Raw genomic sequence first — 72,089 nt, 5'->3', positions numbered from 1 at the left:
TGGAGTGTTTCGTATGACCAGCTAACAAAGAAGAAAAAGATCTGAACTTGACTCACAATGGGTCACCTTGTGATGTTCATGTGATGAGAAAATGAAAACCAGTTTTGTAGGGTAGGGGAAAGCCTCTCATTGGGTAGAGCTTTGAGTGGTACATCATCCATTTTTCATGGAGAGAGAAGAAGGTATGGATACATATGAACTCATGAGCAATAGCAAATAACTTAGCTGATTGGTCAGGAGGTACAGACAAAATTATTCTAGATGGCAAGAGACTAAGAGCATTCCCTCAAGATCATGATTAAGACAAGGATTTTCACTCTCATTTCCATTCAATGTTTTCTTGCAGGTCCTAGCCAGGGAAATAAGGCAAGATGAAAAAATAGAATACAAATTAGAAAGGAAATAGTAATACTATTATTATTCATAGGTGACAAAATTACACACTTTGCTATAGTAAAGAGAATCCAAATGAATCTATAAGCCTACTTTAAGAATTAGTAAGGAACTTTGCAAGATTGTTTGAAACAAAGCCAACATATAAAAATTAATGCTTTTTCTATATGTTAACAATAAGAAACTAGAAAATGAAAATAATTTAAACATTACTATAGCATTGAAAAAGCAACAAATAGTAAGTGTAATAAGAGATATACTACTTCTCAATAAAAAATTGCAAAACATTTCTTGGAAAAATTAAAGTTCTAAATAAATAAAATTTATTGCATCTTTATGTATTAGTTGACTCATTTTTAAGACGTAATTATCTTTGAATCAATGTACATATTCAATGTAATTGTGATTCAAAAACACCAGCATTATTTTGTGTAAATTAGCAGGCTGGTTTTAAAATTCACATAGAATAAAATATTTAAGATAAGTTTAACAAAGGGGGTACAAGACATACACTGAAAACTACAAAGCATTGCTAAAAAAAATTAAATGAGAATTAAATAAAGGGAGAGATATACCATGTGCATAGATTGGAAGATTCAATCTTCTTAAGATTTCAAGTCTCTCTCAAGTTAATCTGTGGATGCAATGAAACTTTTTTTGTAGAAATGAAATTATTCTAAAATTTATGTGGAATTAGTAGCCAAAATAGTTTTTTGAAAAATGGTTCTTTTGTTTGTTCTTTTGTATACTACATAATTTTAAATTTCATGGTAAAGCTAAAGTAAATAAGACAGTTTGGTGTTATTATAAGGTTAGATTTATAGACAGATGAATCAGGATAGAGAGTCTCCAAATAAATTTACTTTTATGGTTAAGTGATCTCCAACTAAGTGCCAGAGCAAGTCAATGGGGTAAAGCATAGTCTTCTAAACTAATGATGCTGGGACAACTGGATATTCATGAACTACACTCTTAGCTTATATCATAGACAAAAATTAACTGAAAATGAATCATAGACCTAAACATAAGAGCTAAAATGATAAACTTTCTAGAAGAAAATATAGGAGAAAATTTTTTGTAAAGATTTCTTTGGTATGACAACACCAAAAGCACAATCCATAAAAGAACACAATAAATTGAACATCATAAATTTTTTTCAAATCTTATCAAAATACAAATAGTAAAATGAAAATCCACAGAATGGAGACAATATTTGCAAATTATATATCTAATAAAGGACATATTCAGAACATATAAAGAACTCTTAAAAATCAATACTAAGAGGATAGACAATCCAGTTTGAAGTTGGCCAAATATTTGAATAGCCGTTTCACCAAATATAATATTCAAATAATTAATTAACACAAGATATTGAACATAATTAGTATGGAGATTCAAATTAAAACCACAAAAAGATACCACGTCATGTCCACTAGGATGACTTCAGTCACAAAGGTTGATAATATCAAGCATTGTCCAAGATGTGGAAAAATTCCTGATGGGTATATAAAATGGTACAGCCTCTTTGGAAAATAGTTTGGAATTTTCCTGAAAGTTAATCACATGCTTATCATATAACTCAGCAATTCTATTCCTAGATTTCTTTTCTTTTTTTTTTGAGAAACATAAGTTAATTAGTAATGTGCACTGCACATATATGTGGGAGCACCAGTGACGGGTAACTCGAGGGGATGATTACAACCTAGACTCTGCGGCATCTTAACGAAAGAACAATACACTTTGAGAAGTGGCACCAAAAAAAGGGAAAGGACTTTAAATTTCTACACCAGCAAATTGTGGGAAGGCAAATACAGAGTGGGAACCCACGAAAGACAAACTCTTGTTAGTAAAATTTGTTAGGTAGATTCCTTTGGTGCCTTCTCTGAGCTGGTAAGGGTCTAAAGGTATTTCCTCTGATTAACTTCAGTCCTTTCTGGTCGAGAAGGGTAAAGGGACACCTTTCTGAACTTCCGCCCTACTTTTAGGTAAATACGGAGCGAACGGAGAGCTTTTCTTATACCCGCTTCTCAACTGCCTGCAGCTCAAAGTAATCTTTATGCCAAAGTGGTATATTTTGGGGTGACATATTCTGCTGCCCTTCATATATCTGGCATGCAGAAGGAATCTGTGAAGTGCGGCATTCTCCCATCTTTCCTGAAATTTAAGTTGTTTGCACTCGCCTCGGCCCCTCATATTTACTGGGCACCGATTTTGTTCCTAAGCCTGTGCCAGGGGCCATGAGACGCAGACATTCACAAGTAGAGGGTGCCGTGACGGAACGACCTGGGAAGACAGGAGCTGGGGACAACGCTGCACGGTGCCGGCAGCCCGCCAGTGTCCCCCACACCGAGGTCAGCAGGCTGAAGGGAAGCTGCCAGAAAGGCAAGCATACGGACCAGGGATGGCCTGGGGTGAACAGGGGATCTAGCTGTGCAGACTTTCTGGGTTCTATTTGATAGGGCATTGATTCGAAAGCCAGCATCTAGGGAGAGGCCGCTGAGTGCCAGGCGCAGGGTCAGTAAGGAGCATGAGGCTGACTAAGCCAGCCCCTGCTCTCAGGAGACCTGTCCTCCGAATCAAGCCCTCTCCACACCACAGTGGGGATAGGAAGCAGCGGGTTGAAATACACACATAATTTGTGTCTGATCTACATCACGGACCATCTGCTAGTCCGTAGAAGCGAGGGTGGAGGTCTGGGGTGCTCTGACCATTCGGCTGCTGGACCCGGTGATGGTCTCTGATCCCAGAGGCAGTCAGCAGGCATGTGATGGCCCAGTTCGACCGCCTCTGTCTCTCAAGCCACAGCATTTCTGAGGTTCTGCTTCTCTCATGTCCAGTCCAAGACAAGCTGCTTCCACCTGCCAGGACTCGAGTGCAAAGGGAGGCCACGCTTCCCTGAAGAGCAAATAAAGGAGCCAGCTGGGAAGGTGGGGAAAGGCTCTTGGGATCCCTCCGCTGGTTCTGGCAACTACCCCAGCAGCAGCCAGGCCTACTCCTAGATCTCTGTCCATGAGGAAGAAAAACATGCATCCCCACCAAGACTTGTATGTGAATGTCTATATAGCCTTATCCATAATAGCAAAAACTGGAAGCAATGCAAGTCTCCACCAATTGGTATATCTGTACAATGGTATGCTAATCAACAATAAAAAAGGATCAAACGATTGCTACATACAACATGGATAAATGTTGAAACATTGCACTAAAGTGGAAGAAGCCAGATAGAAAACACTGTATATTGTATAATTCCATTTGTATAAAATTTCTAGAAAAAGGAAAACTGAAGAGACCGAAGATGATCAGAGGCTGCCTAGAGCTGGGAGTGGAGCAGGGATAAGTTGCAAGTGGACATGAGAGAACTTCATGGAGTGATGCAATTGTTTTGAAATTATATTGTGATGATGTTTGCATAACTGTGTACATTTACTAAAAATTGTTTTAACTATACACTTACAATGAGTGAATTTCATAATATGTAGATTATACTTCAGTAAAGAGACATGAAAACAAAAAGTATTTCAGAATTATTAGATTACTTTTATTGGTAGGCAGAGTCACTGAATGTTAGAAGTTGTTTCTCTCTCCTTTTCTCTCTCTGTGTTTTGTTCCATTTGCCAGGGTATATACATTCACTTGGGAATCCTCTGGAGTCCAAGCCATCTCATTCTCAATATATGGTTGCTTTTATGCTTTCTTGCTTGTAGCCTGACCAAACTGGTCCCAGAAGTTTAAATATAAAGGACTAAGCTTCGTGCTTTGATATAGCATTTGTTGGAATCTATACTGAGAGTTATTAGGAATATGTAGATATGTTAATAAAGACACACTATGATTCTTTTTTTAGTTAGGATTTGACAGTTGATTACCACAGTAGAAGAGTAGTATTCAAGTAAGGGAGATTGGTAGGGCAGGACTTGGGCATGCCTGGGTTCCTAAGAGAAATACTCTGAGAAAGCACCATAATATTCTCCTTTACCACAATGCTTGGCTGAGAAGATACATGCACAGGGACAGGCATGGAGACAAGTACTGGCTTCCCTGGTGGCTCAGATGGTAAAGAATCCACCTGCAATGTGGGAGACCTGGGTTCGATCACTGGATTGAGAAGATCCCCTGGAGGTGGGCATGGCAACATACTCCAGTTTTCTTGCCTGGAGAATCCCCAATGGACAGAGGAGCCTGGAGGGCTATAGTCCATGGGGTCACAGAGAGTCAACACAACTGAGCAACTAAGCACAGCACAGCACCAGGAGGAGAATTTGAGGCTGCAAGTGGCTTCAGCAGTACTTAGTTAGGGTTAGGTCAGTAAGAAAGAATCTTCATTTTGACTACAAAGTGAGACTGTGTTAATACCTCAGTGGCTCAGGTCCTCAGCCTAGAACTATCTTTATCTGGATATATATATCCATATCTATACACATTACATACATATATGTATATATGATATACATATATACATATACGTATATCATATATATATATATATATATGAAACACTCATTTCTTTTCCATATATATCAATTCAGTTCAGTCACTCAGTTGTGTCTGACTCTTTGCAACCCCATGGACTGCAGCACACCAGGCCTCCCTGTCGATGATCAACTCCTGGAGTTTACCCAAACTCATGTCTATTGAGTTGGTGATGCCATCTAGCCATATCATCCTCTATCATCCCCTTCTTCTCCTGCCTTCAATCTTTCCCAGCATCTGGGGCTTTTCCAATGAGTCAGTTCTTCACATTAGGTGGCCAAAGTACTCGAGTTTCAGCTTCAGCATCAGTCCTTCCAATGAATATTCGGACTGATTTCCTTTAGGATGGACAGGTTGGATCTCCTTGCAGTCCAAGGGACTCTCAAGAGTCTTCTCCAACACCACAGTTAAAAGCATCAATTCTTTGGCACTCAGCTTTCTTTATAGTCCAACTCTAACATCCATACATGACTACTGGAAAAACCATAGCCTTGACTAGATGGACCTTTGTTGGCAAAGTAACATGTCTGCTTTTTAATATGCTGTCTGGGTTGGTCCTAGATTTTCTTCCAAGGAGCAAGCATCTTTTAATTTCATGGCTGCAGTCACCATCTGCAGTGATTTTGGAGCCCAAAAAAATAAAGTGTCACTGTTTCCACTATTTCCCCATCTATTTGGCATGAAGTGATGGGACCAGATGCCATGATCTTAGTTTTCTGAATGTTGAGCTTTAAGCCAACTTTTTCACTCTTCTCTTTCACTTTCATCAGGAGGCTGTTTAGTTCTTCTTCACTTTCTGCCATAAGGGTGGTGTCATCTGCATATCTGAGGTTATTGATATTTCTCCCAGCAGTCTTGATTCCAGCTTGTGCTTCCTCCAGCTCAGTGTTTCTCATAATATACTCTGCATATAAATTAAACAAGCAGGGTGACAATATACAGCCTTGACGTACTCCTTTTCTGATTTGGAAGCAGTCTGTTGTTCCATGTCCAGTTCTAACTGTTGCTTCCTGACCTGCATACAGATTTCTCAAGAGGCAGATCAGGTGATATGGTATTTCCATCTCTTTCAGAATTTTCCACAGTTTATTGTGATCCACCTAGTCAGAGGCTTTGGCATAGTCAATAAAGCAGAAATAGATGTTTTTCTGGAACTCTCTTGCTTTTTTGATCATTCAGCAAATGTTGCCAATTTGATCTCTGGTTCTTCTGCCTTTTCTAATACCAGCTTGAACATCTGGAAGTTCACGGTTCATGTATTGCTGAAGCCTGGCCTGAAGAATTTTGAGCATTACTTTACCAGTGTGTGAGATGAGTGTAATTGTGCGGTAGTTTGAACATCCTTTGGCATTGCCTTTCTTTGGGATTGGAATTTAAACCGACATTTTCTAGTCTTGTGGCCACTGCTGAGTTTTCCAAATTTGCTGACATATTGAATGCAGCACTTTAATAGCATCATCTTTTTGGACTTTAAATAGCTCAACTGGAATTCCATCACCTGTACTAGCTTTGTTCGTAGTGATGCTTCCTAAGGCCCACTTGACTTCACATTCCAGGATGTCTGGCTCTAGGTGAGTGATCACACCATCGTGATTATCTGGGTCATGAAGATCTTTTTGTACAATTCTTCTGTGTGTTCTTGCCACCTCTTCTTAATATCTTCTCCTTCTGTTAGGTCCATACCATTTCCGTTTCTTTATTGAGCCCATCTTTGCATGAAATGTTCCCTTGGTATCTCTAATTTTCTTGAAGTGATCTCTAGTCTTTACCATTCTATTGTTTTCCTCTATTTCTTCCTCTAAAGCCTTCCACTGAGGAAGGCTTTCTTATCTCTCTTTGCTATTCTTTGCAACTCTACATTCAAATGGGTATATCTTTCCTTTTCTTTTCCATATATATATATATATATATATATATATATATACACCTTTTTAAACAAGTCAGCTGTTGATGGGTGCTTGGGTTGCTATTTGTTTTACATGTAGCTGTCCAGTGTCCCCCAGCATCACTCGCTGAAGACATTGTCTTTTCTCCATTGTATATTCTGACCTCCTTTGTTATAGATTAGCTGGCAATAGGTGCATGAGTTTATTTCTGCACTCTCTACTCTGTTCCCTTGTGTGTGTGTGTGTGAGACAGAATGCCATACTGTTTTGATTACTGTAGCTTTTAGTACAGTCTGAGGTCTGGGAGAGGTTTTTTTTTTTTTTCCCTAAAGATTGCTATGGCAGGCAGCACCACCTCACCTGCTTGCTTGTATCCCTTACTGCTGCTGCTAAGTCTCTTCAGTCATGTCCGACTCTGTGCGACCCCATAGATGGCAGCCCACCAGGCTTCCCCATTCCTGGTATTCTCCAGGCAAGAATACTGGAGTGGGTTGCCATTTCCTTCTCCAGTATCCCTTACTAGTATCCTATATTAATAAATCTACTTCTTGCCTATTACCTTACCTCTCATTGAATTTCTTCTGTGCAAAAAAAAAGTTGCTTTGGCAATTAAAGGTCTTTTGTTGTTCTAAATAAATTTTAGAATTATTTGTTCTAGTTTTGTGAAAACTGTCATTTTAATAGGGATTGCATTAAATCTGTAGATCACTTTGGGTAGCATGTTCATTTTAACAATATTAATTTTTCCACTCCAAGAGTACCATATATCTCCATTTTTATTAGACCTTTTGAAATTGCCCTTTATCTCTTTGAAACTCTATCCATTTTTTCCCCCAATTTATTTCATCTCTCTTCTTCATATTAGATGATTTCTACTGATTTATCTTCAGGTTCACTGATTCTTTACTCTGTCATCTCCATTCTGCTATTAAACCCATGTAGTTAATTTACTCCAGATACTTTTCGGTTCTACAGTTTTCTTTTTAAAGAAAAATTAATTAAAAAATTTTTTTTCATTCAATGCAAGTGTATTTTCCTTTGCTTCACTGAGCAAAGGTACGATAGCTGTTTTAAATTCTTGACTGATAATATCTGAGTCATTTCTGCTTGACATCAGTCAACTTCTTTTCCCCTGAGGCCAAGTCATATTTTCCTGGTACTTTATGTATCAAATTGTTTTATACTATATCCTGGACATTAGGAAGACATGTTGTGGAGACTCTGGCTTATGTAATTCTGTTCTGAATTATGCAGACATTTAACTTGGGTTGACTCAACCTGAAAACTGCCGTACCTGATGTGGGGAGCATGTGCACAATGTTTTCAGTTTGCTTCATCCATGTATGTGTCAGTGATCAGCAAGAAAGTTTGGCTGAGTTTAAAAGTGGAATTTGGGATTCATCTTCTCTGATTCTATTATTCATGAGGATCCCCCTTATTCTCTGATGACCCTGATTAATTTGGTCTCCTTTCATTGATTCCTCTCCCCAGAAGATAGCAAGCTTTCTATCAAATCTTACCTGCCTCACATTACCATCTCCCTAATTGTGGCTGATCTCAGGGCAAAGTTGCAAAACATGGGAACTCTCCCTTCAGGTCCCTTGTTCCCAATTTCAGCTCTTTCCTCAAATCTACATGTGTTTGTTCAGTTTCCAGAGCTTTAGGCATTTTGATGATGTTGTTATTGTTTAGAGTTCATAGCTATTGTCTGCAGGAAGATTAATTTGTAAGGCTTCTGATTTTATATAAACTGTTTCCATTTTCTGATGGAGTGCAGCTGGGCATGGGCAACTTTATGACTTGATAGATCAAATAATTGGAGAAGGCAATGGCAACCCACTCCAGTACTCTTGCCTGGAAAATCCCATGGATGGAGGAGCCTGGTAGGCTGCGGTCTATGGGGTCGCTAAGAGTCGGGCACGACTGAGGGACTTCACTTTCACTTTTCACTTTCATGCATTGGAGAAGGAAATGGCAACCCACTCCAGTATTCTTGCCTGGAGAATCCCAGGGACAGAGGAGCCTAGTGGGCTGCTGTCTATGGGGTCGCACAGAGTTGGACATGACTGAAGTGACTTAGCAGCAGCAGCAGCAGCAGATCAAATAATAGTCCACCATGGAAATTTCAGCCCATGAAGTCACTTGAAGTCCCCTTATCAGGGATTTAGTCTTTTTCAGAGCCAAGTAGTTAAGATAATTGGAAAATTTCAGACTAGGATAAATATTATTTGCTGTTTACTCAAGAGTCACCATGTCTTACAGGTTTTGACAGAACATGCATCTTCCTCCCTACATGATAAATGTAAGGAAAGGTCTTCCTTTTCAAATGAAATCTCATTTATCTGTTCTATTATCTCTATGGGCTTCCCTGGTGGCTCAGAGGGTAAAGCATCTGCCTGCAATGCGGGAGCCTTCCCTAGGCATCTTTGGTATCTGCCACTCCCAGTTTTCCAGTCTCTCTCAGTAAAATGTCATCAATGTAGCAGACAAGGATGATTTCCTGTAGAATGCTAAGATAAGCAAATACTTTGCAGATTGTTCTGGCAGAGTGGTAGAGGTTGTGTAGCCCTGAGGTAAGGGAATACAGAGTCTCACTGTTCTTGCCAGACACAGTGAATTCATTCAGATGTTTTCTGGTCATTGAAACAGAAAAATTATCATCTTCCAGATTCATCATTTTGTACCAGTAACCAAGAACTATATTTATTTGCTCTGGTTGAGAAAATATACCTGGGGCAGCAACTGTGATTGTAATCATTATTTGATTGTGTTTACAGTAATATGCTGTCATTCTTTAAGACCTATATGATCTCTGGAGATATGATATGAATCACCAACTACTATATATTTCAAGCTTTTGAATGTGGTATAATCTTTGAAATTTCACAGGAATGTGTTTTTCTGTTATGTTAAAGAGGTAGCTCCATAGTTTTCATTGGTCTTTCATCCAATAATATGCTTTGCTCCATCGATTAGGGAGCCAATTGAGGGTTCTGACAATTGTTAAGGATGGTTAGTCCAATCATATGCTCAAGACATAGGAGAGTAACTTCAGCTTGTGTTTGTGATCTACACACATAGGCTCAAAATCTTTTTTTCTTTTTTACCCTTTGTGTTTCCTCCCTATTTAGTGAACCACAGAATTAGTTCTAAGTATCCACAGAATATCTGGGTTTTTCTCATTCTCCAGCACACAATTGGACTTCTAACTGGTTATAACTCAGACTGGGAAATGTTAGGAAGAATAAATTCACTATTATTACTCATGATATTATCAGAAACTGCTTCCTCCAGGTTCTCCATTTCATTCAAGGGGCTCTGGGTCTGTGAACTAACTACAACTTGGGACTTGGTAAAAGATTTTGAATCTTCCTGGTATTTGTTCCCCAGCTAAGAATTCCTTTTGCAATACAGATTAAGTGAAATTGCTTCATGGGACTTCTGTGATTGTATAGTGGATAAGAATCTGCCTGCCAATGTAGAGGACATGGGTTTGATCCCTGGTCTGGGAAGATTCCACATGCCACAGAGCAACTAAAACCTATGTGCCACAACTACTGAGCCCAGTGCTGTAACTACTGAAGTCCCTGTGCCTACAGCTCATGCTCTGCAGCAAGAGAAGCCACCACAGTGAGAAGCCTGTGCACTACAACAAAGAGAAGCTCCCACGCACCACAACTGATAAAGTTCATGAGCAGCAACACAGACCCAGTGCAACCAAAAGTAAATAAACGAATTAAACAAATACAAAAAAATTTTGAAAACTGCTTCATGGATTGCACGTGTATTTTTCTTTTATGTACCTTGTGATCTATTGGCCAACACCAAAGTCCCTGTGGAGGGCAAGCCTTACTAATTATCATTCTGGCCTTGTTGCATACTGTAGCCCCACACCCAGCTTATCTCTGGCAGTAAGTTGCTGCTGCTCTGCCTCTGCTTTATCATTTTGTTATAATAAGTATGTGAAAGAAAGCAGAGAATTTATGAAGTCAGAAATTCAAGCACTGTAGTACTACACTAACAAAGGGAGCTTACTAAAATATTTGGGAATGGGGGAGCTTTAACATCATAGACTGGGATTCAGCAGGTCTTAGTGGAGTAGTGGTAAAGAATTTCCCTGCCAAAGCAGGAGATACAGGAGATGTGGTTTTGATCCCTGATCTGAGAAGATCTCCTGGAGGGGGAAGTGGCAACTCCCTCCAGAATTCTTGCCTGGGAAATCCCATGGACAGAGGAGCCTGGCAGCTACAGTCTGTGGGGTTGCATAGAGTCAGACCTGACTTAGCGATTAAGCATGCAGGTCAGTCTTAGATAATCTCAAGAATCTGAATTTTTACCAAATGCTTTAGGTGATTTCAATGGTAATTATCCAGACACACCCTCACCCTCGTCCCTTATGTTCCCCTGCAACCACAACCCACTTCAAAGAATATCTACTATTAATTATTAATGGCTGGCCCCAGTTCTTTTGAACACCCTGCCATCACTTTTGATAGCTTCTCACAGTTTGAATTCTACTTCCCCAAAGTGGAATTGAAGCAGTCTTACATCCCTCAGGCTTTTGTTTTTCTGTGCAAGGGGGCTTAGGCTCTATCTGTTCTATAGTGGTAACTTTCTATTTGTAACAAAAACAGTCTTGTATGGGACAGCAGGACAGTTCTATGATATGGTTCTGAGAAATGTTTGCAGAAACACAATCTAGATAGAGGCTGGACTTTCATCCCTTCTGATTTCACTGTGATCTTTGCAATATTTCTTTAAAAACTTTTAATTATAGCATATTAAAAGGCGGAGACATTGCCGACAAAGATCTGTCTAGTCAAAGCTATGGTTTTCCAGTAGTCATGTATGGATGTGAGAGTTGGACTATACAGAAAGCTGAGCACTGAAGAACCCATGCTTTTGAACAGTGGTGTTGGAGAAGACTCTTGAGAGTCCCTTGGACTGCAAGGACATCCAACCTGTCCATCCTAAAGGAGATCAGTCCTGAATGTTCATTGGAAGGACTGATGCTGAAGCTGAAACTCCAATACTTTGGCCACCTGATGCGAAGAACTGACTCATTTGAAAAGCCCCTGATCCTGGGAAAGATTGAAGGCAGGAGGAGGAAGGGACGATAGAGGATGAGATGGTTGGATGGCATCACCTACTCAATGGACATGACTTTGAGTAAACTTCAGGAGTTGGCAATGGACAGGGAGGCCTGGCATGCTGCAGTCCATGGGGTTGCAAAGAGTTGGACATGACTGAGTGACTGAACTAAACTGAATTTCTGGCCAGGAATGAGTTCCCTCAACAGACCTGGGTTGTTAAAATCCTGCACATTCTAAAAAAAAGACTGTCTTCAAGACTAGCCCTTGAGTGGAACCCTGGGAAATAATCTCTGAGCCTTTGTAACACTCTGCCTTATAAGGCATTACATGTCTACATGCTGCTGCTGCTGCTAAGTTGCTTCAGTCGTGTCTGACTCTGTGTGACCCCATAGATGGCAGCCCACCAGGCTCTGCCATCCCTGAGATTCTCCAGGCGAGAACAGTGGAGTGGGTTGCCATTTCCTTCTCCAATGCATGAAAGTGAAAAGTGAAAGTGAAGTCGCTCAGTTGTGTCCGGCTCTTAGCGACCCCATAGACTGCAGCCTACCAGGCTCCACTGTCCATGGGATTTTCCAGGCAAGAGTACTGGAGTGGGGTGCCATTGCCTTCTCCAACATGTCTACATTATGACCCCAAGTAAAAATTCTGAACGCCAACATTTGGATGAGTTTCTCTGGTTGGCAATATTTCACATGTGTTGTTACACGTCATTGTTGGGAGACTTTAGCACACCGCCATGGGAATGCACTAAAGCGTGGGAATGCATGGGAATGCATGGGAAGACATCTGGGAGTTTGTGTCTGGTTTCTTCTGGACTTTGTCCCATCTCTTTTTTTTCTTTGTTAATTATAATCTGTATTCTTTTGCTATCATAAACTGTAGCCATGAGTATAACCATAGGTTTTCTGAAGTCCTGTGAGTCCGTTAGCAAATCAATGAGCCTGAGGGGAGTGGAGGGAAACTCTGACACACCGGCCTAAACTGGTTACAGTGTATTCTGTTGTCTCCAATCGAGAACTATTACTGACACAGAGTTGATCCTAAAAGATCCTCAAAGAGACAGAAATCTGGGACTAGTGTCTGAAGTGATTGGTTTGAAGGCAGTTAGAATCTAGATAGTGTTAGAAAATGGAACAGTAGTCCATGACAGCTAGTGACCAAGTAGTTACTTAAATGATGTCTTATAGTCAACTGGAAGTAAGTGGTTATTGAAAGAAAGACTGTGATGAAATGAGAGATTCTTTGTCCATATCATTAAGAAGTCTCCTAGATGACATTTACAAAGTCTAACTTAAGATAAGTCTTACATAAAAGAGCTAGAGTAGAAATCTGAATGGTTTGGTCTACACAGACATTTAGACACTTAACAGAGGTTAATTAGAAAGAAGATTCCCTTGGAGGAGGGCATGGCAACCCACTCTAGTATTCTTGCCTGGAGAATCCCATGGACAGAGCCTGGCAGGCTACAGTCCATAGGGTAGCACAGAGTCAGACATGGCTAAAGTGACTTAGCACACACATGATTAGAAAGTACAAGGACTGAGATAGGTGTGTGGTCCACTATGCCTTTTTTGATCAGTACAACTTTAGTTCTGGTTAAACAAGGCTTGACTGATGGCCTCTCAGTAGAGACAACATACTTTCCAGAAAGACACCATGATGCCTCAATCAGAAGGGGGACTTGTGAGCACCAGCGGCATAATTTCTCAGTAGGTCCAGTAGGCCCACAAACCATCTTGTGATTAATTTTCCAGATTTTGAATGTCAGTTATAATAGGCATGCTTGTCATCTGGCAGGATCCTCACATCAGCTCTTTGATGCATCAAGTGGGGTTCTATTAAGCTATGCACCTACCCTGTATTAAAAAAACAAACAAACAAATTAATACCATTCTACAATGGGAATGTTGGTGATTAGTGCTACCACCAAAAACCTGAAAGATACAGATGTGTTGACTTCTATCACATCTCCCATTTAACTTGCCTGTTTGTCCTGTGCAAAAATCAGATGGATATTAGGGAGTGACACTGTGATTATCATAGGTCTAGTCAGATAGTGATTTCAACTGCAACTTCTGTTCCTAGAATGGTTATCTGCCTCACCTCCTTCTCTCTCTTTCCTACCTCATTTTCCCCTCCATTGCTTCTCGTGCTTTTTAAAATTTGTATTTGTAGAATATGTCATACCTCCAGGGAACTATATAAAATCTATAAGCACTGTTTCATCACTGATAATAAAGTGTACCCTCATGTAAGCTCTACACAAGGTAATATATGAACTAGTGCTAGACCCTTAGAAGTTTCACACATGCCATACTCAAATGGTAAACCTTCCCTCTACCCTAGAAGGAATCACTATGCTGACTTTTCCCAGCTGGCACTAGTGGTAAAGAACCTGTCTGTCAATGCAGGAGACAGAGAAGCCGTGGGTAAGATCCCTGGGTCAGGAAGATCCCCTGGAGGAGGGCATGGCAACCCACTGCAATATTCTGGCCTGGAGAATCCCTTGGACAGAGGAGCCCAGTGGGTTACAGTCCATGTGGTTGCAGAGTCAGAAACAACTGACTTGACTTAGCACTAGCATGCAAATAACAATCTTGCCTTTACTTTTCTTTATAGATTTGTTTCCATATAGGGCTTCCAGGGAATATACATGGCATTTTGATCACTACATAAATAAAATCATACTATATATTTTGCTTTGTGATTTCTCTCTTCACCTTAAAGTATTAGTGTTCTATTGCATTGTAACTAATTACCACAAACTTAATGGCTTAAAAATGTACATTTCTTATTGCATAGTTTCCATGGGTCAGACCATCTGCATTAGTTGAGTCATCTGCTCAGGGTTTCACCAGGCTGGCATGTGGGTGTCAACCAGGGCTGCAGCCTCATCTGAAACTCAGAATCCTCTTTCATGCTCACTGGTTAATAGCAGAATCTAGTTCCTTATAGTTATAGGACTGAGGTTCTCTCTCTCTCTCTCTCTCTATATATATATATATTTTTTTATGAGCTGCCAACTGGAGACAACTGTCAGTTTTTATATCACTGCTGTATGTGTCACTCCATTCACAATATGGCAGCTCATTTCTTCAAGGTCAGCAGGAGAATCTCTCACCAGTCTGCTGCAGTGGAGTCATGTTATACACCATAATCAAGGGAGTGACTATCCCATCATATTCACAAGTTCCTTCAACACTCAAGTGGTGCGGATTATTGTGTGTATACCAGGGGTTTTGAATCTTGGGGCCATCTTAGAATTCTGCCTACTACACTAAACATGATATCTACACTTCATTTATTTTAATTGTGTTATTCCATTGTACCTGTATTATTTACTTACCATTCTACTGTTGATTTACAATTGTGTTATTGTCTACATTTTTGTTATAACAAACAAGCTACCACAAACATTCTTATACATATATCTTGTTATAAACTTCTTTTTTAAAAAATTATTTTGGCTGCACTGAGTCTTTGTTGCACTATGTAGGCGAATCTTATTGCATGGGCCCTAGAGCATTGCCCAGCATCATGTAGAATCTCAGTTACCAGAGAAGGGATTGAACCTGTGACCCCTACATTGGAAGGCAGATATTTTACCATTGGGCCACCAGGGAAGCCCCTTGTTACAAACTTCTTGTGCAAGAATTTCTCTATGATATGTAACCAGGAGTAGAATTGCTTATTCATAGGTTGTGTTATGTGTCCAATCTTACTAGGTGATGAACAGTTTTCAAAGTAATTTACCAATTTATATTCCCCACAGCATAGTATGAAAATACACATTTAGCTACAGCCTTACTAATTTTTTTTATACTTAAATTTTTTTGCCAAGTTGGCAGGGTAGTAGTTATATATCATTGTAACTTTGCATTCCTATGATTGCTAAAGAGACTGAACATCTTTTCATAAGTTTATTGACTAACTACTTTTTTCTGAAAATAGTCTCCTAACTGGAAGGCCTTATATGAAAGAGTGGTTGTTGGGCTTCTTTGGGTTTTAGAGGCAACATATGCCACATTTGGGCATGCATGCTGTTTCAAACTATTTACTGGGGAGTCTATTAGACTGCCAGCTCTTAGTGATCTTGAGCAAGAGAAGGCTCTCCAGCTGAAGCAAGCTTCAGGAAAGCATCTCTGCCGTCTAGTCTTATAAGAGCTAATGGGTCCAGTAAAACTTTAAGTGCCTGTAACTGACTAGATACTACAGGAGACCCTGGTTCAATTCCTGGCTCAGGAAGATCCACTGGAGAAGGGAAAGGCTACCCACTCCAGTATTCCGGCCTGGAGAATTCCATGGATTGTATGGAGTTGAAAAGAGTTGGACTTGACTGAGAGACTTTCACTTCACTTACTACATGAAGTCTGTGGCAAGTCACAATTAGAAAATCATGGTAAAGACCCCAGGGTTTTGAAATAAAGCTAGGTCCTCTTTGGCAAATATTTCCATTTCAGGAAGAGTTCTTCTCTTGTAATTGAGCTTAGATAGATACGACATCAAATGTCCATGCATTCTGAGTAGCCTTTCTCTACTAGGTGTTATCTGGACCACTGAGCAATAAAGTTCCACCAAGTGGATGGTGGCTCAGATGGTAAAAGAGTCTGCTTGCAATGGAGGAGACCCGTGTTTGATCCCTGGGTTGGGAAGACCTCCTGGAGAAGGAAATGGCAACCTACTCCAGTATTCTTGCCTGGAAAATCCCACGGGCAGAGGAGCCTGGGGGGCTACAGTCTATAGGGTCACAAAGAGTCAGACATGACTGAGAAACTTCACTACTGTTATGTGGGTGGTCTACAGGACAAACAGTTCAAGTAGGCCATGAAAGTTTGTTAAGTTGCTTGATTAGCTGCCTCACACTCCCAGGAGGCCAATTCTTGACACACTGCCATCTCTTATTCAACTTTCACCTGTGGGCTTATGGAGATTTTTATCATTACCAGTTGATTTCAGCCTCATGCACAGTTGGGGCTTCCCAGGTGGCCCAGAGTTAAAGAATTCAACTGCAATGCAGGAGATGCAGATTTGAGTCCTGGGTCATAAAGATTTCCTGGAGAAGGAAATGGCAACCCACTTCCCTGGTAATGGATAAAATCTCCACTCCAGGATTCTTGCTCAGGAAATCACATGGGCAGAAGGAGCCTGGTCCATGGGGTCGCAAAAGAGTTAGGCGCAACTTAGCAACTAAACAACAACAATACACAGTTGGTCTGCATGAGATACTCTCACCACCTAGAAATGATAGATCTTTGCAGTGTTTTATCTCTACTTCAGCAAGGTCTTGAAGACTAGTGCGGAATAAATCTTTCAGGTGAAAAAAAGCATGAGTGGTTCACTGAGTTGTTCCTCTACTTAGATTGCCGATCACAGTGGCTAAGGGACAGCTAGATGACTGGGGACTTATAAGGAACAACATGGATACATCAGTAACAAGATGGTTTGGTATGAGGGTAGAACTCTCACAATGTACCTACATTGCAAACATATCAGGGTCCCAGGTCAATGCCACCAGAGACTTCTGATGCAGTATGTCAGTCAGTGTCCAATCAAGGGAGAATCCGTTTAATAATTGGAACACAGAAAGTTTAGTGTAAAGAACAATTAGTTATAGAGGACTGATGTAATGAGAGATTGGCTAATTGGAGGTAAAAAGAAGACTATAGAATACAGGGATAGTGGATACAGAGAAGATCTCCTTAACCTGGGCTGAGGAAGAGTCTGGGGGCTGAGATGCAGACCTTGTCAGAGATGGCATGGCCATGGTTCCCTGGAGAGCAGAGAAGATGCTATGATGCTGTGATGATGGAAACTTCTGCACTTCAGGAAAGGTGTCTCACTAGAGGCACAGCCTAATGGAGACTGATGCTGATGTTAATTGCTAGGCTGCCAACCACAAAGGACTGGAGAGACTGGAGAGTGGAGAAGCTGCCCGCAAGGCAGGAGCTGGCCAAGTCAGCACACGAGGCTCCTGTCCTTCCAAAACATCTCTTCAGTACCCTTTCCTTTACTGACAAAACTTACCATGCACCAAAAGGCGGGAAAAAAAAAGTAAAAGGAAGAGAAAGAAAGAAAATCTAAAGGGTCCAGATCCATTTTCATAGAGCACGCAAAAAAAGAGTAAATTTGGGGCTGAGAGGTAGTATACTGATAACTAGCACAGGAGAAGCTGTCAGCAACCTGGTGAGCACAGCAACCCATTCTGCAGAAGTCAGTCTTCCTTTTTCCTCAGCCGCCCCAGTGCTTCCTCAGTGGATAAATGGACGATCAGCCAGCGTGGCAAGGGTGGCGGGTATGGACCCAACAACATGAAATTATCCTCACCAGAGCTCTCTGCTGTAATTAGTAACGAGTGCCTAACCTGTCAACAGCAAAGAACAACTGAACAACTTTGAGCCCTGCAAAAAGGCAAAAGTTACCCCATGGCAATATGATATATTTGTCCTTTTCCATCATGGAGAGGAAAATGAATACTGGATTAGACACCTACTTTTGAAAGGAATTCGGAAATGCTTTATCCGAGGTTCAGTTTGAAAAATCATAGAAAAATGTCTTTGATTATCCTAATTCAGGTCACAAATCCATATCCTAGTTTAACCCTTGGGGACTATAAAATACCATGATTGACTTACATCATGTCTTGTGTCTGAGATGAAAAGAATAGGATCTTTATGAAAATGAAAGCTGTCATTCAAACCACATGGATAGAAACACAGAAGATGTGTCTGTTTTCTCTGGCTGCCATAACTAAGTACCACAGAATGGCTGACTTAAACAATAGAAATTTATTGTCTCATAGTTCTGGAGCCATGCCATGAAATTAAAAGATGCTTACTCCTTGGAAGGAAAGTTATGACCAACCTAGACAGCATATTAAAAAGCAGAGACGTTACTTTGCCAACAAAGGTCCGTCTAGTCAAGGCTATGGTTTTTCCAGTGGTCATGTATGGATGTGAGAGTTAGACTATAAAGAAAGCTGAGCACAGAAGAATTGATGCTTTTGAACTGTGGTGTTGGAGAAGACTCTTGAGAGTCCCTTGGACTGCAAGGAGATCCAACCAGTCCATCCTAAAGGAGATCAGTCTTGGGTGTTCATTGGAAGGACTGATGTTGAAGCTGAAACTCCATTACTTTGGCCACCTGATGCAAAGAGTTGCCTCATTGGAAAAGACCCTGATACTGGGAAAGACTGAAGGCAGGAGGAGAAGGGGATGATAGAGGATGAGACGGCTAGATGGTATCACCGACTCAATGGACATGGGTTTGGGTGGACTCCGGGAGTTTGTGATGGACAGGGAAGTCTGGAGTGCTGTGGTTCACAGAGTTGCAAAGAGTCGGACATGACTGAGTGACTGAACTGAACTGAACTGAAGACCTGTTTCTGTGCTTTGCAGATAGTCGTTCTCTTACTGTGTTCTCACATGTGTTCCTCCATGCATGTGTATTCTTAGCATCTCTCTGTCTGAATTTCCTCTTCTTATGATGACAGCAGTCATAATGGAATAGTGCCTCATTTTAACTTAAACACCTCTTTAAAAAGGCTCTATCATGTGCATGTGTGATCAGTTGTATATGACTTCATATACAACTGACTCTTTGCAACCATTTGAACTGTAGCCTGTTCGGCTCCTTTGTCCATGGGATTTTCCAGGCAAGAATATTGGAGTGGATTGCCATTTCCTCCTCCAAGGGATCTCCCTGACCCAGGGATTGAATCTGTGTCTCCTGCATTACAGGTGGATTCTTTGCCACTGAGGCAGCAGGGAAGCCCTAATTAAAAGGCTCTATCACTTAAGTAAATTTACATTTTGAGGTTCTAGGTGTTAGGGCTTCAACATATGAATGGTGGGGGTGGAGGGGGATGCAATTCAGCCCTTCAGCTCATAACAGAAAAGGAATGATTTCCCAAAGAGGGAAGATTGTTATAAATTATTTGTAACCACTTGAACAATTATCTTAAACCAAGGTGATAAGGGCACAACTTAGAAGCAAGGACAAGCAGAAGCTGAAATTCAAATGCCATTGGAGTCTGTCTCTTACCTACTTCTCTTGATAGGCTGACTCCAAAATTTTTTATTATTACTTACTCCATGTAGGTGTTACGCTTGAAAGGTAGGAACTTTACTTTTATTTTTATCTCTCTCCTTGCATTTTTATTTATTTATTTTATTTAATTTATTTTAATTGGAGGCTAATTACTTTACAATATCGAAGTGGTTTTTGCCATACATTGACATGAATCATCCATGGGTGTATATGTATCCCCCTTCCTGAACCCCCCTCCCACCTCCCTCCCCATCCCATCCCTCTGGGTCATCCCAGTGCACTGACTCTGAGTGCCCTGTTTCACTCATTGAACTTGGACTGGTGATCCATTTACATATGATAATATACATGTTTCCATGATATTCTCTCAAATCATCCCATCCTTGTCTTCTCCCACAGAGTCCAAAAGTCTGTTCTTTACATCTGTGTTTCCTTTGCTGTCTCACATATAGGGTCATCGTTACCATCTTCTAAATTCCATATATATGTGTTAATATACTGTATTGGTGTTTTTCTTTCTGACTTACTTCATTCTGTATAATAAGTTCCAGTCTCATCCACCTCATTAGAACTGATTCAAATGCATTCTTTTTAATAGCTGAGTCATGATATTAAAAGACACTTACTCCTTGGAAGGAAAGTTATGACCAACCTAGAAAGCATATTCAAAAGCAGAGACATTACTTTGCCAACAAAGGTCCGTCTAGTCAAGGCTATGGTTTTTCCAGTAGTCATGTATGGATGTGAGAGTTGGACTGTGAAGAAAGCTGAGTGCCAAAGAATTAGCTGATGCTTTTGAACTGTGGTGTTGGAGAAGAGTCCTGAGAGTCCCTTGGACTGCAAGGAGATCCAAACAGTCCATTCTAAAGGAGATCAGTCCTGGGTGTTCTTTGAAAGGACTGATGCTAAAGCTGAAACTCCAGTACTTTGGCCACCTCATGCAAAGAGTTGACTCATTGGAAAAGACTCTGATGCTGGGAGGGATTGGGGGCAGGAGGAGAAGGAGACGACAGAAGATGAGATGGCTGGATGTCATCACTGACTTGATGGATGTGAGTTTGAGTGAACTCTGGGAGTTGGTGATAGACAGGGAGGCCTGGCGTGCTGCAGTTCATGGGGTCACAAAGAGTCAGACATGACTGAGCGACTGAACTGACTGACTGACTGAATGTTCCACTGTGTATATGTACCACAGCTTTCTTATCCATTCACCCACTGATGGACATCTAGGTTGCTTCCATGTCCTGGCTATTATAAACAGTGCTGAGATGAACACTGGGGTACATGTGTCTCTTTCAATTCTGATTCCCTCAGTGTGTATGCCCAGCAGTGGGATTGCTGGGTCGTATGGTGGTTCTGTTTCCAGGTTTTAAGGAATCTCCACACTGTTCTCCATAGTGGCTATACTAATTTGTACTTCCACCAACAGTGTAAGAGAGTTCCCTTTTCTCCACACCCTCTCCTGCATTTATTATTTGTAGACTTTTTGATAGCAGTCATTCTGACTTGGGTGAGATGGTACCTCATTGTGGTTTTGATTTGCATATGTCTGATAATGAGTGATGTTGAACATCTTTTCATGTGTTTGTTAGCCATCTGTATGTCTTCTTTAGAGAAATGTCTGTTTAGTTCTTTGGCCCATTTTTTGATTGGGTCGTTTATTTTTCTGGTATTGAGCTCCATGAGCTGCTTGTATATTTTTGAGATTGATTCTTTGTCAGTTGCTTCATTTGCTATTATTTTCTCCCATTATGAAGACTGTCTTTTCACCTTGCTTATCGTTTCCTTCATTGTGCAAAAGGTTTTAAGTTTAATTAGGTCCCATTTGTTTATTTTTGCTTTTATTTCCATTACTCTGGAAGGTGGGTCATAGAGGATCCTCTGTGATTTATGTCAGAGAGTGTTTTGCCTATGTTTCCCTCTAGGAGTTTTATAGTTTCTGGTCTTACGTTTAGATCGTTAATCCATTTTGAGTTTATTTTTGTGTATAGTGCTAGAAAATGTTTTTGTTTTATTCTTTTACACGTGGTTGACCAGTTTTCCCAGTACCACTTGTTGGAGATATTTTCTTTTCTCCATTGTATCCTTTGTCAAAGATAAGGTGTCCATAGGTGTGTGGATTTATCTCTGGGCTTTCTACTTTGTTCCATTGATCTATATTTCTATCTTTGTGCCAGTACCATACTATCTTGATGACTGTAGCTTTGTAGCATAGTCTGAAGTCAGGCAAGTTGATTTCTCCAGCTCCATTCTTCTTTCTCAAGCTTGCTTTGGCTATTCGAGGTGTTTTGTATTTCCATACAGAGTGTGAAATTATCTGTTCTAGTTTTCTGAAAAATACCATTGGTAGCTTGATAGGGATTGCATTGAATCTATGGATTGCTTTGGGTGGTATACTCATTTTCACTATAAGGATTCTTCCGATTCATGAACATGGTATATTTCTCTATCTATTTGTGTCAACTTTTTTTTTTCATCAGTGTTTTATAGTTTTCTATATATAGGTCTTTTGTTTCTTTGGATAGATTTATTCCTAAATATTTTATTCTTTTTGTTGCAATGGTGAATGGGATTGTTTCCTTAATTTCTCTTTCTGTTTTCTCATTGTTAATGTATAGGAATGCAATGGATTTCTGTGTATTACTTTTATATCCTGCAACTTTACTATATTCATTGATTAGCTTTAGTAATTTTCTGATGATGTCTTTAGGGTTTTCTGTGTAGAGGATCATCTCATCTGCAAACAATGAGAGTTTTACTTCTTCTTTTCCAGTCTGGATTCCTTTTATTTCTTTTCCTTCTCTGATTGCTGTGGCTAAAACTTCCACAACTATGCTGAATAGTAGTGGTGAGAGTGGGCACCCTTGTCTTGTTCCTGACTTTAGGGGAAACATTTTCAATTTTTCACCATTGAGGATAATGTTTGCTGTGGGTTTATCATATATGGTTTTTATTATGTTGAGGTATGTTCCTTCTGGTCCTGCTTTCTGGAGGGTTTTTATCATAAATGGATGTTGAATTTTTTCAAAGGCTTTCTCTTCATCTATTGAGATAAACATACGGTTTTTATCTTTCAATTTGTTAATGTGGTGTATCACATTGATTAATTTGTGAATATTGAAGAATCCTTGCATCCCTGTGATAAAGCCTACTTGGTCATGATGTATGATCTCTTTAATATGTTGCTGGATTCTGTTTGCTAGAATTTTGTTAAGGATTTTTGTATCTATGTTCATCAGTGATATTGGCCTGTAGCTTTCTTTTTTTGAGGCATCTTTGTCTGGTTTTGGTGTTAGGGTGATAGTGGTCTCATAGAATGAGTTTGGAAGTTTACCTTCCTCTGCAATTTTCTGGAAGAGTTTGAGCAGGATAGGTGTTAGATGTAGAGTTGTTTCTTTCCTTGTCCCTGGGTGAAATTTATGGAAGATTCAATGACTTCTTTGGGTTCATCTTAGATAAGAAGATATTCCTTTATCACTCTAGTTCCTCCAAAGCCTCAGTTTAAAGCTTAAAATGTCTGATTTAAGGTAGTAATCAGACATGCCACACTTTATCATTGTGGCATAATCTCCTCTTCTTCCTCCAGCTTGGGTTTATTGTAGTGTAACCAACTGTGCTGGGAAAGGGTGTGTGGTTTCCATCTTCTGTCTTCATCGCCTTGAATTTCTACTGATCCTCCTTCTACTGTTCCTCATTCCCTCTCTCAAATATCAGTTTTCACTTCACTCAAAAAAGATGAACAGAGAATTCTTACTTGACCAATTATGAGATGACATGAGTGCTTTCTGAAACATGTGGATTTTTAAAAAGAGATATCTCAGGGGTGTTTTACTGGGTTGCCTTGAGACAACATCCACATCACCGAGGGTCTTGCCCCTGTTGTTCCCTTGATATAGGCAAATACATATTTTGTGCTTTATTTTTCTTTTTGGGTTCTGAGATTTTGCTGTGCTTTTGAGTTCCTACATATTGGTGGCTCTCGTGGGCAGGATCCAAGGTAGTGCCACCCCTGCTCTTTCTCAGGTGTGACTTGTCTCTAATCCCTGGTAAATGTTTATCCATTCCCTTCTCTGAGAAATATTGGTCTGAAGGTCATCCAATCCAGTTACACTTTTTTTTTTTTTTTTTGCCACACAGAGTGGCTAGCCAACTAGTTTCCCTTTAAAGCTTTTTATGTATGAACTGGTATATTAGCTTCTTAGGGTCACTATGAGAAAGTACCATAAGCTTAGTGGCTTAGAATAAAAGAAATATTTTCTCACAGTTCTGAAGGTTAGAAGTCTAAAATCAAGATGTTAACTGGGCTATACTCTTTCTGAAGCCTCTAAAGGAAGACAGCTCCTTGAGTCTTTGGGCTTCTGGTGGCCCCAGGTGATCCTTGGCTGGTGACAGCATAATTCAGTCCCTGCCTCTGTCTTCACATGACCTCTTCCTTTGTGTCTCTGTCTTCAGTTAGTCTTCTTATAAGGACAATGTTCATACTGGATCAAAGGACTACTCTACTCCAGTATCATGTCATCTTAACAATGACATCTGAAATGATCCTATTTTCAAATAAGGTCACACACCAAGGTATTGGGCTTAGGACTTCAACATTTCTTTTGGAGGGAGCATAACTCAATGCATTGCAATCAGCTACCCCGTCACTCTGTGAGACTCTGAGGAGACACATTAAGCTTGTCTCTTGACTTATGGTGAAGTGGGAAGCAACACTCTGCAGCCCACCAGCTCTCTCCCCCTAGCTTCCCCTGATAATCTCCAACCCCTTTTCATTGTCTCCCCAAATTCTTTTCCAGTGGAGGAGTGTATTCTTGAAGGCATCAGAGAGTTGAGAAGTATCTTGGAAAAACAGAAATCTAGAGAGGTAAAACTAGCATTTGGAACTTATCAGGGAGCCTTTTATACCAGAATAAGTGACTGAAAATAAGCATCATTTATTTTAAAGACTGGTGAGCCAGACAAAAGTTAGAAGCCGGGGCCTATCATGCATGAAGTCACCATGCTTTGAGATGAGACCTTGAAGGTGGAACTTTATACATACAGGCAAAAATAAGTAAATCAAGACATTTCATAAAATTTTAAGCCTGAAATTTAATTGTGATGACTAGAATCCTTAGGGAGGATTTAAATATAATACAACTGGCAAATCTAAATGGATGATGAATTAATAAATAAATAATAAAATCTAGTAGGTTTAAAAATCTGTATAGAAATAGAATACATCACAACAATATCTATAGGTTTGAAGAGGGTTAATGGAGTTAAAGAATTCTACAATTCCTGTGGAGCCCAGAAAAATGACAGAAACAAAAAAATAAGTTATAAGGCAAGGATTCAGGATTATTTCCATCATGACTACTTATAGAATGGTAGAAAAAAGCTTTAAAATTTAGAGTAAAACATGAAATATAAAACTAATCAATATAATACAAGTAAAAGAGAAAACAGAAGCAGAAAATATAGAAAAATAAAAGATGGGCAAGCAAAAATAATTTCATTGGTGAATACATGAATGAAAATAGACCAAATGTTTCAGAGAAGGGAAAAAATGGTCACACTGAGTAAAATGAAGCCTAACTATAAGCTATTATCTTGATAAAGTTACCAAAAAACAACAACAACAACAACAAAGAAAGTAGAAGAAAGTTAAAGGATGGAAAAATCATACACACTAATGAAAAGAGAGCTCATATCACCATATACCAGATAAGATAAATGTTAAGGCAAAATCCTAAACAGAGATAAAGAGGGGTACATCATATGATAAAATTTCAAGTTACCCAGAAGGCAGAGATGATCTAAATAGTTCTGTATCTAATGATAGAGCTTCAAAATATATAAAGCAAAAACAAAGGTAAAAAAATAAGTGGACAAATCCACAATAAGAGTGGAATATGCTAATACACTTCTCTTGGTAAGATGAAATAAGAAGACCAAAAATTGATAAGCATATAGAAGATTTGAATAACACAATTAGCGAATCCAACCTAATTGATACATGTATCTGTTTTTCTCACAGGACAGTTGCTGATTTATGAGGCAAGGTATGCGGCTGGAAACTTGAGCCTGAAAGGCAGAATGGAACCTCCCAACCTCCTATGGTCTCATGGTTTTATATTCCGTTAGAGAGACCTTCAATAAACAGATGACTGGATTAAATTTTGAGCCTTATGACATTGGCCAGATTTTGTCTCTGCACAGGGTAAAATAATAGATAAGTTCAAAACCTACAAAGGGAAAAATTTCTAGGTTTCAGGAGATGGAAAAATTTTATAGTCTCTGAAGAGGCTGGGAGGATAATCTATGATCAACATATTTTTTTTTAAAGTAAAAGATGAAAAGACCAACATTCATGAAAATTGAAGATATTCAACAGAGAATTGAAACTATAGAAGGAATAATTTCAAAAGACCTGAAACTCAAATATATGTGTGTGTGTATGTGTGTGTGTGTATCTGTGTGTGTATATGTGTGCTCAGTTGTGACACCAAGGATGGTAGCCCACCAGGTTCTCTGTCCATAGAATTTTCCAGGCAAGAATACTGGAGTGGGTTGCCATTTCCTGCTCCAGGGGATCTTCCCAAACCAGGGATTGAACCCACATCTCTTGTGCCTCCAGCATTGGCAGGCAGATTCTTTACCACTGTGACACCTGTATATATATATATGTATATATATATATATATATGTATGTATATGTATATTTGGAAATATATATTCTAGAAATGAAAAATACCATATCTAAAATTAAGAACTCATTGGGTGGATTTAAGAGGCGATCAGACATAGCACAAGACAGGAACAATACAGTTGAAAATAGGTCAATAAATATATTCAAACTAAAGTGGAGAGAGTAAAAGAAATAAAGAAGAGAGCATAAAATAAATATGAAATAAGTAATCAAATAATTTAAACGGTCAACTAATTACTTTATGTTTAATGTGAATCCGAGCCAAAGAGAAAAAAATGAAGCAGAACGAACATTTGAAAATAGAATAGCAATAATTTCTTCAAGTTGCTGAAAGCTATCAACCCTCAAATTGAAAAAGATTGGTGAACCTCATGCAGAATAAATAAAAATAAAGATATATGACAACAATAGCACAATAAATGAGAATATTAAATGCATTAAAAATGTTGCAGAGTTTTTACACTGTTCAGAAGGTGGTAAAAATAACTCCCTTAAGGTAAACTGAAGTAAATAAGGGATTCATATTGAATCTCTAGGTACTACTAAAATATTCAAGAATAGCAAATAGAGATGAATAATATAATAATAAATAAGTTTAATGAAAAAGAAGCCTGCTGAAAAGAAATAATGAAACATAGAACAGATAGTATTGATAGAAATAAATAGCAATACTGGAGACTTAGATCCATTTATTTTATTAGCTGCATCATGTATGAGTTACTGCTGCTGCTGATAAGTCGCTTTAGTCATGTTTGACTCTGTGCAACCCCGTAGACAGCAGCCCACCAGGCTCCCTCATCCCTGGGATTCTCCAGGCAAGAACACTGGAGTGGGTTGCCATTTCCTTCTCCAATGCATGAAAGTGAAAAGTGAAAGTGAAGTCATGTCCGACTCTTAGCAATCTCATGGACTGCAGCCTACCAGGCTCCTCCGTCCATGGGATTTTCCAGGCAAGAGTACTGGAGTGGGGTGCCATTGCCTTCTCCGATTTACTAAACATTCTAATTAAAGACCGAGATTGCCACACTGGATACAAGACCAAGACTTGAGTGTGTGCTATTTATAAGAGAAGAAGTTTAAATATAAGGACACAGTTAAATGGGAAGTAAAAGGACAGAAAAAATTATTTCATATAAACTGTAGCCAAGAGAAAGCTGATAATTTGTATGTAATATCAAATTAATGGACTTTAAGACAAAAATTCACACAAAATAGAAGCAAACAGAAACGTTTTATAATAATAAAAGCTTCAACTAAACAGGTAGCCATCCTAAAATTTTCTGCACTTAATGTTTCACCTATGTGTACCTAATAACTAAAGAATATATAATGCAAAATATAACACAACTAGGAGAAGAAACTGATCTAAAATAATATAATAACTGTTGGAGATTTCAATACTTGTCTCTTAGTAAGTATTACAACAGCAGTCAAAAAATCACCAAGGATATAAAATATTTGAGAAACATAATTAATCAAATTAATGCAATTTATCTATGTAAAATACTGTACTTGACAGCTGCATATCAGTGTTTCTTTTTATGTGCACATGGAACAGTTACCAAGTATACTATGTGGAAGAAAGAAAGAAAAAAAAGCAGACTATATGCTGGTCCCTAAATTAAATCTCAAAAAAAAAAAAATTCAAATAAATAAAAAAACAAGGTGTGCTCTCTGACAACTTTGAATTTAAGCTGGAAATAAAGAACAGAAAGATAAATAGACAAATCCTTAATAGTTTAGCAATTAAGCAACTCATGTCTAAATAAATGAGTAAAAGGATACATTATGGTGGTTTAGTCAGTAAGTCATGTCCTACTCTTGTGACCCCATGGCCTGTAGCCTGCCAGGCTCTTCTGTCCATGGGCCTCTCCAGGCAAGAAGACTGGAGTGGGTTGCCATCCCTTCTTCAAAAGGATACGTTATAGTGAATATTTAAAAAATAGTTTGAAATGAGTGGTAACATTTAGGTCATATCAAAGCCAGTTAAACGCAACTAAAGTAATGCTAAAAGGGTAATTAATGTCTTTAAATACAAAGGAATTGAAAATCAATGATCCAAGCTAGAAACTAACAAAATTTTTCTGTAAAGGCCCAGATAGTAAATATTTCAGGCTTTTGGGCCATCTGATCTCTGTCCCAATTATTTCTGCCATCGTAGAGTTAGAACATTCACAGACATTGAGGAAACAAGTTATTGGCCCATGAGCCATAGTTTGCAGACAAATATGTAAAATTACTGTGAATAAAGCACGCTCTTTAAATCTAGTGAAAATAAACAGTTTGTCTGACCAACCTTACTTACTAGGGTGAAAAAATGAGCAACTCACCTCATAGTGTATACAGGAAAAGTCTCCCCTGGCTTGTAAAAATCAAAATTATATTCCTCCCACACACTTTTATTTCTACCTCTTTTCTCTGGTACATTTTTTCTAGTACTACTCTAAGTTACATCCGTAATTTCCATTATTTCATTATTTGCCTTTTATCTCCCCATCTCAACCGCAGGTTCTATGGAGGCTGAAACTTTGTCTCTCCCATGTGCTGTGTCTTTAGCACCCAGGAGACTGCCTGGGATCAGGTGGATGCTCATAATTATCGATGGAGTCTGTGAAAAAATGATGAGGAAGAGGAATTTAAGTTAAAAAGTCCTAAGCCCCAGAAATGACATTAAGTTATATACACAAATAAAGAACAACTCATAGTCACTTTCAATCATTCCATCAGAAACATCTGTATGGAAAGAGTAACATGGAAACTTAAATTACCATGTGTAAAACAGATAGCCAACGGGAATTTTGTTGCATGTCTCTGGAAACTCAAACAGGGGCTCTGTACCAACCTAGAGGTGTGGAATGGGGAGGGAGATGGGAGGGAGTTCAAAAGGGAGGGGATATGTATACCTATGGCTGATTCATGTTGAGGTTTGACAGAAAACAACAACATCTGTAAAGCAATTATCCTTCATTAAAAAAATAAATTAAAAAAATCTACTCAGTGGGACAAAAGACAAAATTGGCAATGTGAAACAAGAATAAAAATGTCTGAAAATTAGCAGAAATATTAGTTATAAAAAATAATACTTACACTAAAGAATACATTAAATGGGATGTGTTTGAGGAATGTGTTAATGAATGAGGAGACAGATTGAGGACATCTCTTCAAGAGAAAAACCAAAACAAGTTTTTTTAAAAATATATTGAGAAAGTAGCATCGACATATATACACTTCTATGTGTAAAACAGATAGCTAGTGGGAAGTTGCTATATAACACAGGGAGCGCAGCCTGCTACTCTGTGATCACCTAGAGGGTTGGGATGGGAGGGACACTCAAGAGAGAGGGAATATATATGTACTTATGACTGACTCAGGTTGTTGTATGGTGGAAACCAACACAACATTGTAAAGCAATTATCCTCCAATTAAAAAAAAAAAAATATATATATATATACACACATGTATACATGTAAGGAGGAGAGAAATAGAAGTGCCAATGTCCAGATAATAGGAGTCTCAGAAAGAGAAAATATAAATGGAGATGAGGAAATATTTGAAGGAATGATAGGAATTAAAATTTCCTAAATCAAATAAAGATGAAAGACCTTTGTTTCAAAGGCCTCATAGTGTGTCCTCGAAGAGAGGTAAAGAAAGCGTACATGTATATACGTTATAGTAAAACATAAGATATAAAAGGCAAAGAGAAATTAGAAGGCTTCACAGACAAAAAAACAAAACAAAACAAAACTCAGATGAGCCCAAGAATCAGATTGACATCATTTGTTTTTCACTATCAACTAGTTGCAAGAAGACAATGAAGTAGGATATTCCCCATAGTGATGGGAAACAACTTAGCACCTAAAAGTTTATATTCAAATAAATCGTCATTCAAACTCAGAGATATGTTAAGATACTCTCTGACGCAGAAGGTCTTGGAAGGTTTGACAAAGATCTGCACTGGAAACAAGAGGGAAATATTTGTATAAGTGGAAAGAAATGTCTAGGAGATGCTACAGGAGATTTATGAGGGAACAAATGATTTCAGATCTTGGTAAAATTTATCATCCTTAAAAATATGATCAAAGAAAAAGAAAAATTCTAAAGGAGATCAGCTCTGGGTGTTCTTTGGAAGGAATGCTGCTAAAGCTGAAACTCCAGTACTTTGGCCACCTCATGCAAAGAATTGACTCATTGGAAAAGACTCTGAGGCTGGGAGGGATTGGGGGCAGGAGGAGAAGGGGACGACAGAGGATGAGATGGCTGGATGGTATCACCGACTTGATGGACGTGAGTTTGAATGAACTCTGGGAGTTGGTGATGGACAGGGAGGCCTGGCGTGCTGTGATTCATGGGGTCGCAAGGAGTCGGACACGACTGAGCGACTGAACTGAACTGAACTGAACTGAATGACTATAAGGAGTGAAGAGTCTGAAATATTTGAATACATGCTAAAATTCTTCCCGGCTTCCCTGATAGCTCAAGCTCAGTGGTAAAGAATGTGCCTGCAATTCAGGCGACTCCAGTTTGATTCCTGGGTCAGAAAGATCCCCTGGAGAAGTATTAGGCTACCCACTCCAGGATTCTTGGGGTTCCCTTGTGGCACCTGCAATGCAGGACACCTGGGTTCAATCCCTGGGTTGGGAAGATCCCCTGGAGAAGGGAAAGGCTACTCACTACAGTATTCTGGCCTAGAGAATTCCATGGACTGTATAGTCTATAGGGTCGCAGAGAGTCAGACACAATTGAGTAACTTTCACTTTCTAAAAGAAAGAACAAAAATTTTTTTTCCTTTGGGTAGTGGAGGAGATGTAAACATCAATACCCCCCCAATATGAGACATAGATTAAAATAATGAAAAATGTTTAAGAGAAATAAAATAATACACAGATTGTAAAAACAGGTTTTGTTAGATCAGATTTCCCCAAAGAACACTCTAATATGAAAATGGATCTCTGCAGAACAAGGCATTTGTCTACTACATAGGTCCAAATTGACGAATAAAATAAATGTAAGTGAAATAAATTACAGTGAAAAAATACATGGATGTATAAATAAAAGTTTTCAATATAAGTTGAAAATGTAAGAATGAAAAAGACACATTGTCTAGTGACCCTCTCCAATCCCACTAATACTTATGGTCTTAAATCCTATTTTAGGATAGGATAGGAAAGGTCACTGCTGTGCTGTGTTTAGTTGCTCAGTCGTGTCTGACTCTTTGTGACCCTATGGGACTGTAGCCCACCAGGCTCCTCTGTCCATGGTGATTCTGCATGTAAGAATACTGGAGTGGGTTGCCATAACCTCCTCCAGGGGATCTTCCCAACCCAGGGATCGAACCCAGGTCTCCCATATTGCCGGCAGATTCTTTACCATTTGAGCCACCTGGGAAGTCCAAGAATACTGGAGTGGGTAGCCTGTCCTTCTCCAGTGGATCTTCCTGACCCAAGAACTGACCCAGGGTCTCTTGCATTGCAGGCGGATTCTTTACTAGCTGAACTACGTGGAAAGCCCAAAAGGTCACTGCATAATGGTAAAAATTTTAACATACCAGGTTGCTATCTCAGTTTTAAACATGTATGCACCTGATAAAACAGCTTCAAAATATCTCAAGCTGGATGATTCAATAATGAAGAACAGCATGTTAAATAGTTAGAAGGACAAGCATAATATGCATACAATTTATACAGCATATTTATAGCAGAGCTTCTCCAGGTCCTTAAGTTATTTAAATCAGTAAAGGTATTGCAGAGAGGGCAGAATGATCTTTGCAAAAGAAAAAAAAACCAACTGTATTTGGTCCAAAATGATTGAATATTAATTTTTTTCTTTATGATATGAAATTATCATGTAAATGCAAACAATGGTAATTAAGAAGCCCAGACTGTTGAGTGGAGGAGAGGTGTGAGGAAAGTGGTGATAATCACGACAGGTTAAAAGGAGAGTTTGGAGTCAGGACTATTCAGGGAATGATATGGAGCAAAGCGATGGGATTCCAAACTAGAGAGGCAGCCTGAGGCTGGAGGAAGAGCTACGACAAGCATTTCTGATGGAAGTGTTGCCGGTACAGGTGGCTGATGGCACACAGGGACACAGGGGCTGGAGGGCCCTCCAGCTCCCTCACAGCTCTGTGCTGACTGACAGGGAGCATGAGCACGGCAGCGGCAGGGGCCGCTGTCTCTGGAGGCCCTGTGAGCACAGAGATCCCATTTGACAGTGTTGCAGAAACCAGTAACTGAGAAGCCAAGCCCCACACTTGGAGAGTTGGAGAACTCAGGTTTATTACCCCGGCGGGCCCAGAGGAGTTATCGCTCCAAGCTCTGAGCCCTCAACAAAGGGGTTACAAAGCTTTATAGACCGTGTATGACATCGGACTATAGTGGACCACACTAACTGTTAATGGGTTGGTTTAAACTGGGGGTTTTGTGCTCATGTGCTGGAACAGCAGTTAGGATGGGGTGTGGAGGGGAGGCAGGGTGCCTGACCTTTACAGGGACAGGCTGGTTAAGCAGGATTACAGTGGCTAGGCAATTGCAAAAGCAGGCAAGTATGAGTGAGATAAGCTTCAGTTCCTAACATTGTTGAAAGTTTCCATTTTCCGAGACTATGTGACCTATGTGATCTAGACTTTGCAAGGAGCAAGCTGAGTCACAGAAGCAGAACGAGCAGGAAGTTATTTTAAATTTTAACTTTTCCTCTTCAATCCCTGCTCTTGATGCTTCTGTCACTCATTGTAGAAAGCTTCACCTCACGTTTTAGTAGGACATACTGAGCTCATCATTGTTTAGGGGTCTGTATTGAGCTACTACCATTTGTAACTTTATGGATTCAATCCAAAAGGTTATGAACCAGGCAACTGCATTGAGAATGCAAGGGCCAAACAAGACCGCCGCAAGGAGCATGAAGAGAGGACTGGTTAAAGGGAGAAGCCACGATGCTCAACCCCCAATACCGTTCCAATTGTTCCAGGAATCAGCTAGTTTTTGTCTCCTTTTTGTAATATGTTCCTTTATCTGCTGGGCCATATCTCTAACTATTCCTGATCGGTTTACATAGAAGCAGCATTTTTCGTTCAAGAAGAGGCAGAGTCTGCCCTTCTGAGCTGTCAGTAAGTCCAGCCCCCTCCTATTTTGTAATACCACTGCAGCCAGGGAGTCTAGTTGATCTTGCAAGGCCACTAATGATTTAGCTACTCTCTTAACATCATCTGTCAAGTCCTTGGATAATTTATGGTAAAAAGGTGGCTGATGAGGCAATTCCTCCTACCCCCATACCTATTCCAGCCATTATCCCCAGACTGACCAGTAGGTGTGTGAACTGGATGGCTCTCTTCGATCATGTCTGTGCTGCCAGAGGAATGGTGAGAGTCTGATTGTTGGGGATGATATTTACCTGGGGAGTGAGGAAAGCTAAAGTACAGATCCCCCTCCAATTGACTGGTAGGCGTAAGTAGGCATCTGCTCCACTTATAAAGAAAAGTCCTTGGTGGGGATGGCTCCATATTGTGCTTGTGGGAGGATGAGTGGGCCATTCATCTTTTAAGACTTGATTGCATTGGTCCTTAGTTAAATAGCCTATGGGTACTGTACCTCTGTAAAGCACTCAGGGGACTTCAGAGTTAGTACAACAGTCCTCGGGCATGGTTTCAACATTTCTTCTGGTACAGATGAATTTGTTGGAGGTCCCACCAGTGTCACATTAGTTAATGGTACTGATATAGCTAAATAATGTGGGGCCTCCAAGGATAAGCAAAGACAATCCTTGGCCAGCTGGGGGTTAGTATTAATAAGGAGGTGCTGAGTTGTACTGACTGAGAAGGCAATGGCAACCCACTCCAGTACTCTTGTCTGGAAAATCCCATGGATGGAGGAGCCTGGTAGGCTGTAGTCCATGGGGTCACGAAGAGTCGGACATGACTGAGTGACTTCACTTTCACTTTTCACTTTCATGCTTTGGAGAAGGAAATGGCAACCCACTCCAGTGTTCTTGCCTGGAGAATCCCAGGGATGGCGGAGCCTGGTGGGCTGCTGTCTATGGGGTCGCACAAAGTCAGACACGACTGAAATGACTTAGCAGCAGCAGCAGAGTTGTACTGAGAATCTGATATGGTCGGGGTCCATATTGTAAGCATCACTCGATTTTATTCTTGGTAGTGGCCTGTAGTCTCGGTCAGTTTTCCAACAAACAGGGCCTGGAACTCTGGGGCAAGTTTGGTCCAACTAGTCCCATCAACACTATTTTCCCTGTCCAGTAGATCTTCCCATCTTTTTGTCAGGCAAAAACTTGTTCCAGGTCATAACATTAGCATGACATTTGGGGGTAGAAGAAAACTGAGCGCTGAAGAATTGATGCTTTTGAACTGTGGTGTTGGAGAGACTCTTGAGAGTCCCTTGGACTGCAAGGAGATCCAACCAGTCCATTATAAAGATCAGTCCTGGGTGTTCTTTGGAAAGACTGATGCTAAAGCTGAAACTCCAATACTTTGGCCACCTCATGCGAAGAAGTGACTCATTGGAAAAGACCCTGATGCTGGGAGGGATTGGGGGCAGAAGGAGAAGGGGACGACAAAGGATGAGATGGCTGGATGACATCACCGACTTGATGGACGTGAATATGAGTGAACTCCAGGAGTTGGTGATGGACAGGGAGGCCTGGCGTGCTACAACTCATGGGGTCACAAAGAGTCAGACACGACTGAGTAACTGAACTGAACTGAACTGAGAGGCACAGGGACATAAGGGCAATGCCACAGTGTTGGGAGGAGAAGGCATCTGGGCCGGAGCTGGGTTTTTAGGGGGAAAGGTAACAGGAGTAGGGAAGGGCTCACCTGGGGGAAGAGCAGGATAGCAGATATAGCATTCTGGCTGCGTCCTTGGACATATGTTTGGTGGTTATGGAGACAGTAGGTGGTCTGTCCATAGAAGTGGCTTTCCCTAATGCACTGATCTAATTGTTGGCTAAATGAGGATAGAAGGTATTGTGGACAGGTACATGGTGGGTAAGGAGTGGCACCATCTGTTACAGCAAGGAACACCAAAAGACTGCAAAGCAGCCCACACGTAACAGATAATTGAACACCAGCAAAAGTTTTCCTCCTGATATTTGGGTTGCTGTGGCCACAGCAACTGAACCTATTGTGAGGGGGCATATCAGCTATACCGTGAGCAGTTTGGTTAGTAGGAAGGATCGATTATAAGAGATATCTGATAAGAATGAGGCTTCCTACTATAGCTCGATAACAGAAGCTAACAGCAGCCTCTGACCCAAATTCCAGTCCTGGAGTGCAGCTGAAGCTAGTGCTGTAGCAAAGAATACAGCAATGGTACTGATTAGGGAGAGGGCCGGGGTTGACAATGAAAGTCCATTGGTATTTCTATAGCCGGATCCTCAAGTTTCACCATGTGTTAATCTGCCCTGCTGGAGTGTGGCTGGAGCAGGGCTGAAGAATCCTCAAGCTTCTGCCGTGTGTTGACTAGTCAGCTTGCGGAGCCACTAGAACAGGGCTCAGCATACTTCATGGGTGAGGGCCATTGTCTTTGGAACCGGACCCTGAGGAGGTTTTCGGAGTCCTGAACTGCTTTCCAGGTGTTCTCATCACAGAAAGCCGCTGCCTTCTTGACTCTGGTGTGGTGGATCCAGGGGGTGACACCTGTAACTTTAACAGCAGTAGGGGTTGCCAGGATGACCGTGTGAGGGACTGTCCAAAGTGGCTGAAGTGGTTCCTTTTTCCAGTCTTTAACTCATAGCTCATCTCCTGGCTGATAGATATGAATCCAGTTGCCCAAAGGAATGGGTGTCCTTTCTAAGGTTTCTCTGGTGAGATGGCAGAAGACTTTTCCAGGGCCTGGAGGTGTCGGGACATCTCCAGGTCAGCTAGTTATTGGGGGTCTCCCTTGAGCTTTCCTATCACTGGGGATATTCTCCCATATGAGATCTCAAAGGGATAATAGCTTGAGGACCTCGGGGTGCATCAGGCAAGCCTAGGGGTAGCATGTTGACCCAAGGTAATTGGGTGTCCTGACAGAGCTTAGCTAAGGTTGTCTTGAGAACCGATTCATGCACTCAACTTTCCCGGAGCTCTGTGGCCTGTAAGGGGTGTGAAACTTCCATTTGAATCCCAGTGTCTTGGACAAAGTCCAGATTATGTCAGACACAAAGCCTGGCCCGTTGTCAGATCCTGTGGGGAGAGGCAGCCCATATCTCGGGATCATGTTTCTTAGCAGGGCCTTGGCCACCTCTCATGCCCATTCAGTGGGCATGGGGTAGGCCTCAGCCCCCCCTGAGTGGGTGCAGACTACCACAAGGAAATACTTAAAGCCCCTGTAGGGCTTGACTTCAGTAAAGTCCACTTCTAGATCTTCAAAGGGCTGTGTCTCAACTTCTACACTCCTGAGCTGGGTCTTGGTCCTTGGCTGGAGTTGGTCTGCACGCAAGTCGCACATTTAGCAGTGCTCTGGGCACACAGAGTTGGGAGCTTAGGAGTGAAATAGTAGTGGCTCAGCAAACTTTCCAGCGCAGTTTTTCCTACACGAGTTGTCCCATCATGTTGTTTCACCAGCTGGACTGCTATGTTGTTGGGCCCAAACAGTCTTTGGTCTGGGAGCTTCCACCAGCCCTCTTTTCCTTTTGTTCCTCCCTCGTCTAAAGCCCACTGATCTTCTTCCTTGGTGTATCTTGGGGATGGAGGCAATTCTTGTGCTGAGAGGACCTTAGAGATTGACTCAGGGCACACTGTAGGGCTCGGTTGGGTTTCCACCTCCTTGGCTGCCTGGTCAGCTGACCGATTGCCTTCGCTGACTGGATCAGTTCCTCTTTGATGGCCTTTGTAGTGGGTGATTGCCACTTGGGAAGGCTTCCAGACTGCCTCTAACAGCTGAAGGATTTCTTCTTTGTGTTTTATCTCCTCCCCTGACCCCTATACACCACTGTCAGTAGTCCCCTTTCTTTATAAATGGCCCCATGAATATGCAAAGTAGCAAAGGCATACCTTGAGTCAGTATAGATTTTGACTCACTTTCCTTCAGCATGCCTTAGCGCCTGGGTGAGTGCCCACAGCTCAACCTGTTGTGCTGACCACCCTTGTGGCAAGGCCTCAGCCTTCACTATCTCATCAGTTATTGTTACAGCATAGCCTGCCGTGCACTGCCCATCCTGGATGAAATTGCTTCCGTCAGTAAACAGTTCCAGTTCTGGGTTCTGGAGGGGGATTGTCTGTCAGATCTGGCCTGCTTGAATAAATTTTACCTATGACCTCCTTGCAGTGTGATCGGGGGTTCCCACTACCACAGGAAGGAAGGTGGCAGGGTTCAGCATCTGCACAGTCTTGAGTTGGACTAAGACAAAGTAGTTCTTGATAGTGAGTCATCCTGGTGTTAGTCAGCCACTTATGCCCATGGCTGTTCATCAGCACAGAAACAGCATGGGGAACTTTTACATTTATATTTTGTCCCAGACTAAGCTTATCTGCTTCTCTGACCAGGAACACAGTGGCAGCTAATGCCCAGAGGCATGGCAGCCATCCTGTGGCCACAGGATCCAGCTGTTTGGACAGGCATACCACTGGGCGCTGCCATGGCCCAGCTCTTTGTGTGAGGATCCCCAGTGCAGTGTGATTTTTCTCCTGCATGAAGAGGTTAAAGTCCCATGTCACATCCAGCAGCCCCAATGCCAGAGTGCTGGTCAAGGGTCTCTTCATCTCCCTGAAGGCCTTTTTCTGTTCAGGCCCCCACTCTAGGGGGTCCTTACCAGACTATGCTGTGGCTTCAAACAATGGCTTGGCAATCTCAGAGAAACCAAGGATCTATATCTGGCCAGAATCCGGCTGCCCTGAGGAACTCACAGACTTCTTTCTTAGTGCTTGGCCAAGGTATTGAGCAGATGGCTTGCTTCCTCTCATGTCTGAGCACCTGATGCCCTTACGAGATGACAAATCCAAGGTATTTGACCTCCTGTCTGCAGATCTGAGCCTTTTTCCATGACACCTTGTATCCTGAGGTGGAGAGTGGAGCCAGTAGGGCATTGGTGCTTTTCCAGCAGTCCTCATGGGTGAGACTGGCTAGCAACAGGTCATCTACATACTGGAGTAAGATGCAGTTCAAAGTTTCTCCAGGAAAAGCAGCAGGATCCACTGCCAGGGCTTCACCAAACAGGGCAGGTGAGTTCTTGAAGGCTTGCAGCAGTTGGGTCAAGTCAACTGTATCTTTCTCCCAGTGCACGGGTCTTCCCACTCAAAGACAAACAAGGGCTGGCTAGCCAGTGACAGCCAGAGGCAGAAGAATGCATCCTTGAGATCTAGGCAGGTGAACCAGCTTGCTTGAGAGGGTAAGTGGCTCAGGAAAGTGTAAGGGTTTGGGACCCCTGGATGGACGGTGATCACTGCATTGTTGACGGCACGGAGGTCCTGGATGGGCAGTAGTCGTTCCCTTCAGGCTTCCTGACTGGTAGGAGCAGAGTGTTCCAGGAAGGTTGACACTTGATTAGGACTTCAGCATCTTGGAGGTGCTGGATGTGGTCCCGAATTCCCAGACGTGCCTCCTGTGGTACTGGGTATTGTCTCTGTTTGAAGGAATGGCTCCTGGCCTCAGGTCCACCATGATGGGCTCTTGGTTTCTGTCAAAACCTGGGGGCCCTTCTCTGCCCAGACAGCAGGGAATTCTTTTAGCAGGCTGGTGGGATTTATTAGTTCCCTCCTTGAGGAATAGAGGTGCCATTCATCTTCCCTGGACACAGTTACAGCCATCATCAGAGCTGATTGGCTCCCCAAGGTGAGGTTCGCTGGCTTCCCAGGGACAAAGGTGATCTGTGCCCCCAGCTTTGTCAGTAGTCTTTGCTCAGCAGAGGAATGGGGCATTCCGTTAAGTACAGAAATTCAAAGTCACAAGGTGGCCCCCTAGCTAGCATGAATGGGCTTTGCAAAATGAGTGGGCAGCCATGTTCCCTGTGGCCCCAACAACAGTTGCTGTTCAGCCTATGAGGGGAACCACGGGTGTGGTTACCATGGAGTGTTCAGCTCTGGTGTCCACCAAAAAAGTCATTGATTGGCCCCCTACTTTCATCATGACCAGAGGCTCCCGGGGGCCTAAGGATCAGGAAGCCCAGTCCTCCCTAGTTCAGTTTTGCTCCGGCCAGGTCAATAAGGTCTTGGGCAACCGGCTCAGGCTAGTACCTTCCTTGCTGTGTTGACTGAACTTCTTCAACCCTTCAGACATCCCTCTGCAATGGGAGCATTCATTCTTCCAGTGTTCAGCCTCTTTGCAATAGGCACACTGGTCATGGCGTAGTGGTGGTCTCTTCTTTGCGTCCCCTTTCAGTGAGGGAACAGTCTGTTTCACTGGACCTGGGTTCCCCAATGCTGCTGCTAGCAGGGCTGTTCTCTGTTTCACTCTTCTATCTGCTTCTCCTTGAGCTTGGCGGTTCCAGTTTACAAAGATCTTGTTTGCCTCCTCCAGGAGCTGTGTGGCATTCATCCCAGCAAAGCCTTACAGCTTTTGGAGCTTTCATCAAATGTCTGGACAGGATTGAACCACAGAGGCAGCGTTAATAATCCGCTGATTCTCGGGTGTCTCAAGGTCAAACTGGGTGTATGTTCAGAATGTTTCGCACAGACTTTCATAGAAATTGGTGGGGCTTTCATCTGGTTTTGGATTATCATTCTAATTTTGGGCATATTGGTGGGATTTTTGGCTCCTACTCGAAGTCCATGTAGAAGGGCATCATGATAGTTTCTCAGGGCTTCTTCTCCCCCTCTGGTAATTGAAATTCCATTCAGGTCTCATCTTTGGCATTGCTTCTTGCACCTATCTTTCTACATCTAAGACCTTTGTGGGGGCCTTAGTGTCTTTGGAGACACTTTTGGGCTTCTGTCAAGATATGCTGCCTTTCCTCAGTGGTGACGAGAGTCATAAGGAGCTGGTGATGGTTGTCCCATGTAGGCTGATGGGTGTGGAAAATGGACTCTAGGAGGTCAATCATAGCCTGTGGTTTATCAGAGTACACTGGATTATGGTGCCTGCAGTTCAAGAGATCGGTAGTGCTGATGGGCTGGTAATAGAGGATGGAGAGGCCAAGCTAGACTGAACTGTCCTCATTCACTTGTTGGGGACCTTGAGTATCCTGTAGTGGCATTTGACAGTCTGTGGCTGACTGGTTAGATTGGTTGGCTGAACGGAGCCATCTCCCTAATGGTTCTGGGCTGGAGTCTTGCTCATGAGGTGGTGTGGGGGACACGGAGGGAGGTGGACCGTCCAGCAATGGATCTGGTGCTGGCTATGCATGGGAACATATGGCAGGGGCAGCGGCGGATCTTCCGCTGGGTCTCCTTGGAATATAGGTTTTTCTTCTTCCTTTTGAGTGGTTGGGCCACAAACACCCTACTCTGTCCCTTTCCATTCCTGCAAAATCTTGCCCATAGGGGCAGGATCTGCACTATTAGGAGCCAGGAATCTGTGTGCAGAAATTGATTTGGATGTCCTGGAGTCCCAGTGACTATCCGGTACATTGCTTGGATGGTGGGCAGGTCAAGAGTGCCCTCTGGCGGCCATCCAACATCAAAGGAAGGCCATTCTAGCTAGCATAAGTTACAAAGCTTCCTGGGAGTCATCTTGACTCTGTGATCCCCTGAGAAGACCCTTTTAAAGTTCTTTATCATGCAGTCTAAAACTGTCCGCTTAGAGGAACTTCCCCCCATGTTGACAAATGTAATCTACCTCTTTGACCAGAAAGGAGAAGGGTGCGCATGGGAAGGGCCTTGTCTTAGGGTCTTATAACCTAGTTAGCACTGAGGCTGCCACTACTGGAAGGCCCAGTATTCCAGACAGCACAATTACATGCTTCCTTGAAGACGGCTCTGAGAGCTAAATGTCCCAGGGAGATGGGGCTGAAAGGAGGTGATCCGTCATAATGGGGTTCATGGAGGAATAACTTCAGGTGGGACTCCAGAGGGGGTCTAGGGTGATTGACCCTCTTGAGGGCACTGAGGTAGAGAGAGCAATATGCATACTCGTCGCCTAGGTGAAGGGCCTAAAATCCTTGGGGAATCAGGAAATTTTGAAGGAAAAGGTGATGGAGGAAGGCAGCCTCCTAATAAGACTCCACAAGTATGCAGGAGCACATCAAAGCATGCCATTCCACATGGGTTGGCTCAAGGGACCAAGAGAGAGGGAGGTACAGAGCCACCTGGCAAAAGGGGCAAGTTTTTTTGAGGAAAACCTAATTTCTCAGTAAGTTGGCTCAAGGAGTCAGCTGATGGAAGGGGAGAGTGAGGCTTAAATATTTTAAGGAAATAATTTTGGTGGAGGGTCTTAGGGCAAAAAGGCCGCTTGGATATACATAACTTCTAAATCAAATCAGTAACCAATTTTCCCCCTCCCTGTGTATCCCACCCTGTGTCGGTGGCACAAAGACAAACAAGGGTGGGTGCCCCCTCAAAAGAGACCATTCAGGTGCCTGCTTGGCTGCATCCCTGGGGGGAATTTAGGTCCCTCTTAGCTTCGGTGGGCCAGTATAAACCCTTGACCCAGCTCTGACTCACAGGGAGGGATGGGGTCCCCCAGAGACAGACACCACCTTGAGCTATATGAGGTTGCCATGGAAATGCAAGTTAGGGCCCACTTGGACTCTGTAGCCTGAAGGCCATGGAGCCACACAATCGAACCTGAAGCGCAAGCGAATCAGGCTGCACACTTGTTTACATTCACTTTTCGTTCACCTGGCTGCTCCCCCGAGGGAGATTTAAGATGCCTCTTAGCACTGGTAGGTCAGTATAAACCCCTGACCCGGACCAGCCTCATAGGGGATCAGATACCCCAGAAACTGGCACCATCTTTTAGCCTTATGAGGTCATCACGGAACCACAGGTTAGGACCCTCTTAGGCTCTGTAGTCCAAAGACGATGGAGCTCTCACTCCATTCAATCAGCAATCATGCACTCACAATCACTCAGAGGTTATCACAATGATTTCCTTCTCCCGTGTCCCCAGGTTTCCCTAACTGTTGCTCCCTTCCTGGGAGCCCAAAGGAGGTCTCTTTGGTAGAAGAGTCTCCTCTTCTACCCACTGGGGTAGGACCTGACTAGGGACTGGCCTCAGGGCCTTACCTTATCCCATGGCTATTCCTGGTGAATTGGTCCATCCCTCCATTGAGTATAGCCAGGGCTTGACTGTCCAGAGAGTCGGAATGCTGGTCTGAAAGAGAACCCTGAAAACCATCAGGTGGTGCGCCTCCTTGTTCATCTTGGAGTTCCTCAACTCTGGCCTGGCTGAGCCACTGGTCTGGCAGCTCAAGGGGCTGGCGTGGTTGGAATCTCAATGGGACCTCCAGAAATGTTGCAGAAACCAGTAATTGAGACCACACTTGGAGAGTTGGAGACCTCAGGTTTATTACACTGGCGGGCCCAGAGAAGTTAACACTCCAAGCTCTGAGCCCTTAACAAAGGGGTTACAGAGTTTTTATAGACAGGGTATGACATCAGACTATAGTTGGCCTTGCTAACTGTTAACATGCTGTTTTAAACTAAGGGTTTTGCTCGCACAGAAACAGAGGTGAGAATAGGGGGTGGTGCCTGACCTCTACATGGACAGGCTGATTAAGCAGGATTATAGGGGCTAGGCAAAATCAGGGAAAGGGTGAGTGAAATAAGCTTCAGTTTCTAGCATTGTTTTAAGTCTCCATTTTCCAAGACTATGTGACTTAGATGATCCAGACTTTGCAAGAAGCAAGCTGAGTTACAGAAGCAGAACTAACAGGAAGTTATTTTAAATTTTTTTCCTCTTCAATAGCTTCATGGAGATGGTACCAGGGAGCCATGTGTTGATTATGAACCATGAATTATTATTCTCTGAACCACTGGAGCAATGGGGGAAGGAGGAGGCATCTCCACAGCACATGGTACATGGTGGGACAGGTGCCAGTATCTTTGATAGGGTCATGAGTGGCAAAGGACAGTTGTGTCTACTGTCAGCAGGAACAGTTGCTTGCATGTAGTGGTGGAGAACTGGGAAAATGAGAATAACTGGGGTGTGGGTTCCAGGAGACTGGCTTAATAAAGCCTAAATTTTCTCCAATCTTAAATATCCCAATATGGGTAAAGCATAAGCATAAAGTTTACATAATGTACAATGTGAGCATTGTGCCAGTGGAAAAGGTCTTGAGAAAGTCAGTGAAGCTTATTGTCCAGATTAGTTTGGGGGTCTAAATTTTGGAGTACTGAATGTTAATTTATATTACTTTAGATTGCCAGCTAAGCCCTGGGATGTTTTGTATTATGTGGAATGTCATTTTAACCATGGTCTAGAATCGGATCTGAGTCCCCTATTTTAGGAAGTAGCAGGTGAAGCCATTGAGTTTGGCACATTGCTGAAAGCAGTGCCCGGGGAATAAACCCTGACATCACCCAGCCATCTTAGCTTACTAAGAATGCACCACACTTCCTTGATCCTCTGCCAAAGAACACAGCCAACCTCTGGCACAGAAACCAGGCGAAATGGCTGGGTGTCTGATGTTCTCTCCACCCTCAGAAATAACCCTAAAATAATTCCACTGGACCCAGTGTGGGGCAGCTCACAAGGCAGACAGGACCAGCCTGTGGGAAGGGTGTGTCTGCTGGCACTTTCTCTGAGCTGTTATTTCAGACCTGGCTGTGTTGGCTTGTATTGATGATTATACTTTTTCCTGTATGAGGAACAGGTGACAGCAGCCTGGTCACTGGAGAATTTTTAAATAAAGGTCAAGAGATTAGTGATATGTTATGACTCACAGTAAAATCTGGAGTGGAACTGCCAGAAACAGAAACCACTCTCCAGGCCCCATCTCCCAGCGGAATACAGTGTCCGTGACTTGCGAAGGCCAGCACAGAGTACACGGTGTGTCTAAATCAGAGACAACATTTGGAATCAAGAAGAGAACTGAGTCAAGGCAATAGGACTGAGCTCGTAGGCATCACCACCCTGAAGGACACCATAGTGCCTGCTCAGCAGTGTCACGTTTGCCTGAGGACTCATGGTAGAGGCTGTGCATTCCAGCCGAAGCTTTTGTAGCACAGAGCAATTGGAGTTCTTTTTCATCAGCCTCCTGAAAGTTGTCCTGGTGTCTGCTCCAGAGTCAGTGGATGAATCTATCAGGGCATGTTAGAAATTGTTGATGTAATTTAAAAAATATTTTAGCAATTCTAAGAAAGCCTTTAGCTAAGTTTAACAGACAGATCAGTTGGTAAAGAATCTGTTTGCAGTGCAGGATACCCCAGTTTGATTCCTGGGTTGGGAAGATCCGCTGGAGAAGGGAGAGGCTACCCACTCCAGTATTCTTGGGCTTCCTTTGTGGCTCAGCTGGTAAAGAATCTGCCTGCAATGTGGAAGACCTGGGCTCAATCTCTGGGTTGGGAAGATCTCCAGGAGAAGGGAAAGGCTATCCACTCCAGTATTCTGGCCTGGAGAATTCCATGGACTGTATAGTCTGTGGGGTCGCAAAGAGTCGGACATGACTGAGCGACTTTCATTTCATTGAGTACACAAAATTCCCCAGCAATGTACACCTTTTCAGATCCCTCACTGAGAAAAACTGTAACTTGAACATGTAATAATAAATGGAACACTAAAGAGAAAAGATGTGTTCAAAGGAAAAAAAAAAAAACTTTTGGAACAAAGTTCTTAATCCTCAGTGAGGACTATAAGAAAAATTTTAGGTTGGAAAAAGTATGCATTTAGACTGTGTCGTGTAGTAATATTCAGTTATCATGACATTTTTTTCCATTCTATTTTTAGAATTTTACATTTTACATTCTTATTTTTAGAAAAATATATGTTGAAGCATAAGTGTTAAAAATGCCACAAACCGGGAAATAATCATCAAATTTTAGAAGAAACTTTATAAATGTTATAAATGGTTATAGTGATTGGTTAATTTTTTAAAATTTATTTTTAACTAATAATTGCTTTACAGTATTGCACTGGTTTCTACCAAACATCAACATGAATCAGCCATAGGTTTATCCATGTCCCCTCCCACTTGAACCTCCCCATCCCACCCATCTAGGTTGTTACTAAGCCCCAGTTTGAGTGCCCTAAGTGTGACTGGTTGTTAAATTTTTATTATAAAAATAATCTATCTGATTAGAAAAGCCATAAAGGCGTGTGTTATTATGTTTTTCTGATTATGTAAGTAAGATAGTAATTCATTCCGAAGAAGGAAGAAAATGTCTTCAAAGAGATCTACATTGCTAATATAGAGAAAATAATGCATTTGAGCATTCACACATAAGACAGTTATTAACTGCTCCTTTACACTAGATGTCTCTTAGATCCTGGGATTAAACTTTAAAAGATACCGTTCTCATCTTTCACAAGTGTGCAGCCTACAGAGGATACAGCCTGGAACTGGCCATGCTATAAGAGCAGAGAGGAAGATCAAAAGCTGGACCGAGTGCAAGCCTACCCCTAGGCAGGGTAGGCTTCTTGAGGCAGAGAGAATTTGAGACAAGTTATCAGTACAAAGAAGAGGTGTGGTGGGGAGGAGACTCCAGGGAGAGGGAACAGAACGTAGAAACATGTGGAGGTATAAGAGAATCCGGCAAGTACAAGCAGTCATTTTCTCTGGCTGTAGGAGGGACACTCGCATTTGATAAGGCTGGAGAAGTGAATTGGGAGAGTCAGCTTGAAGGGTACCATATGCTCAAGAGCATGAACCTGGTTTCAGATGTGAAAGAAACTTTCTGATGGATAACTCAGACAACATAGCCACCCTCTAACATTTGCTCCTAATCCCATTCACTAACCTGGATTTTGTAATGTGTGAGCTGTGGTAGCCTCTGTGTCCAACTGAATTCAAGGCAGTACCATTGCCCCCTACAGTTAGTATCTTTCTACCAAAAGAAAGCTTAGCATAGAAAACAAGCCAGGCAAACACAGTGTCTCAGTGTTCGGCCTCAGACAGAACACCCAAGAAACTGTACCTGTTCCACACGGAGAGATGATGATGGGAGAGGGGTGACTCAGAGAGTTAAAAAAAAAAAATAAAATGGTAACTAGTACTAGGACAGAAATTCCTGGATTCTCTCCAAACCTTAATCACTCTTTCAACTTTCTCTCAAATCATGGGTCAATTTTGTGGCTAATGATAACAGCTGATGTTTACTAGGCATTTTTCTGTGTACCAGGTGCTAGCCAAGTTTTCATGATACTCATCCTGTTTGAGCAACTACTTGGCCCATCGTAATTCTACAAAAGATGACAAAAGGGACTCAGTGCAAGAGTAAGAACATTTCACTCTATTAATGTAAGGAAGTTTAGGGAAATTAGTCAGGCATGCATGAAAATGCTCCCAGTGAAATGATACCTGCAGGGGATGGTGTGAGTTTAATTTCATCTATATATGAAAGGCACATTGAAGCAAAAATTTGATCTCTGGGAGGTGGGAGTCAGGTAATGTTTATTCCTCTTTTAGACCTTTCTTCTAGGATGAACACAAACAATTTTTATCATAAAATTGTTATTTTCATAAAAAGACACTTTTATCTGGCTGAATTGGATCCAGAAGCTATGAATGAAAAAAGAATCTTCATATTTTTCTAACCGCCCCTTAAACTATTGAACCATGAGTATTTATTTGTATCTATTTCTATGCACTAGAGTTTTTGTTCTTTTATTAGAGGGGAGTTCTTGGTTGAGTCAGTGGGGCTGAGGCTGGATTTGAATTTTCGCAGCTGAAGGAGGGACACAAGGAGTAGACAGAGTGACTTTCCATGGAGGATATGAGAGGGCAGGAGTAGACAGAACCTGTGCTGTCTGAAGGAAAACTTTGGTCTACTCTGCCATAAAAAGAACTGTTTACAAGCCCAAGGAGCTGAAGATGGCACAACAGTGGGAGGGACCTATTCTCCCTCTGCAAGAGCCAAGAGATTCCTGGCATCAGAGCCTCTGGGGAGCGCAGGCTTGGTGCTGTTGGATGGCAGGCAGGGATGAGAAGGTCAGACTGAGGCCTTTTTGGGCAGGCGTCTGGGTGGGTGGGGGCTGCAGCTGAAAGCCAGGGCAGGTGAGCTGCTGGGGGTGAGTGTGAGGCCCCTCTTAGGACTCAGAATAAGGGGGCCAACTCATTTCAGCTCCTCAAAGGCAGCCTTATTTTGTGATTAAAGGCTGATGGAGGCTCAGTCAGAGGTTATGTTACTAGGACCTGAAAGATGATGCATATACGACTGAGCAAGGAATTTCACAACCATTGGAATTCATCCCAAAGTTTGGCACAGGTTTTGGTTTGCTTCATGTTCCTGATGAGCACCACAGTCAGCAAACAGCTGGTAGCTGCTGGGGCCCTTCTGAGAGAAGGTGGCCAGCGGGCTGACTGCCTTCTCAGTCCAAGGAGACTTAAGGAGAGACAGGCTTGGAACACACTTCCCTGTTAAAGACAGGGACATGACCATTTGCTACACCCCATGCAAACCAAGGCACATTACAGTGAAACAAAAGTTGATTGGCTGAAACATTTGGTTATGTGAATAATAACTTCCTGATGTGACTGGAGAAGTCTGACTGTGCTTAAATGCAGACCAGGCCAGAGGTCAATGTGATGCCCACGGGTTTGATGGACCTCTGAAGGGTTACTGATCATCCTGGTGCGGCAGTAGACAGCTTCCTCATAACTGACACTAAAGTCATGACAAAATCAACAGGAGGGCCTCTTTCTCAGGCCCTCCTGAGAAACAGTTTATTTACTCAAAGAGTACTATTTGCAGACACCACCCCGCCCCCTCTCCCCACTGCCTCGCCCAGGACAGATTTAATAAAATTTCAGAAAGAATGAGTTCAACCAATGTTTTAACAACTAAATAGATTCAGTGGCCATTACACTATTTCTGGGTTCAGGAGGAGAATAAGGACTACATTTAAAACAATCTTTTAATCCTGACATTTCAGGGTAGTTGCTGATTTGAAAAAAGAAAGAATTGCTTTCTCAATGCAGGTAGATATCTAATTGGCCTGATACCACTAAGCTCCTTCCATAGAGGAGTTGACCACGAGCCCAGGTGTGAAGAAACCCTGTGGAGACCCTGGAGTTGTCCTCCAGTGTCTTCCAAATTGTGCTTTCCTCACCAATAGCCCTTGGATTGTACCAGAGGTAGATTCTGTCAAGTAACAGTGACTGTAGCATTCAAAGCTCACTGGGACATTCACAGTGGGTCCTGAGAAGTCCTCAGGTATCTTTAGATTTCTCCAAAGAAGACCAGTAGGAACATAAGAAGATGCTCAGCATCATTAATTATTAGAGAAATGCAAATCAAAACTATAATGAGGTACCACCTCACACTGGTCAGAATGGCCATAATTAAAAAGTCTGTAAATAACAAATGCTAGAGAGGATGTGGAGAAAAGGGAACCCTCCTACATTGTTGGTGGGAATATAAATTGATACAACCACTACGGAGAACAGTATGGAGGTGCCTCACAAAACTAAAAATAGAATTACCACGTGATCCAACAATCCCACTCCTGGGAATATACCTAGGCAAAACTATAATTTAAAAAGATATTTGTACTCTTATGTTCATAGTAGCACTATTTATAATAGCCAAGACATGGAAGCAACCTAAGTGTCCACTGACAGATGAATGGATAAAGAATATGTGATACATATGTACAATGAAATCTACTCAGTCATGAAGAAGAACAAAATAATGCCATTTGCAGCAACATGGATGCAACTAAAGATTATCATACTAAGTGAAATAAGTCAGAAAGAGAAAGACAAATATCATATCACTTATATGTGGAATCCAAAATATGGCAGAAATGAACCTAACTACAAAACAGAGCAGATTCACAGACGTAGAGAACAGACTTGTGGTTACCAAGGGCAGGGGGAGGGAGAGGCATGGACTGGGAGTCTGGGGTTGGTAGATGCAAACTACTACATTTAGAATGGATTAACAACAAGGCCCTGATGTGTAACACAGTAAACTGTATTGAATATCCTGTGATAAATCAGATTGGAAAAGAATATTAAAAAGAATGTATGTATGCAACTGGGTCACTTTGCTGTATAGCAGAGATTGGCACAACACTGTAATTCAACTATACTTCAATCAAAAAAAAAAAAAAAAGAAGAGCCTTTTAATCAGTTCTGTTGGATATGCACCAAGTTATTTGACTAGAGGTGTTTTGCTTTTTTTACTTCAAAACACCTCATAGCAGGGAACACTCTGTTTTCCGGTGGGGACTTTAAGAAACCCTTTAGTATTGTTTTTTGGGACACATTTCTCTCTGAAACTAAACACAAGCTGTAATTATTTCTCTTTTTGTCTTTTTGATGTGGTCCTCCAGGACACAGACAAGGGCTGACTGATCATCATATTATCGCAACATCTTGTCCAAGGCTTGGCCAATAATTGCCACAGCAGGAAGCCACCTCTGCAAGATCGAATTTAATCTAGCTGATTAAAGACAGTGATATGTAGGCTGCTTCCATTCCTGGGAACTGCCTTCCAGCACAATTTCTGTCCACAAAAAACAGGAGACTGAACCCTGAAACACAGGGCCCAGAAGAACCCCAACTCTCCATGTATAACTGTCTCAGTCGAAGTACCTGCAAGACCATTTGGCTGGGGGAATGGGCTTGGGCAAGGAGATTGGGCTTGCCCTCAGACTTCCCAAGGATAGGGACAGGCATTGTTCCTTCCAGCTGCTAAACTGTAAGATCTATGGCCAACAATAGCTACTACCCAATTTTCTGGTAGTTAATGCTTTTTGAGGCATTCATATGCGAGGATGGGATACCTCTGTCCTGGGAACCCACTTTGATTGAGACAGTTATACATGGAGAATTGGGGTTCCTCTGGGCCCTGTGTTTCAGGGTTCAGTCTCCTGTTTTTGGTGGATAGGAATTGTGCTGGAAGGCAGTTCCCAGGAATGAAGGCAGCCTACATATCACTGTCTTTAATGAGCTACATAAATTGAAAAAAAATGAAGAAAATTAATTTGCTTTTCTCTAAAGTTTTTAAATCTTCACCTGTTTTTATTTTATTTTCAAATATTTTGGAATTTCATAAAACTTTTATTTTTAGCTTAATTTTTAAAAACATTTTGAAATAATTGCAGATCACAGGAAACCGCAAAAAATAGTACAGACAGATCCTCTCACACAGTTTCCCCCATGGGTAAGTTCTTGTATGAACAGACACAGTAGCATGATCAGGATAAGCTACTGATATTCCCTACTTCATTCTGGAGGTGTGTACTTTGTGTCTTCTTTCTCTTTATCTCTGTCAGTCTTAGCAGAAGCCTGTCAATTCTGTTGAAGTGTTCAAAGAACCAGCTTTTTGTTTTACTGATTTTCTCTATTGTTTCTCCATTTTCATTTTCGTTGAATTCTGCTTTCATATTTCTTTTTTTTCTGCTTGCTTTATGCTTATTTGTTCATTTTCTAATTTTTTTTAAATTTTATTTTATTTTTAAACTTTACAATATTGTATTAGTTTTGCCAAATATCGAAATGGATCCGCCACAGGTATACATGTGTTCCCCATCCTGAACCCTCCTCCCTCCTCCCTCCCCATACCATCCCTCTGGGTCGTCCCAGTGCACCAGCCCCAAGCATCCAGTATCGTGCATCAAACCTGGACTGGCAACTCGTTTCATACATGATATTATACATGTTTCAGTGCCATTCTCCCAAATCCTCCCACCCTCTCCCTCTCCAACAGAGTCCATAAGACTGTTCTATACATCAGTGTCTCTTTTGCTGTCTCGTATACAGGGTTATTGTTACCATCTTTCTAAATTCCACATATATGCATTAGTATACTGTATTGGTGTTTTTCTTTCTGGCTTACTTCACTCTGTATAATAGGCTCCAGTTTCATCCACTTCATTAGAACTGATTTAAATGTATTCTTTTTAATGGCAGATTTCTTGAGGTAGGACCATCCTAAAGGAGATCAGTCCTGGGTGTTTATTGGAGGGACTGACACTAAAGCTGAAATTCCAATACTTTGGCCACCTCATGCAAAGAGTTGACTCATTGGAAAAGACCCTGATGCTGGGAGGGATTGAGGGCAGGAGGAGAAGGGCACGACAGAGGATGAGATGGCTGGATGGCATCACTTACTCGATGGATATGAGTTTGAGTGAACTTCAGGAGCTGGTGATGGACAGGGAGGCCTGGCATGCTGCAATTCATGGGGTCGCAAAGAGTCGGACACGACTGAGTGACTGAACTGAACTTAACTGAACTGAGGAGCTTATTATTGATTTGAGAACTATTTACCTCAATTCACTTAGTGTTATAAATTTCCCTCAGCAATAGCTTAGCTGCACTCAACAAATTTTGACACGTTGTACTTTTATTTTTGTTCAGTTCTATGTATTTTTAAAATTTCCTCTGAGTCTTCGACTTCCATCTATGGATTATTTAAGAGAATGTTGTTTAATTTCCAAGTTTTGGGAGATTTTCCTCATATCTTTCTGTTACTGACTTCTAGTTTGATTTCTTTATGGTTGGAGGATATACTCTGCATGATTTTGATTCTTTTAAATTTGTTGAGATTTGTTTTATGACCCAGGATATACATTCAGCCCTCCATTTCCTTAGGTTCTACATCTGGAAATTCAACCAACCACGGATCAAAATATTTGAGAAAAAGGAAAAAATTCCAGAAAGTTCCAAAAAGCAAAACTTGAGTTTGCCACATGGGCTGACAACTATTTGCAGGGCCTTTACATGGTGTTGGGTATTATAAGTAATCTATAGATGAGTTACATTACATGGGAGGCTATTCTAAGTTATATGAAAATACTTCACAATTTTATATAAGGAACTTGAACATCCTTTGATACTGGTATCTGTTGTGTGGGGGTGGGGGAAATCCCAGAACTAATACCCCCAAGGTAGATTATTGGCTACCTTGGTGGATATGCCACCATGTTATATCTGATAAACTCATTGTAAATTGAAAATGTCATAAGTGGAAAATGCATTTAATACATCTAACCTGCTGAACAACACACATTGGCTTAGCCTAACTTAAATGTGCTCAGAATGCTTACATTATCATACAGTGGGGCAAAATGATCTAACATAAATCCTGTTGTATAGTAAAGGGTCAAATATCTCATGTAAGTTATTGAATACTATACCAAAAGTTAACAACAGAATTATTGTTATGTATAGGCTGTTACCCTCAGGAGTGTGTGGCTCACTGCCACCACCTAGCATCATAAGAGAGTGTCCTAATGCACATCACTAGCCTGGGAAAAGATGAAAATTCAAAGTTTGAAGTACAGTTTCTACCAAATATGTGTAGTTTCTGCATCATGGTTAAAAAAAAAAAAGTAAGTCAGAGAAACTTTCCTGGTGGTCTAGCAGTTAAGAATCTGTCTTGCAATGCAGGGGATGCGAGGGAAGTAAGATCCCATATGCCATGTGCAACTAAGCCCTTGAGCTGCAACCACTGAGACTGTAAGCCACGACTAGAGAGTCCGTGTGCCACAAGGAAAGGTCCCTCACGCTGCAACTAAAACTTGAAGCAGCCAAATAAATAGATAAATAAATATATTTTTAGAATCATAAGTCAAACTATTGTAAATCAGGGGCCATCTGTATTCTGTTCATATTGATTATTATGTTATTATTCATCATTATATTTTATAGATATCTATTGCGTGAGTGCATGTTAATAAGTCACCTCAGTCATGTCTATCTCTTTGAGACCCTATGGACTGTAGCCCACCAGGCTCCTCTGTCCATGGGGATTCTCCAGGCAAGAATACTGAAATGGGTTACCATGCCGTCCTCCAGGGGATCTTCCTGACCCAGGGATGGAACCAGGATCTCTTACTTCTCCTGCATTGGCAGGTGGGTTCCTTACCACTAGCACCATCTGGGAAGCCCAGATGTTTATTAGGTCCCATTGACTGATAGTGTTTTTTTCCTAAGTATTTATTTATCCATTTGGCTGTGTCAGGTTTCAGTTACCACATGTGGGTCTATTTCCCTGACCAAGGATTGAACCCGGGCTCCCCGCATTGGGAGCATGGAGTCGTAACCCCTGGACCACCAGGGAAGTTGTTCAGTTTTTCATTATTCTTGAACATTTTCGGTCTGGTAGTTCTATTATTAATGCTATAACTGCTGATGGTCTTTCCTCATTACAAATGGTCTTGATATTCCACTTCACTAGATTTTACCACATACACATTTTGTGTAGGGCTAGAGTTGCACAGAATGGCACCCCAATCCAGTACTCTTGCCTGGAAAATCCCATGGATGGAGGAGCCTGATAGGCTGCAGTCCCTGGGGTCGCTAAGAGTCGGACACGACTGAGCGACTTCACTTTCACTTTTCACTTTGATGCATTGGAGAAGGAAATGGAAACCCACTCCAGTGTTCTTGCCTGGAGAATCCCAGGGATGGGGGAGCCTGGTGGGCTGCCGTCTATGGGGTCGCACAGAGTCGGACACGACTGAAGTGACTTAGCAGCAGCAGAGTTGCACAGAGTCGGATACAACTGAAGTGACTTAGCAGCAGCAGCAGCAGAGCCGCCTATTAGAATTATCTGGGAGCTTTAAAAGGTGCTGATGCCTGGGCCACATTTCTGATCAGTTAATCAGAATCTCTAGGGGTGAGTCCTGGGCATTAATCCTTTTAAAAACCTCCCAGGTGACTCTACTCTGCAGCTATGGTTGAGGACCACTGGGTAAAGTCTCCACAACATGACGTGACCTAAGGCTCCCAGGTAACTGACCTAAGTTGAGACACACGGTTAAAAGTGGTGTCTGGAGCGGCCCTGTCCAGTGAGCTGAAATGGTGGATATGGTCTGCCTCTGTAGTGTCTAATGGAGTAGCATGAGCCACCTATGGCTACTGAGAACTTGAAATGTGGTGAGTGAGACTGAATAACTGAAGCTTTAATTTTATTTTAAGTAGCTTAAATTTAATCAGCCACATGTGGCTAGTGGCGACCACATTGCATAGGCAGTTTTGGATTCATAAGACATTTTCTGTCTTGTTTTACCAGAAAAAGAAATGTGTTTTTACCCAACATTTCTAATGATAAATGATTCTAAGTGGAAATCTCAGTTAAAATGTATTTTTTTCATAACGAATAGTACATTTATCAGCAAAACACATGAATTAATGTTTTTTTCTGTCTGTGAAGTGAGACCTTAAGAAATAGTTCAAAACACCTCTTTGATGACAAAGTTGGACTGCTGAAAAATATTTCTAAATGATGCTGCTAACGAATAACACTTGTACCAGAAAATAAACTTACATTTTCTTTCAAGTACTTATGTGTTATCTGTGGCTTTTTAAGCAGACTCCCACTATCCCAGTGGTACTGCTAATCTCTCCACTTAGTAAGGCTTTTAGTCACCATGAGTGCAATTGTAACAGTAAAAAGATTCAAATTCAAGTGCGTTGGATCCAAAGAACGCTTACAATTACGTATAAACTGTAGGCAAGGTGGAGTAAAATGCACACATCTTGGCTTCTCCGTGTTTGCAGCAAGATGGATGTATTTATAAAGTGAGCCAGCCCATGAATTCTTCACCAGGGAGTAATTCCTCAGACAATGACTTATCATGGCTAGGCTGGGCAAAAGTGTCTTGATGATAAGTCTGAAATAGAGAATTTTATATACCAAATGTCAAGCAATGGAAAAACAGTGTTCTCTTTATTTTGAAGCATTTATTCATCCTCTGATCATTTTTAAATGCAATTTTCGGTAATGGAATAAAACTAGAAAGAGGAGGAGAGCTATCATAAGTTCATCTAGAAAAGGGGCTACAAAGGTTCAGTTATGCAAAATAAGTAAGTTCTGGAAAACCATTATATAGCATTGTGCCTACAGCTAACAATACTATGTCGTACACTTGCTGCTGCTGCTGCTGCTAAGTCGCTTCAGTCGTGTCCGACTTTGTGTGACCGCATAGACGGCAGCCCACTAGGCTCCCCCGTCCCTGGGATTCTCCAGGCAAGAACACTGGAGTGGGTTGCCATTTCCTTCTCCAATGCATGAAAGGGAAAAGGGAAAGTGACACAACTCTTAGCGGCCCCATGGACTGCAGCCTACTAGACTTCCATCCATGGGATTTTTCAGGCAAGAGTACTGGAGTGGGGTGCCAGTGCCTTCCGATGTTGTACACTTAAACTCTGCTAAAAGAGTAGTCCTTAAGTGTTGTTAACACAAAAACTTATAATGGTATTAAAAGAACGAAAGAAGAAGTGATAGCTATGTTTATGGCCTTGATGGTGGTTATGGTTTCACAGGTGTATCCTGTCTCCAAATTCATCCAGTTGTATATAGTAAATATGTATAGCTTTTTATATGTCAATTATTCTTCAATAAAACGGTTTAAAAACAAAATAAAATTACAGGAAAAAGGCTATAATGAAAATTATTGCTTTATTCTTCTTTCTAAAAACATTTTGGAGAAACTGAAATAATAAATATAGTATGAAAACCAGATATAATGTTTCCATATTTTGTCACTTAATAGAAAATACACTGCCACATTAACAGTGCATTTAAATTTGGCAGAAAATGTTGGGGAAAAAAGTCCTTGATGGAAAGATTATGAATTCTTCCTTTCCATGGACACTTCAGCTCTAGGAACTGAGACCTTTAATTTTCAGTCAGGCCCATTTAAGTCCTGAGAAGATCCTAACAAATCCTAAGTCTGTATAAACAGGCTCTTCATTAGTTGGTTAAATATGAAACCAGTATGCAGTCAAAAAAGTCTGATGCATGAATTGAGAGAAATGCCCAGACAGGTGGGGAGAAGAGCTCTCCTGCACTCGCTAAGTCCTCGTTTTCCTCCGTTCCGGTGGAACTGACCTTGTCCTCGCCAGCTTCTCACCTCTCTTCCCACAACTGCGGCTGCACTTTCTCCTGCTCCTAAAGGTGCACGAATCCAGCTCCAAATTCTAAGCTGACCATAGAGTCCTGGTGCCATCCCATTGGGGAGCTGAACAAAATCATGAAGAGCTAACAATTTTATGATAGCGAGCTAGATAACATGGTGAAAAGTATTTCTAAGTGAATGTTATTGTTAAATCACTATGTCTTATCCGACACTTTGCAACCCCTTGGACTGTAGCATGCCAGGCTTCTCCATCCTCTACTACCTCCTGGAGTTTGTTCAAATTCATATTCATTGAGTTGGTAATGTTATTTAGCCATCTCATCCTCTGCAACTCCTTTCTCCTTTGCCTCCAATCTTGCTCAGCAGCAAGGTCTTTTCCAGTGAGTAGGCTATTCACGTCACATGGCCGAAACATTGGGTAAGAGTAAGAGTCTTCTCCAGTGCCGCTTGGCTTTCCTGATAGCTCAGTTGGTAAAGAATCGCCTGCAATGCAGGGGACCCCGGTTCAATTCCTGGGTCGGGAAGATCCCCTGGAGAAGGGAAAGGCTACCCACTCCAGTATTATGGCCTGGAGAATTCCATGGGCTGTACAGTCCGTGGGGTTGCAAAGAGTCCCATACTACTGAGCGACTTTCACTTTCACTTCCAGCACAATTCAAAAGTCTCAATTCTTCAGCACTCAGCCTTCTTTATGGTCCTACTCTCACATCTGTGCATGACCACTGGAAAAACCATAGCTTTGACTAGATTGACCTTTGTAGGGAAAGTGAAAATTCTAGGTAAATGGTCATATGATGTTTTCATCTCATTATTTTAAAGCTTTTAAGACATACTCTCTTCTGTCTTCAATTACACTAAATCTGTAGCCCTAGCCCACATCTCTCTCTTAAGCTCCTGATACATATTCACAACTTGCATTCATGGTTCAAAGCTTGCTCAGTACATCCAAACCCAGATTCATGACACTTGCTGTTCAAATTATTCGTGTCCTTATACCCAGTGCTGATTACTGATTTAATTATTGATCCTGCCACTCAAACTGGGAATCTTAGAATTGTTTGTGACTTTTGTTTCTTAATCACTCTTATCAAATTTATTAGATATTGGGCATTGCATGGGTATTTTTATTTTTAACTAGCACTTCAGGGATCCTCACACAGAGTTTGGGGCTTTCTTTGAGAAATCCTTTCTGCTCCCTAGAGAGGGAACCTCCATTCTGCATTTGTTTTATTTTTACTGACTCATCCCTTGGTCTGTAAGTATGCTCAAATTTTCCCCACTAAAAAGAGAATCCTTGCTCAGCCTCTTTCCTCTGTATTCTTTTATAGCCAAGATCTCTTGAAAAAATAAGCCCATGTTGAATCTATTTCTTCACCCTCATTCACTCTTTGGTTCTTTGAAATCCAGTATGTGTCCCCACCACTTCACACATACTTTTGTTTCCCTTAAAACAAACAACCTAAACCCAAACCTAAACCCTCTAATGAAGGCCGAAGAGTCCTGCATGACTTAGTCTGCTATCCACCTTGTACAGCTCTGTCCTGTTTCCCATCTTTTATTGTCCTATAGTCCTGGGCTTTCTTACAGTTTCTTGATATGCAGAGCTCTGTGCTGCCTCAGGGCCTTTGCACTGCTGCTGTCTGGACCATGATGCCCTCTCCCTGCTTCCTCCTCTCAGCTTGTCACTTGGATATCAGAGCAAGACCTTCCTTGCCTGCCCACTTGGTCCCTGGGGTCCTGGTAGAAGTGAAGAGTTCCTGGGTTTGAGGGCTTTGACTTACAGCAACCCTGCATGTGCTGCCCTGGCTCCCAAGTGCAGTATTTACGAGATTCTCATTTTTGCTGCATTTACCTTTCCTTCTTTGGGGATGTAAATCTACTAGCAATAAAAATATCCAACAGGGTAATAATGTATGCAACATACATTATCAGCATTCTTAACAATGTTAAATGTTGATGGGACTTAACTTCTATTTTGAAGGGACCCTTTAAAAAGTCTTTTTTTTTTTTTAAAGCTCAGCCTATCTAGATACCTAAAGTGCATACATACACACAGCCCACAACAAAAACTTTAACAAATCATTAGATCTGCCCCTCAAGATGCTTTCGTAGCAGATGAGACACTCTGGATGAGACTACGCACTTTGTTGTTTCATTATTCAGGACTGTTTTGAAATGTAATACAAATGAAACAGAAATAAGATATATTCAAAAGAGGAAAGTAAATGACTGTTATTGTGAAACAAGGCTAGAAAACCCATAAGAATCACTCTCCTGGGACTATTTTAGTAGATTGGTTGGATATGAAATAAAATAAGTGTTAAAAAACAGATAACATGGCTTACTTACTATATGCTTACAGTTATCATCCTATAATGCTGAAAAGAGAGAGGAACTTAAGGCGTACACAAGTCAATTCTTAGTAAGTCTTTAATACTTTTTGCAATTTCCAGTACCACTGCTAACTCAATCCAGGCCCTTCATACATTTAACCTGATTTACTGGTAGTGAACTGTTCCCATTGCTAAGATCTAATAGCTGATCAGATGAGGACAAAGGATCATTCATAAATGTACTGAACATTATTACTCTGTAATAAGCTTTGTGCTAGATGCCTGGACTGGAGTGACAAAGACCTAGTACTACCCCAAGGACACACAGAGAAAGAGGTGGGAAGATTCCAGATTTGGTGATGGGAATAGAAATAGGATTCATAGAGTAAGAAAGAGTTTGGGGGAAAGGTGGTGAGTTCAGACTTGGACACCAAGAACTTGCATTTCCAAAGAGCAATCCAGAGGGTGATGCCCAATAAAGAACTGGGAACAAGGGATTGGATCAGAGATACAGACCAGAATCTGAGATGGATTCAGAGCCAGGCCCAAAGTTGCTACTGAAGTTGTGATAGTTGGTCCTAGTTCCCTAAGGAAATTCACACATGAAAGGGGGAAATTCTCGAGGACAGAACTTGAATATGAGTTGGAATCTGTAGGAAGAAATGAAACAGTGGAGAAGAAGCCAAGGTCATCAGAAAACTTGTGAGAGCCAAGACGTGCCCAAGAGACAGGGCCAGGAAGCATCGGCAGCAGGTGAGGAAGCAAGGCCAGAGAATGGCTTTGATGTTGTGATGAGAGATGCTGAGGACAGCTGTTCATCAGAGGGAGGGGAAAACTCTCTGCTGAGGGCTCAAGAGTCAAAGTTGGAGGAGTGGAGGCTGCAACGGCCCTGATCTGGGGGATGTTTGTGGTAGATGGAAGGGGAGGATGTGAGGGTGAGACTGATGATGCTGGAAGATGGTGAGGGATTTTCCACATCGAGGCTGGCCTGCAAAGAAAAGCAAGGAGAAAAACTGGGGGAGCTAAGAATACATGAGGTGAGATGGAGAGAAGAGAAGAGGGGGAAGGCTTTCCTTGGGTGTCTTCAATCATTTTATAAAACTAGAAGGACAGGCAATTGGATAAAAGTGGAAGGGGCAGAGGTGTCAGGGCTTGAAGCACATGATTGGAGCAGTCACTTTAGACAAGAAAAGATGAACAAAGCTGTGAAGGTCCTCCAAGGGTCAAATTATACTTAGCACACATTCTGAAAATCAAAACAGTAGAGCCTTATGACTTCCTCCAGAAATTCTTAGACAAGAAAGGGATGGTAGGCTGGAAAAGAAGCAGCTGTAGGATTCAAAAAGTCTGCTGATTTAAAATGACCTAGACTGGGGAGATAAGTGACCGCAAAAAAGACAAGAAGAAACAGGGGAACAAGAAAGGTTTCAAGGACAGGAGACTAGGAGACAAAAATCTCTGTATCTTTGGAAGGAGACACGCCATTTCAAGGGAAAATGATTCTTCCCCTTCTCTCTTATCTGCTTGTCCATTCCTCCTCTTGGGTGCTGGTGGCAAGCAGGTTGTAGCTACAATCAGCTTAGAGAAGCCCATGTTCCTGAGGGTGGTCTCCCTGGGATGCCTGGGTCTCCCTTGCTTTATATCAGTGTCTGTACTGCAAGAGACCATAGTTATACATACACCAAGTCACTGATCTAACTTGTTTGACTCCTGGAGAATTTGAGTGGCCTGAGGGGAAACTTATACCTTCTGCCTGTCCCAAGAGTTATATTTATGTCCCTGCTGCCTACAGTTTAATACAGAAGGTTATAATTAGTCACAAAGATGTGGCTGAACAAACAGTGTCGGTCCTTCTGTTGTTTCCTGTTGCCAGGAATGGAGCCAGCAGCCCTGAAAGACCTGTAAAAGCAGCTCTGGTGCTTGGTGCAGCTTTGGCTTTAAATCCTTATTCTCAGCCCTGCCTCCCTGCTGTCTTGGCTTTCTCTCTCTGTTCTTTCCTTCTCTCTTGCCTTGCCAAATTTGGGCTTAGTCAGGGCTGTGGTGGTAACACTGCAGCTCTTAAAGAGCCAGCTCATGCTGACTCAGAACCAAAGGGCCAGATCAGCACGGAACCTAGAATGGAGGGTAATAAAGGGGCCAAACCCTTGGCTCAGACCTACCTCCTGGAGCACAGATGCCTGATGCGAGAGGGCAGGGACAATGAGAGAGGTGTGAACTCCCAAGAGGAAAACACCTTTTAAATAAGAAGGGCTTTATTGTGGGGAGGGGAGTGGGAATAGGGAGCAAGGAGGGGGTGGGGCTGGTGGGGATTCATAATTATGGATTCACATGCAATTTGTCATAAGAAATAATACAGAGAGACTCCCATATACATTTTCCCAGTTTTTCTCAGTGATAAGACTTTTGCAGTTATAGTATATCAGAGCCAGGATATTGACATTGATAAAATCCACCAAGTAGTTCAGATTCCCTGGTTTTACTCGTACTCATTTGTGTGTTTGGTAGTGGTGGTGGTAGTTTAATCTCTAGGTTATGTCCGACTCTTTGTGACCCCATGGATTGTAGCCGGCCAGGCTCCTCTGTCCATGGAATTCTCCAGGCAAGAATACTAGAGTGGGTTGCCATTTCCTTCTCCAGGCAATCTTCTAGACTCAGGGGTTGAACCTGGGTCTCCTGCATTGCAGGTAGTTTCTTTACCACCGAGCCACCAGGGAAGCCTGTGTGTGTGTGAGTGTGTGTGTTTGGTTCTCTGCAGTTTAACCACTGTACTTGTATAGGTTTGTGCATCCACCATGACAGTCAAGATACCGAATGCCTCATCATCACTAGAATCCCCTATGTTGCACATTTATAATCACATTCTCCACCATCACCCCCGCTTCCCCACCTCTTACGCCAGCCCCTAAGCCCTGGTAACCACTGCTGTTCTCCATTTCTAAAATTTTGTCATTTCAAAACAATTATGTAAATGGGATCATATGGTATGTGAAATAAGATATTGGTTTTTTTTTTCATCACGCATAATTCTCTTGAGATCCATTCAAGTCATTGCAAACATACATAATTTGCTCCTTTTAATTGTTGAAGAGTTATCCAGGGTATGGATAAACTAGTTTCTTTAATCATTCACCTTGGGTTATATATAATCATTCAAGCTACCTGTGTTATATTTAAATGAATCTCTTCAAGGCAACATATAAACCAGCAACTTTTGAAAGGGGTTATGCTATTTTTATGTATTCTGCCAACTTCTTTTTATTGATGTATTTAAACCATTTATATTGAAGGTAAATATTTACATGTTGATGCTTGAGTCAGCCATTTTATTACTCATTTTATGTTTTTTTCTCTGGTTCTTATTCCTTTATTTCTTTTCTTGTCTTCCCAGTGTTACTTGAACAATTTTTAAATATTCTATCTTGATTTAATTACAGTGTTTTTGAGTATATTTCTTTGTACAGTTTTTTTTGTTTTTTGTTTTTTTTTAGTGGTTGCTCTGGGTATTACAATAGAAATGTGTGACTTATCACAGTCCACTTGTATCAACATGGTACTTTGTGTTAGCCATGGAGTTGGAGTTTCATGTCCATCCAGATCTCTTAACTTTCTCTTTTGTAAGATTTCATTTGCTTGAATATCAGGTGATGTTAACATTTTTATTTCAACTATCAAACTTGCTTTACAAACCCATTATACAACCCACTTACAGTGAACCCAAAATAGTTCACTGTGCATACACATTTCTGCTATTTCTGTAGTCCCTTTTTTCCTGATGCTCCAAGATTCCCTCTTTCATCAGTTCCTTTCTGTTTGATTAATTACTTCAGCTGGCCTTAGAGGGTAGGTCTGCTTATCAACAAATTCTTTTTGCTTTCTTTCATCAGAAAAAGTCTTGATTTTCTTTTCATTCCTAAAGGATAGTGTTCCCAGATATAATTTGTGGTTAAATTGTTTTCCTTTCAATGCTTGAAAAGATGCCACTTTCTTTTGCCTCATAGTTTCTCAATGAGACTAAGCCATGCCATGCAGGGCCACTAAAGATGCATGGGTCATGGTGGAGAGTTCTGACAAAAAGTGCTCCCCTGGAGAAGGGAATGGCAAACCACTTCAGTATGCTTGCCTTGATATCCCCATGAACAGTATGAAAAGGCAAAAAGATAGGACACTGAAAGGTGAACTCCCCAGGTCAGTAGGTGCCCATATGCTACTGGAGAAGAGTGGAGAAGACGTTGGGCCAAAGCAAAAACAATGCCCAGTTGTGAATGTGATTGGTGATCGAAGAAAAGTCTGATGCTGTAAAAGCACTATTGCATAGGAACCTGGATGTTAGGTCCATGAATCAGGGTAAATTGAAAGTGGTCAAAAGGAGATGGCAAGAGTGACCATTGATGTTTTAGGAATTAGTGAACTAAAATGGACCCAGAATGGGCAAATTTAATTCAGATGACCATTATATCTACTACTGTGGGCAAGAATCCCTTAGAAGAAATGGAGTAGCTCTCATAGTCAACAAAAGAGTCTGAAATGCAGTACTTGGGTGCAGTCTCAAAAATGACAGAATGATCTCTGTTCATTTGCAAGGCAAACCATTCAATATTACAGTAACCCAAGTCTATGCCCCAACCACTAATGCCTAAGAAGCTGAAGTTGAATGGTTCTGTGAAAACCTACAAGACCTTCTAGAAGAAACCAAAGAAAGAAATCCAAAAATGATGTCCTTTTCATCATAGGGGACTGGAATGCAAAAGTAGGAAGTCAAGGGATACCAGGAGTAACAGGCAAGTTTGGCCTTGGAATACAAAATGAAGTGGGGTAAAGGCTAAAAGAGTTTTGCCAAGAAAACACATTGGTCATAGCAAACACCCTCTTCCAACAGCACAAGAGACGACTCTACACATGGACATCACCAGATGGTCAATACTGAAATCAGATTGATTATATTCTTTGCAGCCAAAAATGGAGAAGCTCTATACAGTCAGCAAAAACAAGACCAGGAGCTGACTGTGGCTAGATCAGCCCTGGGTGTTCTTTGGAAGGAATGATGCTAAAGCTGAAACTCCAGTACTTTGGCCATGCCACCTCATGCAAAGAGTTGACTCATTGGAAAAGACTCTGATGCTGGGAGGGATTGGGGGAAGGAGGAAAAGGGGATGACAGAGGATGAGATAGCTGGATGGCATCACCGACTCGGTGGATGTGAATTTGAGTGAACTCCAGGAGTTGGTGATAGACAGGGAGGCCTGGCATGCTGTGATTCATGGGGTTGCAAATAGTTGGACACAACTGAGCGACTGAACTGTAAGATCATGAACTCCTTATTGCAAAGTTCAGACTTAAAGAAAGTAGGGAAAACCACTAGACCATTCAGATATGACCTAAATCAAATCCCTTATGATTATACAGTGAAACTGGCAAATAGTTTCAAGGCATTAGATCTGATAGACAGAGTGCCTGAAGAACTATGGATGGAGGTTCATGACATTGTGAAGGAGGTGGTGATCAAAAACATCCCAAAGAAAGAGAAATGCAAAAAGGCAGCATGGTTGTCTGAGGAGGCCTTAAAAATAGCTGAGAAAAGAAGCAAAAGGCAAAGGAGAAAAGGACAGCTATACCCATTTGAATGCAGAGTTCCAAAGAATAGCAAGGAGAGATAAGAAAGCCTTCCCCAGTGATCAGTGCAAAGAAATAGAGGAAAACAATAGAATGGGAAAGACTAGAGATCTCTTCAAGAAAATTAGAGATACCGAGGGAACATATCATGCAAAGATGAGGACAGAAATGGTATGGACCTAACAGAAGAGGAAGATATTAAGAAGAGGTGGCAAGAATACACAGAAGAACCATACAAAAGAGATCTTAATGACCCAGAAAACCATGATGGTGTGATCACTCACCTAGAGACAGACATTCTGGAATGCAAAGTCAAGGGGGTCTTAAGAAGCCCCCTTTGTTCACTACGAACAAAGCTAGTAGAGGTGATGGAATTCTAGCTGAGCTATTACAAATCCTAAAAGATGATGCTGTGAAAGTGCTGCACTCAATATGCCAGCAAATTTGGAAAACTCAGCAGTGGCCTCAGGACTGGAAAATGTCAGTTTTCATTCCAATCCCAAAGAAAGGCAATGCCAAAGAATGTTCAAACTACCACACAATTACACTCATCTCACATGCTAGCAAAGTAGTGCTCAAAATTCTCCAAGTGAGGCTTCAACAGTCTGTGAACCAAGAACTTCCCAATGTTCAAGCTGGATTTAGAAAAGGCAGAGGAACCAGAGATCAAATTGTGAACATATGCTGGATCATAGCAAAAGCAAGAGAATTCCAATAAAACATCTACCTCTGCTTCATTGACTATGCCTAAGCTTTTGACTATGTATATCACAACAAACTGTGGAAAATTCTTCAAGAGATGGGAATACCAGACCACCTTACCTGCCTCCTGAGAAACCTATGCAGGTCAAGAAGTTAGAACTGGACATGAAACAACAAACTGGTTCCAAATAGGAAAAGGAGTATGTCAAGGCTGTATATTGTCACCCTGCTTATTTAATGTACATGCAGAGTACATGTGAAATGGCAGACTGGATGAAGCACAGGTTGGAATCAAGATTGCCAGGAGAAATATCAATAATCTTAGATATGCAGGTGTCACTACCCTTATGGTAGAAACTGAAGAGGAACTAAAGAGCCTCCTGATGAAAGTGAAAGAGGAGAGTGAAAAAGCTAGCTTAAAACTCAGCATTCTAAAAACAAAAATCATGGCATCTGGTCCCATCACTTCATGGCAAATAGAAGGAGAAACAATGGAAACGGTGACAGACTTTATTTTCTTGGGCTCCAAAATCACTGCAGACGGTGACTGCAGGTCATGAAATTAAAAGATACTTGCTCTTTGGAAGAAAAGCTATGACCAACATAGACAGCATATTAAAAAGCAGAGACATTAATTTATCAACAAAGGTCCATATAGTCAAAGCTATGGTTTTTCCAGCAGTCATTATGGGTGTGAGAATTGGACCATAAAGAAAGCTGAGCTCTGAAGAATTGATGCTTTTGAACTGTGGTATTGGAGAAGACTCTTGAGAGTCCCCTGGACTGCAAGGAGATCCAACCAGTCAATCCTAAAGGAAATCAACCCTGAATATTCATTGGAAGGACTGAAGCTGAAGCTGAAACTCCAATACTTTGGCCACCCGATTTGAAGATCTGACTCCTTGGAAAAGACCATGATGCTGGGAAAGTTTGAAAGCAGGAGGAGAAGGGGACGACAGAGAATGAGATGGTTGGATGGCATCACTGACTCAATGGACATGAGTTTGAGCAAGCTCTAGGAGTTGCTGATGGACAGGGAAGACTGGTGTGCTGCAGTCCATGGGGTTGCAAAGAGTCAGACATGACTGAGCGAATGAATTGAACTGATTTCAAGAGACTCAACTGTCATTTGTATCATTTTCTCTCCAGGTAACAATACATCATTTCTCTTTAGCTTCTTTCAAGACACTTTTTTCCTTTTTCTTCTACATGGGTTTCTTACAAATGATCCTGTTTGTGATCCACACAGCTTCTTGAGTCTGTAGGTTTGTATGTGTCAATAAATTTGGGAAATTTTTAGTTATTACTTCTTCATTTGCCCTTTCAACTCCACTCTTTCTCCTCTTTTTCTGGTACCCCAATGACAGAAAGGGCTTTTGAGGAGGCGCAGTAGTAAAGAATCTGCCTGCCGATGCTAGAGATGCAAGATATGTGGGTTCAGTCCCTGGATCAGGAAGATCCCCTGGAATAGGAAATGGCTACCCCCTCCAGTATTCTTGCCAAGAAAATTTCATAGACAGAGGAGCCTGGTGGGCTACAACCCATGGGTCCCCAAGAGTCAGACATGACTGAAACACACATACACACACACACACACACACACGTGAGTTTCAAAAAATTTTCTGCTATTATATTTTTCAGTTTTCTAATTTTTATTTGTTTCTGTTTTGTAATTCCTATTTATTTGCTAATTTTTGTAATTGCTTTTGTTATTGATTTTTGAAGCATTTTTATAACAATTATTTTAAAATCCTTATAGGATGATTCCAATATCTTACTCATTTCAGTGTTAATGTCAGTTCATTATCATTTGTCACTCAAGTTGTGATTTTCTTAGTTCTTGGCCTGACAGGTGACTTTTTCTTATTATACCTCGGATACTTTATTTATAATGTTAGGAGACTCAGGGTCTTATTAAAAACTAATTTTAGGAGGCAGTTGCCCTGTCTAGGTTTAGCATTCAAGTTCTGGCTTACTGTTCTATCCTGTGGTTCCAAATCAGTTATATTTTAATCTTTGGTCTCTTGATGTATCTGCTGGTGCTGGGACTCCCACTCCATCTTAGTGCTGTCTGAGGGAGTGGAATAGGACTCCCCAGCTTGGGCTTGTGTGTGTCTTGGAGGAGAGGATGCATATGAGGACATATGAGGCGCAGGCATATGAGGACAAAGGAGCTTCCTGGGCGGGGCCACTTGCCATGATGGCAGCCCTCTTCTGGTTCTGCACACTCACCAGGTTTGCGGGCATGTCTCTGCAGAATGGGGTCTCGTTTGTATTTCCCTGGCTGTAAACCTGTGGGAAAAGCCACGTCTGGCTGTAGTTGTACAGCTGAAGCTGCAGTACATGTGGCACAGGACAGACTGTGTGACGGTGTGTGTGGTAGGCTGGCTGTATGTTGTTCCGCAACATCCAGGGCCGCTTTGAGATTCAGCTTATCCCTGTGACTCACCTACTTAATGAGAAGCAAGCAGGAATGATGAATGTCACTTACAGGCGGAAGCTTTGAGAGCCAGGAGGAGCTCGCTTCGTACTCTTCCCTGTCGTGATCACTGATGATGTTTCAGATGGCAGCTGTTCCATCAGCCCACGTCCCAGAGTGGGGATGATGACAGCTCAGAGCGGAGCCCCCGCAGGGCTGGGAGGACATGTGATAGTGATGTAAATGAGCAGGAACCTTTGTGTGTGAACTGTGCAGATCTGGGGCATTGTTTGTCACCACCACATCACCTGGCTTATTCTGCAGTGAATTTTGCTTAAAGAAAAAATTGAGAGATAAAAAAAAATTGAGAGAAGAGGAAAATCTTGATAGCCCTGGAAGGTACTAGAAATGCACAAAACCATACCTCTTAAATATTACATAAATTAAACATTTTATTAATTTATCTTCTGTTCTTTAGTTTAAAATAAGAAATGAAGTTTTGCTCTAGATAAATAAGAAACCATAACTACATGTCAAGGTCTGTATTAGAGTCCCTGAGAGGTCTATGAAGACATTTGCAATATAGTGTGCTTTCCAGTCTGAAAACGGAAGAGTGATGCTATTTTCAAGGAAAGTTTTATTTCTGTCTCTACCTTCTATGATCTAAATGTATTTCCCCCCTGCCCCAATTTACATGTTAATTCCAAAAGCCCAATGAGGTGGTATTAAGATGTGGGGACTTTGGAGAGGATATTAGGTCATGAAGGCTTTGCATTAATTGTGACATTAATGCCTTTATAAAAAAGGCCCAAGGTAACTCCCTTCCTTTCTACCACGTGAGGACATAGCAAGAAACTGGTATCTGCAAGACCAGAACCAGACTGAGCGGGCACCCTGATCCAGATTAGCCTCTGGAACTCCAGAAATTTCAATGGCTTATAAGCCATCCGATGTCTGATATTTTGTTATAGTGAGCTAAATGGACTAAAGTAGTAACCCCAGGGTGGCGTCCAGCCTTGATTCTGGCTTTGTGTTTATCCCCCAAGTTTTTCCTCCCATAGCGTTTGCATTTCTTTGTCATGCTTCTGCAAAATTCTGTCTCCATCTTATAGTTTGTTTTGGGATCAACATAGGTCAGTAATGGGATAAGTTCAGCTTGTACCAGACCACAAGTACAGCCTCCAGGTATAAACAAGGCCATAGGTAGGGAAACTGGATACCATCCTAGAGGAGAGAAATCAAGTTTCCTCTACGAACACTTAGGTAAACCCACAGCGCTTGTGTTATTGTTAGGTGGTGTTTATTACATTAAACTGGCCTCAAGACATTCTGTAATTGCCCCTAATGTAATTTTTACTGAGGAAAGGATAGCCTGGTCTTTTTATGATGATGCAGATATACTTTCTGTCAAATTGTGACAAAGGAAACGCATCTTTTTACAATGTTGAATTGGTGAAAGTGAAATCACTTCAAAATGAAATCAGACGACACATGGACCTCTAAATCGGAGAACCAGAGGTACCTTGGCCTGTTAAACCCTGGAGTAAACCCCCCAACATGGCTGAAACCAAAGCGCTATTTTCTACATTATATAGCTTTAAACCCATTATCTTTTCTCTCTTTCTCTCTTTATTCTACAGCTGTTGCCACCCACTCTTTATTCTTGAGGTTTCTGTCTTCTCTAAGTCTAGCAATGAAATAAATTCTGTTTTCTGCACCTACTGGTTCTTTTCTGCTGTTCTGATCAAGGCATACTGTAGACTTTTTAATTTTAAGAATTTTGTTATCCTCTAGATGGAAATAAAGAGAAATAAAATGAAAAATTAAAAAAAAAAAACAACAGTGTGCAAAGTTCCATACGCAAATTGACTCACAGTGTCCAAAGAGAATAGTTCTTATTCTCTAGCTTGCACAAAATGGAGATAGAAGTGGACTTGTTAGTCCCTTTACACCATTCCCTAGCCAGACTATTGCTCTTTTAGTCCTGAAGGAGAGGCCCTTCAGAACTCCTCAGCTCATTTATCTCCATCCATATGTCCATTTTCTTTGTAAATGGTGAACATCTGAGAGCAAGTTTCTTTCCCACATTTAAGTCTCTAGGACCTAACCCAGTGCCCAGCAAATGCTAGCCACTCAATAAACTTCTATTAAGTAAAATACATGCTCTTTGTGGGTCTATTCTCTTACAATTTAACAAATTAAAATTTTACTTCTGGAGTGGTAAAGTGAGGAGTTTTGCAAATGTATCTCTCCAAAGAAGCGATGAGCACATCAACAAAAATTGTCAACCTTTAAAAGAACTCTTGAAATTAACCAGAATCTTGAATTTAACTGAGGAGGAGTTATGCAGGAAAAACTGCTAAAAATGTAAAGCAGGGCTTTACATTTTGTGATGTAAGCTAAACCTATCTCCCACCACATAGCTGGGCAATAAATGTGAAAACCAGCTGCCTTACAACCACAGTAGCTGTCAAAGCCAGCAACCTTGCAGCTACTGGAGGAGGGATACAAGAATTCAGTTCAGTTGCTCAGCTGTGTCTGACTCTGCGACCCCATGAATCACAGCACGCTGGCCTCCCTGTCCATCACCAACTCCTGGAGTTCACTCAAACTCATGTCCATCAAGTCGGTGATGCCATCCAGCCGTCTCATCCTCTGTCGTCCCCTTCTCCTCCTGCCCCCAACCCCTCCTAGCATCAGAGTCTTTTCCAATGAGTCAACTCTTCACATGAGGTGGCCAAAGTATTGGAGTTTCAGCTTTAGCATCAGTCCTTCCAGTAAGCACCCAGGACTGATCTCCTTTAGGATGAACTGGTTGGATCTCCTTGCAGTCCAAGGGACTCTCAAGACTCTTCTCCAACACCACAGTTCAAAAGCATCAATTCTTCAGCACTCAGCTTTCTTCACAGTCCAACTCCCACATCCATACATGACCACTGGGAAAACCATAGTCTTTCTAGAAAACCAAAGTCTGTCTAGACCTTTGTTGGCAAAGTAATGTCTCTGCTTTTGAATATGCTATCTAGGTTGGTCATAATTTTCCTTCCAACGAGTAAACGTCTTTTAATTTCATGGCTGCAATCACCATCTATAGTGATTTTGGATTCCCAAAAAACAAAGTCTGCCACTGTTTCCCCTGTTTCCCCATCTATTTCCCATGAAGTGATGGGACCAGATGCCATGATCTTCATTTTCTGAATGTTGAGCTTTAAGCCAACTTTTTCACTCTCCTCTTTCACTTTCATCAAGAGGCTTTTTAGTTCCTCTTCACTTTCTTCCATAAAGCTGGTGTCATATGCATATCTGAGGTTATTGATATTTCTCCCAGCAATCTTGATTCCAGCGTGTGCTTCTTCCAGTCCAGCGTTTCTCATGATGTACTCTGCATATAAGTTAAGTAAGCAGGGTGACAATATATAGCCTGGACGTACTCCTTTTCCTATTTGGAACCAGTCTGTTCTTCCAGGTCCAGTTCTAACTGTTGCTTCCTGACCTGCATACAGGTTTCTCAAGAGGAAGTTCAGGTGGTCTGGTATTCCCATCTCTTTCAGAATTTTCCACAGTTTATTGTGATCCATACAGTCAAAGGCTTTGGCATAGTCAATAAAGCAGAAATAGATGTTTTTCTGGAACTCTCTAGCTTTTTCAATGATCCAGTGGATGTTGGCAATTCGATCTCTGGTTCCTCTGACTTTTCTAAATCCAGCTTGAACATCTGGAAGTTCACAGTTCATGTATTGCTGAAGCCAGGCTTAGAGAATTTTGAGCATTACTTTACTAGCATATGAGATGAGTGTAATTGTGCATAAATTGAAGAAAGTGGGGAAAACCACTAGACCATTCAGGTATGACCTAAATCAAATCCCTTATGATTATACTAGGTTTGGAGCTTCTTAAAAAAGTCCCATCCTCAGAGTTGTATCACTGTATGGTTTGTCTCACAGTTTCCTGGAAAAGTTCCACTTTTCAGAGCATTATTGTTATTTGACCTGACTTGGAGCTCTATCCCATGGGAAAGCCCTATTCTCAAGGCATTTGTCAAAAACAAACAACAGCAAGTATTTAACATTGCAACTACCCAACACTGCAATACAAATTGAGACAAAAAGAACCTGGCCAAAACTTAAAAGGAAGATCAAGGTCAGGAAGGTAAAGATATCACAGGGGTCTTAAAAAACTCTCTTCTAGGGGATCCAAAAGGTGCACACATGTGACAGCATGTGTGCATGCTCAAGAAAGACTTTGAGATCTTTAAGTGAAGGCTAAAGAAGAGTTGTAAACTGCCAGACTTTGAAAGAAGACATTCCCCAACACACACACACACACACACACACACACGCCTACATACACGACATTTTGCATACAATATTCCTTGCATACTACAAGGAATACAGAATTTACAGAATTATTTCATGAAGTCACTAAATTAATGAAGAGCAACAACAAACAGCAAAAAATAATAAATTTGGCACATGAGAGGAGAGAATATGATTTTTAGAGTTACCACATTGTGTTATTTTAATTATCAATTCAAAACAAGAGGTTTCAAAATCATGCTAGGAAATAAGAAAGTATGACCCATACATGACTAAAATAGTCAATAGAAACT

The sequence above is a fragment of the Bos grunniens genome, chromosome 21 (assembly GCF_055505025.1).
Source record: "Bos grunniens cultivar Pamir isolate PY7600 chromosome 21, Bosgru_T2T1.0, whole genome shotgun sequence".
Taxonomy (NCBI): domain Eukaryota; kingdom Metazoa; phylum Chordata; class Mammalia; order Artiodactyla; family Bovidae; genus Bos; species Bos grunniens.
The sequence above is the reverse complement of the archived record's forward strand: the minus strand, read 5'-3'. Positions refer to the sequence as shown.